This window comes from Hydractinia symbiolongicarpus, chromosome 3, assembly GCF_029227915.1.
Source record: "Hydractinia symbiolongicarpus strain clone_291-10 chromosome 3, HSymV2.1, whole genome shotgun sequence".
Classification (NCBI taxonomy): Eukaryota; Metazoa; Cnidaria; class Hydrozoa; order Anthoathecata; family Hydractiniidae; genus Hydractinia; species Hydractinia symbiolongicarpus.
This window is the reverse complement of record NC_079877.1, coordinates 16,053,369-16,124,575: the sequence shown is the minus strand read 5'-3', so window position 1 is coordinate 16,124,575 and position 71,207 is coordinate 16,053,369. Positions and strand designations below refer to the sequence as shown.

The 71,207-nt window shown below is 32.5% G+C and overlaps 7 protein-coding genes across 8 annotated transcripts in view; 4 read left to right on the top strand and 3 right to left on the bottom strand.

Moving 5' to 3' along the window:
* Positions 1-12,422, bottom strand: part of LOC130635952 (cullin-4A-like) — a 15,562-nt gene extending 3,140 nt beyond the window's left edge. Inside the window, exons 1-17 of the mRNA XM_057445496.1 lie at positions 12,309-12,422; positions 9,892-10,234; positions 6,351-6,570; positions 5,723-5,792; positions 5,555-5,628; positions 5,093-5,191; positions 4,955-5,018; positions 4,294-4,466; positions 3,044-3,230; positions 2,253-2,390; positions 2,012-2,066; positions 1,886-1,923; positions 1,510-1,576; positions 968-1,078; positions 778-863; positions 200-301; positions 1-55 (exon numbers count right to left, since the gene is read on the bottom strand). The exon at positions 1-55 is cut by the window's left edge and continues 59 nt beyond it. Coding sequence (XP_057301479.1) covers positions 1-55; positions 200-301; positions 778-863; positions 968-1,078; positions 1,510-1,576; positions 1,886-1,923; positions 2,012-2,066; positions 2,253-2,390; positions 3,044-3,230; positions 4,294-4,466; positions 4,955-5,018; positions 5,093-5,191; positions 5,555-5,628; positions 5,723-5,792; positions 6,351-6,570; positions 9,892-10,192 — 1,840 coding nt within the window. The 5' untranslated portion in view covers positions 10,193-10,234; positions 12,309-12,422. The remainder of the gene's footprint in view (positions 56-199; positions 302-777; positions 864-967; positions 1,079-1,509; positions 1,577-1,885; positions 1,924-2,011; positions 2,067-2,252; positions 2,391-3,043; positions 3,231-4,293; positions 4,467-4,954; positions 5,019-5,092; positions 5,192-5,554; positions 5,629-5,722; positions 5,793-6,350; positions 6,571-9,891; positions 10,235-12,308) is intronic.
* A 1,071-nt stretch (positions 12,423-13,493) lies between these two features.
* Positions 13,494-20,145, bottom strand: LOC130635954 (UDP-N-acetylglucosamine--dolichyl-phosphate N-acetylglucosaminephosphotransferase-like). Of its 2 annotated transcripts, none has more exons than XM_057445500.1 (7): positions 20,016-20,145; positions 17,155-17,284; positions 16,348-16,561; positions 15,959-16,190; positions 15,406-15,594; positions 14,630-14,873; positions 13,494-14,452 (listed from the first exon to the last, which is right to left on the bottom strand). In XM_057445500.1, exons 2-7 carry the CDS (start codon positions 17,272-17,274, stop codon positions 14,387-14,389), a joined length of 1,065 nt encoding a protein of 354 aa, XP_057301483.1. In that variant the 5' UTR covers positions 17,275-17,284; positions 20,016-20,145; the 3' UTR covers positions 13,494-14,386. The 2 variants fall into 2 exon arrangements, with proteins under 2 accessions (XP_057301483.1, XP_057301482.1); XM_057445499.1 differs by lacking the exon at positions 20,016-20,145 and adding an exon at positions 17,440-17,643.
* Positions 20,146-20,962: 817 nt separating this feature from the next.
* On the bottom strand, positions 20,963-22,002 carry LOC130635956 (glutaredoxin domain-containing cysteine-rich protein CG12206-like). The gene has a single exon (XM_057445503.1). The coding sequence runs from the start codon at positions 21,899-21,901 to the stop codon at positions 21,089-21,091; it is 813 nt and encodes a 270-aa protein (XP_057301486.1). The 5' UTR covers positions 21,902-22,002; the 3' UTR covers positions 20,963-21,088.
* A 7,685-nt stretch (positions 22,003-29,687) lies between these two features.
* Positions 29,688-40,224, top strand: LOC130635953 (uncharacterized). The gene is made up of 13 exons (XM_057445498.1): positions 29,688-30,241; positions 31,864-31,953; positions 32,103-32,198; positions 32,279-32,392; positions 32,501-32,575; positions 33,920-33,971; positions 35,123-36,202; positions 36,447-36,479; positions 36,589-36,688; positions 37,207-37,317; positions 37,745-37,812; positions 37,975-38,056; positions 38,445-40,224. Exons 1-13 carry the CDS (start codon positions 29,834-29,836, stop codon positions 38,470-38,472), a joined length of 2,337 nt encoding a protein of 778 aa, XP_057301481.1. The 5' UTR covers positions 29,688-29,833; the 3' UTR covers positions 38,473-40,224.
* Positions 40,225-41,711: 1,487 nt separating this feature from the next.
* Positions 41,712-46,314, top strand: LOC130635951 (uncharacterized). The gene is made up of 3 exons (XM_057445495.1): positions 41,712-42,377; positions 44,905-45,240; positions 45,867-46,314. The coding sequence occupies exons 1-3, from the start codon at positions 42,323-42,325 to the stop codon at positions 46,067-46,069; spliced, it is 594 nt and encodes a 197-aa protein (XP_057301478.1). The 5' UTR covers positions 41,712-42,322; the 3' UTR covers positions 46,070-46,314.
* LOC130636877 (uncharacterized) lies at positions 46,138-58,588 on the top strand. Its single transcript, XM_057446726.1, has 6 exons — positions 46,138-46,150; positions 46,284-46,634; positions 46,730-47,008; positions 47,157-47,502; positions 57,408-57,535; positions 57,909-58,588. The coding sequence occupies exons 1-6, from the start codon at positions 46,138-46,140 to the stop codon at positions 58,157-58,159; spliced, it is 1,368 nt and encodes a 455-aa protein (XP_057302709.1). The 3' UTR covers positions 58,160-58,588.
* Positions 58,589-64,171: 5,583 nt separating this feature from the next.
* Positions 64,172-67,134, top strand: LOC130635438 (putative tyrosinase-like protein tyr-1). Its single transcript, XM_057444770.1, has 5 exons — positions 64,172-64,796; positions 65,263-65,292; positions 66,132-66,245; positions 66,466-66,609; positions 66,783-67,134. The coding sequence occupies exons 1-5, from the start codon at positions 64,721-64,723 to the stop codon at positions 67,055-67,057; spliced, it is 639 nt and encodes a 212-aa protein (XP_057300753.1). The 5' UTR covers positions 64,172-64,720; the 3' UTR covers positions 67,058-67,134.
* The last annotated feature ends 4,073 nt before the right edge of the window (positions 67,135-71,207 follow it).

Below are 71,207 nucleotides of genomic sequence, written 5' to 3'. Positions count from 1 at the left end.
TTCCACTATGCTTACTGAGATAAAATGTTTTGAAATTTTCCTGCAACTTCACCATCTAAAAACAACATAGTTCATCTCCGATAAGTAAGTACGTACGTAGAATTTGATCATAACATTTCTCAAATTTTTTCACCAACTCACATAAAATTAGAAAATACAAAAACTTTTGGAGTAAATAAGAACATATTGGAGTACTTACTTCGGTGGGGATATGTACATCCATTGGAGTGTACGTAGGCCAGTATCCCATTGTTAAGATGTTAACATTTAAATCAATGTTTATTGGTTGATTGTGAATGTGCTATATTGAACAAAAAAGCGAACACAGTTTTATGACTTTTTAGAGGGCAAAGAATTGCATAACTACATTTTGAACTTGAAGAATAAAGAAGCGAAGAACAAATATTTATTAGTAATTGTCAGCACAAATTTTAAAATGTCACAATTTAAAGCAGTGCAATTCTATCTCATAGGTACTCCATTATAGCACCAAAAGTCTGGGGCCTATCTCAGCTTTAAAGAAACTAGCATCCCTAGCAGAACTAAAAAGTGTGTTTTTAATTTTTAAATATTTTAAGGCAGTAGTACACTTAAACAAGACAAGTCCCGACAGTATGAGAAATTAGAGAAGTCTCTGTCTAAATAAAATACTCATAATTCAAAATAAAAATATTACCAAGGCTGGGAAATATGCTTAACATATCCTAAAAAATTCCCCTATTCGAGCCTGAATATGCCTTAAAACGTTATCAAATACAAGTAGTAGAAGGTGTCTACCTGTTTATAGCTCGTCATGATGTCCTTTGACAGCTCCATATCTTTAAACATTCCTTCCAATTTGCTGGTAAAAGCACTTCCACATTCTACAGATAAATATTGAAGAATTGCATTTTAAAAATTTACAATGAACAAACAAACAAACAAACAAACAAACAAACAGAAGAGCATGATTGGTATAAAATAATACCTTGCTTTAATTTTGACAGCATAGATTTTTCAGCGTCAACAGATGCACTCTTGCCAAGCAACAGACGTTTTGCGAGATCCTTTTTATAAAAGGCTTCAAATACATCTTTGCCTAAATTTAATACAATATTGACTATTTTTGTTAACTGCGGCCACGTAATACCAGATTTATAGCACTTAGTTCCTTCTTGGAAAAAAGCTTTTGCAATAAAACCATGCTCAATTAAATGCTCCAGTCTAAATGAATGCATTTTGATATCGAAACTGGTGAATAGTGAGTTTGTCTCGTTATTTAATTTTTTGAAAATGGATGCTTGTATAAATTTGTGCCTTTTTGGAGACAATAAATAAATTGTACTCTAAAATAAACAAAGAAATTAATTCGTACTTCTTTTCAATAAAAAACACATTTAGAAAGTCCCAGCACCCACTTTCTCCCCAGCTATCAGACAAAAATTTACATTTCTGTCTTTTTTAATGTTTAACCTAACCAAACGTAAAGTGTTTTTGAGAAAAAATCATCTTGCATATACGGCAACCTACCATGGATAAATCGGAATAGAATCATGATCTTGTCTAATCTTCTTTCCAACTCATCTTCAGTTGATTCCTGAAATTATGCATTACTATATTAAATGCGAAAAGCTAGAAAATGCATCCCTCAGACAAACGTTACAGAAAAGCTTATTTTCATAAGTGGGTTTTTAAGAAATACTGGTTACAGACTGACAGACACAATAGGCAGGTATCATATTTAGGTCATTTTAATCTAACTTGCAACGTGACTAAGGTCGAGGGCATCAATTCTAATAAAGAGTTCACAGCAAAGAAGGGCTGATCATTTTGAACTGACAAAAGCAGATACTGTAAGGCCAGTTATGAATTTCACTAACCTCATCCTAAAGAAAAACAGACAAACCTTATTTCCAGTTTTTAATTTTCCATCAATAAATTTAGCTAAATAACAAAGCAGTATGAAGAGAAAATGGTAAAAAGTTGTACCTAGTAAAGAAGTAACAAGAAAGTCGTACCGAAATGGACTAACCTATTAATTCTGCTGGTTTATTTTGCCTTTTGTTTATAAAATGTTCAAACGCGTCCTGTAAAAAAACATGTTGTTAAGTATAGATTTGGTAACAATGTGTAAACTGGGATTTATACGTCTTAAGGGTCTAAAATAAAAGATACGAGATGGAAATTTTATGGTCGTGTAATTTTTAATGACAGATGTACATTACATACATTTTATATGCATTGCAGAAAAGTTATAAATAAAAATAACACACCTTCATAGCAATAACAAATCTTTGATTGTCATTGAATGCTTCCTTGATTAAGTTATCCAGTTTCTCTTTAAAGTCTAAGAGTTCTTGAACCATGACTTTATCCTTTTCTGTATCTTCTACTATTGTTAACCCTCTTACCTGGAATAATGATAACAATACAAATATTGATTTAAAACAGTCAGGGTGGCCACAGATTTTAAATTTTATAATTTGAGAGTTCAGCAGAATTCAGATTTTAGGTAAAATTTCTGGGGAAAACACTAAAAAACATAAAAACAATTCCATATATTAGGCATTTTTGCTAAAATTTTAGGAGGAGATAAAGAGTCAATCAAGCCTTTTCTTTTAAAATATCAGAGAGATTGTTCGTTTCTACTTGCAGTAATTACGGTACACATGCTCTATTTGTTGTCTCAAAAAACAACAAACATAAAAAAATGGATGTTAGCAAACAATTTTAGATTGAACAATTGGAGAACAATTTGAGATTTTAAGAAGAATCAAAAGTTTGGCTCTAACTTTTAGGTTTTTAGGAGTTTTAGGAGATATATGGTTACTCTGACCATGTGCTGTGAAACGAGACAGGTAATTCACAACAGCACCGTTAAACAACTCAACTAAATTGTCTTATTAAGGAAAAAAGTTAAAAAACTTGAAATAAGCGTTCACAATAATGGAAAGGAATGTAAAACTTGATTTATGACAATAGCCAAAAAAAAATTAAAATCAAATGTATGGCATCTTTTAATTCAAAACTCGCTAAGCTAACAGCAGAATTAAAAAACACATACCTTTACATGAGCTCCAAAGTATTCACAAAGGTTTTCTAAACCTGTCTTAACACGTGCAAAGAGCTGATACATTAAAGCAAGGTGTGTAACTGAATTTAAATCCATAAGATAGTCAAAGCCTTTGCTTAATATATTTGACAAATGACTGTTAATAAGTTGGTTTTCAACGCAAGTGATCAGAGGTTTTCTAAAAAAAGATATAAAAAGAGGGTTACTGTACAGGTAACCTACCTTGGACCTTTTTTGCACCAAGTCTGAGAAATGGTAATTTTTCCAAGAGTATTACAATATAAAAATTTATTAAATGAAAAACACTTTAAAGCTTGCTAAATACTGGGTTGCCATAGGTATATTTTGAGATTGAAGATACAGAAACGGAATGCTATCGAGACAGGGTTTTTACACATTTTTAACACGCCTAACTTATGTAAGTTCTTATTTTTATATATACTTAATATGTTTTTTTCTTTTATGTTACCTTATTCTAGGAAATTAACCAGGCTTTAATTAAACGCAAATTTTAAAAATTCATGGTAATTAAAGGCCCCTTAGGAATTGCAACTTAAAAAAATGTTTAAAAAAATGATTTGGTTATTTCAAAACCTGTAATAAAGTTTTAAAATATATTTTTTCTGGAAATTCAAAGCTTAGCATACTTTTTCTCCTGGACCTGATCACCAAATATATGATTAAGGCAGTCAGGGGGCAGCTGATATAGTAAAAATTTTGAAAAAAAACAAGAGAAACTGGTTGTCAATGAACATTGAATTTTGTTTTCTAATTTCCTGATTTGTGTTATTTTAATGGTTTTTGTAATTCAGTTGAGCTAAATTGCCTTAAATTTTTTTTATAAATTGTTATAGGCATTTGCATTAACTTCCATAATCGCAAATTTTGTGCCTAGAATTAGGTACACCGCTTATGAAAACACCTTGACTAAAAACAAAGACACCTTTTTTGTTTCTCATCAGAAGCAGGTCCTAGAGACATAACTTATGACATATCCATATAAGAAGCATTTAACTATCAATAACATTTATTGAACATTTTTCTAATTTCAGACAGTGTCAATAGTTAGGAGAACACATTCAGTCAAGGATTTCAAACATACTTTGCTATGAAATGCAAAACAGTTTTGGCAATGCTAATGATGCTAAGAATAATACAAGAATATAAACAGAATTTTAAAATAACTACACCTAACGTTCTTCAAGAATCTTCAGAAACAATAATAAACAAAAAGTTTGTACCTCGTTCCTGGCTCAAGATATTGAAGTAAACGTTCTGATTCTTCTGTCAACCGTTTCTCTACTCGTAATAAATAATTTGGGACATCGACTTCGATCATAAACTTTTGACCTTCTGCAGCATATAACAAATCTGTTGCTTGTAAAAACTTTGGTTCAAATACATCATGATACATCTAAAACAATATCCATGCATTTACAGTGACAAAAGAAAAATTTCAGAAATATATTTTTGATTATCTGCAAATCAGATAAAATTAGTTCCAGTTACCTCATTGTTAGAAAATCTCTGGTATAAAAAAGGTGCAAAATTTTAACATTTTAGCTGAATTAAATTTGTGATAGATAGTAGCAAATTTTGCAAGAACTAACATTAATACTTTTTTTCTCTCTAATATTTACATAAAAAAGACATTTAAAAAACAAAAGTGTTTTGTGTTTTGTGGTAGAAGCATTTTGGAATTCACCAAATTATTTTTGCAGTTTTATCTGCACTGAATTCAAATGGGAAAACAGTTGTGAATTTTTTTTTAACTTTATAAAATTTCTGACAAAGTATAGATAAAAAATTAAAAAGTCATTTTTTTGTAAGTAATAACAAAATAACATGGATTATCCAAACCATGATATCTCAGTTCAAAACGAAACATTAAAGTATAAAAACCTGAAGGTCTGCCAGCATACGTATTAAGTTCTTTAAAAGAATTCTATCAACGGCTTCACCATTTCTATAAATAAAATCATGTAACTATAATAAAACTTCAACAACAAAAACAAAGGTAGGGGTCAGCAAATTTTATACCTTTCTTTCTCAATTAAAAATAACAGTCCATCAACTGCTTTCGTTTGGACAGTAGAATTTCCCATAATGTGCGTTCTCCATAACTGAAGTCCAACATCCCTAAAAAAGAGTTACTTTTTAAAAAAACTAAATAAAAATAAACAATCTATGGTATAACAGGCCACTAGCTATAACCTTCTGTTTGTAACTAATGTAAAAAAGTATTGAAGTATATGAAAAATGATGACTTATGTTTTTCTCTGACAGTTTTCTTTTCTTAGCAACAAAATAAAGTCTAGAAAATCATCAAAACACTTAATTTTAAAGTTAATTTTACCATGCTGACTGATTAGATATTTCAGTAAATTTGTTATGCATTTTAAAATTAAACATGATTAGTAGATTGTTTTATTAAAATTTCAACTTTAGACAAAAAATGCTGACAATGTGTTCTATTATTGTACTAATATGTTACTCCCATACCATATTGACAAAATTGCAGATGTCTGCAACACATAAACACGATCCAGATATAAGAAGATGCTACGAATCATAGTCTAAATACAAACCATCACAACAAATCAATAATTACAAGAAATATTGGAAACAAGAATTGTTATAAATTGTTGATAAATTTGGAAAAAAACTTACAGTTTGTCTGCAATGAGAATCCCAAAGGGAATTCATTTTCTTTAAAAATATAAAATTATCCATCCCACTATTATCTTTTTGTCAAGAAAATAATATTATGAAAAAAATAAAAATAAAAAATAATATGTTTGGACTCTCATCAGTATTCCTTTTCTAGAAATGTCAATTTTAGACCCTATCTTTAGTAAGGCTAGGTATAATATTCCATTAGTCTGTTAAAAAATTGTTATTAATGATGTTTCCAGTCATCTATTTTATAATGCCTGTACACGTCTGTCCCTCTGTCTGTCACACAAAATGGTAGCTTAGCTGCGACGGGCAAACCCGTGGATTTTTCCATGGGCTAATGACTGTATATATATATATAATTTTTTAGTTCTTCTGTAGTACAATTTGTAAGAAGAAATGGAATAAAATATATAGGGGAAAATTACAGTCAAATAGCGATCAAGATGAAAAAATTATTTTTTTCCTCTGGAAACACAAGTGTTTTTGTCTAGTAATGACAATGACAGTAAAGAGTTTTTGTTTAGTAGTAATGACAGGGCAAATATCCTATCTGCACTCAGGTTTCTTTGTTTTTCTTGTATAAAAAAATTACTCCAAGTTTTAAGCATGAAAAAGATATCCAGTAAATTCTTGAATTGTCTTTTTTACATGTTCTTCGCAAACTTGCTTCAGCTGATTATACAATAACATAGACATGTCATGAGAGCATAAGTTTTCAACAGCTTTATACAATTCTTCTAAACTTGAAGATATTGATCGACTTGTGTGAATTGCATCAACCGCATCTTTGAGTTTCTCCCATGTTGATTCCTTGTAGTTGTCTGGAAGAACGGGTTTTGCTAAAACACATAGATCATATTTTTAAATAAATTCTAAATCAAAGACTTGTTTTATAGGTGTGAATTAAAACACAGAGCAAAAGCTCTGCACATATGGTAATATTAAGAAATTGAAGCACTGCAATTCATGACTTATGTGATTAGTTAGTGGGTATTGTAGTAATGTAGTAATAATTTATTCATCAATAGACAAAAAGTACATGATTTTATTGAAAAATGATTATATAAGTATTGTTGTAAATAAGTCTATTGAAAGGAGATCACCACAAAGCAAAATAGCTTAAATGAAAGTGGTGACCACCTAAGAAACAGGACATCACAAAAAGGACAAAATACAAGACAGGACTGGGACTAATACAAAACACAAAGGTAGGAGTTTATGTAGATAAGTCTAGTCAAATAGGAATTTACCAAGAAAAATCAAAGTACAAGGCATGATGCAAAAATATGGAGGCTGATACAGTTAAAAAATATAATAAAATTTAGTAGCTGTTTAAGAAATGCTGAAATGGGATAGGTTTGATCTCAGAAGTAGATTTACTAAGAAGTCGAAAAGGAAAAGATTTTTGTACCTCATTCCACGATTATAAAGAGTGATATCTAATGGACTTTTTCCCAAATGATGTTGAAAAAACAAAAGGTAATTTTAAAACCCCTTGCTGATCAGCAAGAGTGTGTTGATCATGAGAAAAGTTAATGGAAAAAGTATCTTTGATAGTGTCAGGAAGGCTATTATGAGCTAAGTTGCGCAGAAAAATAATATTTTGCATAGAGATCATGTCGGGAAACTTGAGAAGTCCTAGATTGGAGTAGAGTGAACCGAGTGGTGTGTAGGGAGTTCCAAAAGAAATGAGTCAGATAGCATGATTTTAGAGAACTTCAATACGATGTGTACGATAACTTTTTTGACCCCAAACTTGTGAACAGTATAAAATACGTGAATAAAAGATGGCATAGTAAATCAGCAGGAGTATATTTTTGGGGACAATGTGATGGATTTTGGCTAGAGCTCCATTAGCTTTCTTAAGACTAATAATGGTATTATTAATTTGTGATTTCCAGCTTAGGTTAGAGTCTAGAATGATTCCAAGATATTTGACTTGATCACTGGGATAGATTTTTGTACCATTAACATTTAATTTAAAGTTCAAATGAAGTGACTTAAAAGGACTTTTAAAAATAACATATTCAGTCTTTGTTTTGTTGAGAAAGATCTTATTGGCATTAAGCCAATGACATAGGAGTTTAAGATCTATATTTAAATGCTTGGCGAGTTGTTTAGTCGATTCACTGATGTGCATCAGCAAAAAGGTGAACTAAAAATAATTGATAGCAAAATGAAGATCATTTATGTACACTAAAAATAAAAGTGGACCAAGTACAGACCCCTGTGGTACACCATGATTGATAAATTTCTGAGAAGAGATAGAGTTATTGATGCATACAAATTGTTTTCTATTTGTTAAAAAAGACCTAATTAAAGAAAGTGGGATGCCACGAATACTATAGTGAGATAATTTTTTCAGTAAGATTTCATGATCAACTGTATCAAAAGCTTTTTGCAAATCAATAAATACACCGCAAGCAAAGAGACCATTGTCAAGAGCATCCATAATTTTTTGATAATGGTAATGAGTGCTTGGGAAGTGGAAAATTTCTTTCTAAAACCAAATTGATTATGGTAAATAGTTTTGTTGGAGGATAAAAATTTATATAAGCGATTGTAAATTAGTTTTTCAAAAACCTTATCAATGTTAGAAACTAGTGAAATGGGTCGATAGTTAGCGAGTTCCATATTGGAGCCTTTTTTATAAACCGGGATGAATGTAGTAGTTTTGATGGAAGATGGATATACACCAGTAGAAAAGGATAGATTTATTAACTTAGCTAGGTACTGACAGCGTTTCCCTAGATGGGATAAGTACTTGATAAGGAATGCTAAATGGACCACTTGCTTTTTTGCTATTAATGAGAGAAAGACAGTCAAAAACTTCTAGTTGATCAGTAGGAGTAAGAAAAAGCGAATTGGGAACAGGATTTTTTAAATATGAAGAAAAATGTTTAGAACTAGGTGGAATGGCTTTCCTAAGATCATCTGCAATTGAACTGAAATATTCATTGAAAGAATTAGCTATGATTAGGTTGTTGTAATATTCATGCAAGATGGGCTCAGTGATTTAAAGCTACGTAGGGAGATGATGGACTTTATACCATTCCAAATATTTTTAGTGTTCTTTTGGTTTGCAGTAAAAAATTCCCTGTAAAAATTATTTTTGCTTAATCTACATAAAGTGACAATTTTGTTTCTATATTTGTTAAACGTATCATGTAAGATAGACTTTAGCGAGGGATTTTTTTCTTTTAAAAATTTTTTATGTAGTTTATCACGTTTTCTGATGGAAGTGAGAAAATCATTCGTCATCCATTTTTTATGATTGAAATTTTTTTTATATTTGTTGGAAGGTTTTTTAAAAGGAACACAGTCTTTTAAAGTAGAATTTATAAAATTATAGAAAATATCAAAAAATTTAGATGGATTATTGTCATAAGGCATAGTAAGTTATCCCAATCAACATAAAAAGTTTTCAAAATAAATTTGTTCTTATGGTCAAATTTTTTCCAATCAGGAGCAAGTGGTTTATCATTTGGTGGACCTGAAGCAAAATTGTTTTGTTAAGAATTAAAAACTGAGGGAAGTGGTCTGAAATTGATGAAATGAGGTTACCAGATATAGATGTATGTTCGTCAGAATCATGGAATATATTATATCAATTAAAGTGCTAGTGTTCTCAGTGACTCTAGTGGGTAAAGTAACAGATGGAAAAAGGGAGAATGAGAATATTGAATCTAAAAAAAATGATATATTTGTATCAGAATCATACGATAAAAGATTGACATTAAAATCACCTAAAAGGAAAATTTTTTATTTTCTGAAGAGGCTATGTTAAGAATAGGAATCAGAAAATCGTTATTAAAATCTTGTAAATCCATATGAGGATGTCTACAAAAGCTTGCAATATTATATGCAAACCAGGTTGTCCATTCTTCAATAATGTTGGTGACTGTTGTGAAATTAATGCTTTTTTCGGAACAACACAAAAATGTAAAGAAATTTATGACATTTTGTTTTTGTGGAACATAGAAAAATATTTCAATCATCCCATTAACAACAGATTGTTTATATATGTACTCTGATGTAATTTGTACCAAAGACAATATTATAAAAATTAAACTGTTCCACCCCAAATGTGTCAAACCCCATAAAATAAAACTTTAATGGTCCTTAACCATTTCTATCTTAAAATTAAAAAATATAGTTACCTTTAAAGTTTTTTATTATTAATTTTTTTGATGGAGATTGTTTACCAGAAGTAAAACTCCCAGTTTTTCCTTGCAAATGGTTATTGCCTCCGAATCCAAGAATGTTCTTCTTGTGGTTTTGACTAAAACCGTTCTTTCCATGTGACGAAGGCTCACACTCCATTCTTGTTTTTTTACAGCTTGAATTCTCCCCTTCTACAGTATTGTCATCATAAACTTCATCATTCTCATTCAATTTCCGTTTTTTCTGACTAGTGTTCAGTTGTTCATTATGTTCTGTTAGAACTTTTAATTTCTTCATTAACTAATGCGTCTGATTCATTAATATTATATTTCCTAAACACTAAGATAAAAGATAAAATAAACAAATGATTTTACAGATATCAGTTACTACATTGAGAGAAGAGTCACTGAAATGGCATGAAACGGCATGATTTTTTACCTTATTTACCAATATGAATAACGTTATTCTTACATGATATTCGTCAGTTTTTCTATTTAGAAAATTTTTATGTTGGTGAAAGACACATTGTAGTTGTTTGCCATAAAAAGCATGTTGACTTGTGACACAGACGATCTTATGTAAGGAAGGAAGGGGTATGCATTTAAAAATCAAATTAAAAAGAATCTTTGGGTTTTGAATTTTTCTAGATTAAAAAATAGTATTTGTGGAAAATTCTCCAAAAAAAAGTCTGTTGTCTTAGATTGGCAGTCTTGATTCAATGCCATGTGTTAAATTTGAGTTAATAAATTTCCTTTCTTTCTTCATGTGGCAAATACATCACATTAATGTTTTTCACTTGTGGGACTAACTATAAGTTTATTTTCAGAACTTTAAAAAATGGTTTATATCTTCATAATTATTAAAAACAGCATATCATTTATTAGGAATGGCCTGTAACCATGTAGAGAAGATTCTTTTTAATGTTTTGATAATTTTTATCCTTTTTTAATCTGAGCAATCACAGTATGGTAAAATGAATTGCAGCAATGGAGAGGATATATAGCTGCATTTGGCTTATTATTCTATTTTTATTTTATTGGGCTATATTTCAAGTAGCCACCTATTGTATGAAAGTAGCTAAAAGAAAAAAAAAGAATTTTTTTTAACATTTAATTGTAACAGTTTTTCAATATTCCAACAAAAAATAACAACTAAAATCCTGGGTGCAAGGTTGCCAAATACATGCCAATAACATCCAGAAATGATATTTGTCATAATGTTCTATATTACTAGATGCAAATCAATTTAACGCATTAATGTGATTTCTAGGATAATAATAAATTGGAAAAATATCTAAGACAAAAGAAAATAAATTTCATCATGTGAAAAAGAACTGAACAATAAATTTAAGATTTTATAAAATATTAAATTACATATTCTTTCCGATATTTATTCTGACAGATATATAACTTTAATATTTTGGTCCTTGTTACCGTAAGTTATACCAGGTGACATTCCGACTAGAAAAATACATCTTCAAAGTTTAGCTAATTATGCAGTGCAGACACTTTACCATTGATTCCACGATGCAACTAAATTTAAACGTGCAAATAAAAAAAATGCATTTTCCTCTACACTAAAAACGACAGGTTGTAGTAACTTTCTTCTAGTAAATTTCATTATGGCTAGCTGTTTTTTCTGCGAAGGAGAGGGGTGGGGGTCTGGCCTTGAGGAAGAATTTCGCGAACTATGAGGTATGTTTTTTGTAGGCCTCTTTATCCGTTGCAGACACTTATTTTGCCTGGAATTAGAACCTCTATATTTTTCTAGAATTTCAATATATATAGCTGTATGAAAGTAATTTTTTGTTTATTGAAAATTATTGGTTTCTTCACCAAGAACTTAAAAAATGGCCAAATTTATTCAACAAAACACCACAGTAATTCTTATGCATTAAAAAAAATTGTCAGACAACACATATTTTCACCCAACTTTGTTCATATAGCTGAAGGGCAGACTTTTAGTGTGCTGGAAATCTCAAAACTGTTTTGGAGGTTGAGTGAGTTCATAAATGAAATCTTCATTATCATTATTATATCTCTTTTTGGGAAGGCTTGAGATTTCTTGTTTCTGCTACCTAAGACAATCTCAAAATTTTGAAAATGATTTACTTAGCTAAATGGAAACAATTATTCAAATTGAATCTATGCCATACTGGATATATATAGCTTAATTAAGCTACCATAACCAAGTCAAGCCAGGTGTACAATCAATTCTTTAGGTCATATGACTTGCTTTTGAAGTATATATATTTTCTGGCACATAATAAAAGGCTTTAGCTAGCTAGCTTAACTCCAGCTCAAAACTGCAGTGTAAAAACAGCTCACATAAAAACCTACAGAAGTCTGGTGGTAGTGATTATGCAAAAAATGAGCATATACAAACACAAGATAGACAATTTCATACGTTTTACCTTCCAGATAGCCACACTTTCAAATTAACAACGCCAGATTTGGCAATATCTTCCACTTTACTTCCACTTTCACTAAAGTAACCCTGAAAACTAAGAGCATTTTGAAGCTAAAGCAATCACCACACACTTTTCGACGGGGGTTATCAACTGATCGGGATTTAGATGAACAATAATCCGGCTCCGATTCTGAACTAAGTTGACAAGAGGCCGAGACAAAAACTGTCTCCTTTTGTTGCGTGCAATGTATGTATAAGCCACCAGTTTTGTTAACAATTTACAGATAAATTGATCGTGACAAACACGAGTTTAGATATTCTTTTTATAGCACGACATCGTCATAAAGTTTCTTGTTTTTTTTATCTCTTAAATCCTAATTTGAATTTTGATTAAATTGTTTCTTACTTTCAAGTTCCTTTTGAACAGCGTGAAGTTAAAAGTCGTGCCTTTTGGTCACTTGATAGCACATCCCTCGTCTTTACTTTAAACAGGATAGTGCAGAAAAACCCCAATAAATACCAATTCAAAACGTTTAGCCGTATGTCCTCGCTACTCCAACACTTGCTACAGCACAAGCATTATATTTCAAGTTTACTGGAAAATAAACTAAAGGTACCCTGGTGCACACTATTACAGTATTATGATCTTTTTGTTACCAAGTGCTTTTGAACTACGAAGGATTATTTCATCTTAACATTTTTTTAATACTCGTATGTTTTAATCCAAATTTAAAAGTTGCAACATGGCAATGTTTGAGAATGAGAAAAACACACGCTTTTTAATAAGCAACACAAAAGCTTGGCTTTTCTTTTTAGGGCTCGATTTTTGTTTACTTGTTTTCAAGCCTTCACTTTGCTTACAAATTACTTCGTTTTTTGCTCATGTTACTTACAACATATTGTTATGTGTGTACACAAAATTTTTAAAGCTAACAAAATATAACGTCCCTATACCCGTGTAACAGTCTTTTAAAACATTAGGGAGGTTTAAATTCTTTGTTGAACCCTTTTTTGCTTCATGACATTGTTTCTAATGCCCCCCCCTCCCCTACTTGTATTGAAACGGAAGTCTTGCCGTCCCGATAAAACAAAAAAACATAGGCGCCGAGAACGATGGATGGGGGGGGGGGGGGGGACAAAAATTCAGTAACTATAAGTTCTTTGAATAATATGGATAAAAATTCAAATATACTAAATTTCCATAGTATAAAAAAAACAGAACCGTAAAAATAAGACTGCAAATTACAAGATTCTTCCTAATAAATTAAATCTGATAATTCTAAATTCAAAGATAAAAATAATTCAACTTTCATATAAAAAGTCACGCTTTGATTTAAAAAAGAGGGAGAGAGAACACCAACGTTGGAAAAGCAGTTTCTTTAATTGTTGACCCAGAAACCATGAAAACTTTGGCAAACTACAGAGCGGCTCATGGTAGCGTCGGTATTGGGCTTATTTTTTATTTTACTTTTATGCAGTAAAACCAGTGCTTGAAATTACTATTATGCTAATAAAAATGCTACTGGAAATATTACTTTGTTATCCACACCGGTTTGTCCGTTCCACACAAGTCCTCCACTAAGAACATAAATATAAATATTTGCCAGGTTTTTAAAGCACTTAAAAAAGACTACGTACACTTTGCATTCTACAGTAAGCTTCAACTTCACTCTTTTAAAACAAGAATGCCGAACTTTTGATATTCTCGTAATTACTTCATGATACACAACAACATTTACCTATCGTTGAAGTAACAATATTAGTCATCTACACAAAGATTTTGTCACTTTTTGCCCACTAAATTTTAAATTCAAAAAACTAAAAAAACCTATCCTCTCTTTATGAATAACTAGTAATGTTTTTTTTAAGCGCGACGATCTAGGGACGAAGTTTATTAATGCTTGGAAAATGTTAAATCTGTGATAACCCACGTCAAGTAATAATATCGCATTTGCTGCGCATATGCCGTCATCATTTCGCGCGCACGTTCTTCTTTCTTTCAAAATGGTAACTAGTGGAATTTATTTTACCAGTGAACTTTCGTAACAGTATTTTCTTAACAGTTACAAACGGCAAGATTCCTTAACTGTCGTAGAATATTTTCGCCACTTCGTACCGAATAAACATCGCCAAGCAGCTTCCGAAAACCTGAAAAAAACACACACACAAAATATTCCAAGAAAACGCATTTCAAATAATCGGCCTTACTGGATTCGAGGAATACACCTAAGTTTTTCCTAACTCCAGACTGGCGTCCTCAAGTTTTTTCAATATATTTCTGAGAAAATAATTGAAAAAAAATTAGAAAGCCCTTATCCCACTCACCTGAATAATTAACAAAATTTTAACCAAACGTTCTTCATGGAGAGGTCCAAATAATTTAATTACGAAATTGATCAAAGTCATGTTATTTATTTCAATGTATTCTTCATCTTCGCCAGTATTTCTTTTTATCGTGATCAATCGAAGCAGCGAAAAGAACTCCAAACAGATCCAGCCAAGCAGTGAAAGTTCTGATGCTTTGAACTTAGAAATACTCATCTCAAGTTTGTCGGTGTCTTCGTTGTGTCTAAAAAAAACAATATAAAATATTCATGGCTTAACAGAGTAGCAGATGTAATTTTTCTAGTCACCGTTTGTTAAAGGAACGGGGACATACATACCATTTTCAAACTTTTTTTATCTTTCAAAGTACAAGCAAAAATATTCTACACGTGAAGAAGTTAACGTCTTACAAGTCACGTGATATAACATATAATGTAAAATATATCTCCCTTTAACCAAATTTTCTCATGAGTTTGTTCTTTTTCAGATTTTGCGTTTTCACAAACCTTGTACGTTCACTTGATAGAATCAATTTCGGCGCAATTAAGTGTGAGGATGTTCCTCAAAAACACGAACCTTGATCACGTTAACCATGATTCAAAATATGCTTTTTAGGTTCGCCCTAGATATTTCTAACCTTTAAAACAATGTTCTCTCGAAATCTAAATTCTTTTAACCTAGAAGCGCTCAGTTATATAATTTTCGATAATATATTCGCGTTAAAATCTAATTCCTACAAAAGTATTTAATTAAAAAAGATAATAGGAAAAACTTACTTGGGCAAACGGTGTCTCGGACACGGTATGAATCTGAACAATTGAGGTAAGGAATAGATGAAGTTAAGTATCTGGGGTATGAAGAACAACAACATGGTTTTACTGAAGTGACCAAGTATTGCGACCACTGCGAACGTCATTCCGGAAAAATAACAAAACGTATCACCAACAAATACATCTGAAGGATACCTAAACAGAGTTAACATTCCTATTATGATGCAGCGTTTCTTCGGAACTGGGCAATTCCTAGTGATTACAAGAGATCCACTTCGGCGGAGAAACTTCTGAAGCATTAACTCAATTGCGCATTGTATTAAACAGATTCCAGAATAGAAATTTGATATAATAAGATATCAAATTACTTCTCTTGCTAACATAAACTCAGTATGTTTTACCAGCATAAGAAGACATCCATTTTCTAGACAAAGAGCTTTACAAAATTCTCATAAATAAAAAAGGGTCCTCACACAAACAAGAATCCCTTGGTTATTCCAAAGTTTTCTAACTTCTACCCACCTTATATGAATCAAAAGAAGTAATAAAAAGCACTTACCAATTATGATATAGCAAAGCTGCAGTAACGAAAACATAAGGAAGAATAAAATAAATTGAAAACAGATGGGTTTTCCAGCATTCATTGTGTAGTTCTATCGTGTTGAAGACGAGAATGGAAATGCCAATTACCAAAGACTGACCGGTCTCCAAACCGTTGACACCTGCCAGAATATTGATTGCGTTTGTACAAAACACAGCCAGCATACCCATGTATACATAATATAAGATACCTTGAAAGAAAAGATAAAAACTCAGCCACAATATCACCAAAATATCAATACATTCTTTACAAATTCATAAAAATCTTTTAAAAATGATAAAATTATCTTATCTAAAAATTTACAACACGAATACATATCTTAAAGCTTCACGGAAAAAATATTTTACCTAAATTCAAATTCAACCCTATCCAAAAGCGAAGAGGCTTGGGAACAACAATAGTTGTGGAGCCAATGTTTACGAAGTAGACCATAAGTAGAGGGAGTGACGCAATCGTCGGCAGGATGAGTTTGTATCGCCATCGAAGGTCCAATGTGTCATCGGCGTAACCCAATAAGATCATGCAACATATCGAAAGTAAAGCAGCAATAAATTCGACAAACTTAAATAAAAAAATAATAAAAAAATAGGGAAATATAACAATAATACTCAATATAACTTCTTATAGTGATATTTTTATAGTGATATTGCTAACATTTCCCTTAATTTTCCAGCAGTTTTTAGGTCGATACGAATACCCTAATGACGTTGCCAAATACTTAACAATTGTGAATTTAACACAAGCATTTTCATAGTAGCAGACTGTAAAGCAACTAACGCTTATTCATTAAGAAACAAAATATGAAACTCTCAATTCTTGTGGATACTTCAAAAAATGAGAATAGTTCTAATTAATCATTTGAATCCAAAATTTATGACATCACCTGATAGAAAAAAATTCATCCTGATTTTTTCGAGCATTCTAACAATATTTTAACACAAGTGCCTGGCAATTCATTCTTTCTCATAGAGTGGATTTCCTGATAGTGGGAAGAAACAGTAACATTAACAACACAAAAAAGCTACGGCAGAAGTAAAAATTATGATCTTCTACACCCCCTCTCGACTTTGGTACAAATACACAAACAGTTCCTTTTTTTTGTCTTACAACAACAACAAAAAAAGACCTAGGGAAATCATTAACACATTATATACCTCGTTATGTGGAAAAACAGAGCTCTCAATGTCCTGTTGTTGCATCCATTTTGTCACAAAAGGAATTGGTATGAACAGAAACATACATATCAAGAATACTGTGCCACATACCACACCCATTGACTCGGGTCTAAAAAAATAAGAAGTTGCTATACAAGGACCTGTAAAAAGATTAGGTTTGAGGGTTTAACTTATTGAAGACTACATAAATGACAAAAAATGACCGTGCTTTCCCTTTCTAGTAAAGAAGGGAGAGTTTCATTTGTGTAGGAATCACCTACATACATTTCTAATTTGTCTTTTTTGCTCATATCACGACCTTTCAGCCCCGCCTTCATGAATAACGTTTTTGCACCTCCGATTAAACGTAGCGCCACAAAGAATGACACTACTGAATATGTGGCATTGATCACGATCGGGTAAATAATTGCCATTTTAAATAATTTTGTTTATATATTATCTATGATAAAAAAATATTGCACAAATAAAAAGCCAGGAAAAAAATGATGCACTGAAGATCCTTGTAAAGTGAAAGTCTAACTCTAATTGAACTGTTCAAATTTCTTAATTACACTGCATTAGATAGCCAGTGGAACAGCTTCCTTAAAAAACACCAGATAACATGTTTGAAGGTAAAAACACAACAGACAAGTGGAATACCATATTACCATTGGAGGAGGAAAAATTATGACTTTAAATTCCAAAGATTTCTAGGTTCAGTAAATTTCAAAATAGCCAGTGTTTTTAATAAATAAAAGCTCCAATTGTCAACTAAATAGAAATGTCTCACCATTACAAATATTTGGACAAAAAATTAATTTAAAATTGCATTATTACATCACTTCCCTATCATCCTCTAAAACATTAACAGGTAGTGCCAACATCACAAAACTTTTTCAGAAAATATTTATTTGCCACAAACTTTTTTTTTCTTGACGTAGGAAGACACAATATCAAAAGTTATAATAAATAAAATAACAATAAGCAAACATAATCTAAAAACTGACTAATAAAATAAAATCGAGGAGGCATCGAAAAGACAGAGAAGTCTCCTTGGTTGTTTTCAGGACAGGATCAAATTTAAATTCATTTAAGAATTTAAAGAAATTTTTAAATTGTTTTTAAGTGGTACTGAGATCAAAATAACAAATACTCATTCTGCTCTATTTCTAACAGTAGCTTTATGAGATAAAAATGCTTAGGTAAATTTATGCATAAAATGTAGAATTTGACACACAAAATTTACAAACTATACTTCCAAGTGAATAGTCATCTCAAGAAGTATGTTGTTGTAAATAATAATTTAACACATAATCATATAGAAATATGTCTTATTCTAACGCACATTTTATGAACCTACCTCAATTTATAACTTTTTTTATTAAATGTTAATTTTGTCTGGGCAAATTAAAATATATAAGATGTTAATCTCACACATAAAATTTTCCCTTTTTAATGTTTTCAAATAAAAAATTGATATGAATGTTAGATATATCCTTGCTTGATCTGTTTTCGTCGTACTAATTTCTGTAGCTGTGCATTTCATTGTTAACTAATCATGTTTTATTTTTTATATAATTTTATTGCTAAAGTACTAAACTTCATGGTTTGTTTTGATAAGAAAACAATATTTTAGCATCAGATTGAGATGTTAGGTGCTTGCAACTTCCAACTTGCAAAATATTGAGAAAATTGAGATAATTTAGAAGATTGATAATTGACAGAGCTTTCGCTGAAAATACTATTAAGGGTACAAAACAGGGTTATGACTCTATAAATTTTCATAAAAATCTTTTATAAACCTTAGAAAACATCCAGGCTAAACTCAATTATATGTTTCTTATAAAAAATGCGTATTGCTCAAAAACTAATATTTCGTTAAGAAGCTGTATTTTGTGTTATTGTTTTTGCCTTATGAAATTCATCAATCTATCAAATTTGCATTAAAGGGAATCCGAGGTATAAAATGATGTTGAACTTATATTATAGATTTTGAAAAGTTGGCCAGCAAGTCTTTTTAAATTTTTTAAAAAGCTTTTTTCGTTCTAAAGATATTCACATTTAAAGAATTTCAGATTTAACTATGCTGCATAAATTAAGATATCATATTGAAGTAATAGTAAATTATGACATTTTCTGTCATTAGTAATTTTTGACCTGGTAAGGAATGTGCATTCAAACTTCATCAATGCATATACTATAAAGATAAATTGATTAAAACAAATTTTTTTGCTAAAATGACATTTGCTTGCTCGTCCCAAGCCTTATTTTTTGCTGACGACTCCATAACTTGGGATCTGCATGTCAGTTTTTAATCAAATTTGTGAGTAAACATATAGGGCCTATATAAGTTTAGAGACACACAAAGGCATGCAAATGCATACGTTGTTTGCAATTGGTTCGAAATGAGGACAAAATTCTATATACTTAAAAATGGATGTTATTATCAGTAGCTATACATTAACACATGTAATATAACACATTATTACATTCAACATTCAAAAAGTGCATTTTAAAATGGTTTTAAACGTATTTACAATTTCTTTTTTTAAATATTGATCAAAATCTATAAATATTTTACTTATCATTATATCATAATATATACACAACAAAAATTCTTTGAAATAAATTGTATTAAAATCACTATAATAAGTAATATCTTTCTGAATAAATTGCAATTCTTAGAATATTATTTTTTTTGCTAGTAAACTATTAAGACAGTAAGCAATAATTTCGTTAATTGTGGTACAACAATTTTTTTTGTACTAGCAATTTCTGATAAGTATCATTCAGCCTTTTTAATTCAGGTCAGAACTTAGCAAAGGCCATGTTAACAAAAATTCTAAATTCTCTACATTTACCTGTTGTTCGTGTATAAGAAAAGTGCATTTAAAAGATAAAATAATAACTGCAGCAGCCAAATAACATTCTACTTCAGCAATTTTTCGCTGACGGCTGAGAAATTGAACTTTTACATTAATTCTATATTCACAAAAAGCTTTTGTTATATATATTTATATACCAATATAGTGTTATATATTACTAACTTTATTTGTTTATTTCATTATATATATATATAATAAAAATGTTGTGCATAGGGCATTATCTATAAATAAAACAGTTATAATCAATAATTATAATAATAATAATAATAATAATAACGAGTAATTATTAAATCCTCATCTCGTTTTACAAAACCTACATTTACATAGTCGTGAATAATAAATAATATAAAATATCTGTAAAAAATTGATATTACAGTTTTCAAAGTAAAAGATAAAACTTGGAAATAATTTAAAAGATAACAAATTTCGAAATGATAGTACTTTACATATTTCACTTTTGCTGAAATTCACGCAGAGCGTTGCTCCATGAAATTGAATACACACAAAATTCAGGGTTAAAAGCGTATAATCCAATGTTCTTAGTACCCGTTAAACATAAATGTAAAACCATGGTAGTACATGCTGTTGGGATACTTGTTATCAAACTGGTATGTTATGTAAGGAATCCATAATGTCCTCAAAATAGAACTTGCGAAACATTACATTGGGTTTGACACAATAATGACCTACTCTCTTCAATCAATATTAACAATCTCCTAGGGTCGCTCTATGGCATGTCCAGATGACCTTAATAAAATTCCAAATTTAAGCCACGGCATTAATTTTTTGGATAACACCTTAATTAACTTAGAGGCAAAACAGACTATTATCACTTATTATATAGTTTGGAAAAGATCTGTCTAAAGCGTATTTTTTTTTTGTTAAAAAGAAAGTAAAGGTAGAATCTTTATGAAAGTTGTTTAATTTCTTTTTTTCAGTTATTTTACCATTAGCCGATTTCACATGCAGGTTTTAATTTAAAGAAAATGCAGGAAATGATCTGCATGAAATTCAGCATATAATGTAATAATATTAAAAAAACACTACAGCTAATTAATTAAGTCTAAACAATCCATACACCGAATTAACCCTTGATCACACATAGTACAACTTAAGTAATTTAACTCTCGACTCAAACCCAGTCTTGTTACTCTTGAACGTCCAGTACCCAAACATTTGGGACAGTTAAAGTAACTATGGCCAGCACAATTTGCACAAGGATTCTCATTATATGAAATTTTTTCAATGTTACCAGTTAATTTATGTATATCACCTGTTTCGATCAATTTGTCTATTTCAGCAGCTCCCCCAATTAACTCACCATTAATAACAACTTGAGGTGGGACCAACCCTTGAAACTTTTCATTGTATTCCTTCTTGTACTGTTGAACAACAATATCCTTTTCCTCTGTTTTCAACATCAAATTGCGAAATGCCTTTTTAACAAACAGACAGTCTGACTTTGTTTTCCGAATTATACCTAAACTAGATATATATATAATCACCTTTTCAGTCTTGGACTCCTTTGGAACAAAGTCATCTGGAACATCTAAGTTAAAATCAGACTTTGTTTTTGTGGTAGTCTCATCTGAATTACTAAAACCTCCAGAAAGAAACAAATTAATTCTTTTCTTAACTCGATTCCTAACACCTCTGACTGTACCCACTAGGCTGGTTATTTGATCGTTTGTAACACCAGTCTCTTGTTTCAGTTTGATTATTTGGTCAGAAATAACAGCATCTTCCTCCTTATTGTCTGCATTTGTCACAATAATTTTAATACAATTTACTATAGCTTGCTCTTTAGTGCTTTCTAAAACTAATCCATTCTTTCCATTGATCTTATATTTTGCTGTTTTCATTTTAAACAGCTGATGAAGTCATGTCTATTTACAACTATTATAGTTGTTAAATGTTTGCGTATAATGTGATGTATTTCATTCTAAAGAAAGCAAGAAATTATATAAGATAAATCAGTTTCTACAATTTCTAAAACAAAGTTGCAACATATATATTTATATAACACATTCTTGAAAAAATTATTTTTAACAAAGTGAAAATGCACAAAAGTTTGTTCTAAAATGTTTATCTAGACAAGTTAAAAAATTAGTATATAGCATAATGCATTTTCGGCGAGTTGGCACCCTTGTATACCACACTAATTTTCCATGTCCCAGATCTGGGAGGAGTTGTTGTTGTCACATCTAGGCATATTTTTACCTAAAATGGAGCTAAACTGCAAGTTTTGCTCATGTTAATTGTGGTGACAGAATTACAGTTCTTTAGTATACATTAGTTCTTTAATATACATTAGGTTTACCTTAGTCATTAAACATGTCATGTAGAGCCTGACACAGTGGGGGTGGTTTCTACCTATAGACCTAATCTTAAAGATTGCCAGGGTTATTAGTCTCACTTGCCTGTAAAGGAACTGGACCCTACCCAGGTCTTGATTATTAATGGTTGCATATAAGAACCCAACATCCCACACTGCACAAGTTCTTCAGATGTACCTTACAGCTTACAGTTACCCACCCTCCCACCCTTTTATAGATTGATTTTTTTCACCTATTTCTTTTTTTTTATTTTATGTCATCAACACGCCTACTAATGGTGGATGAGATACCAATTCAATCATCGTGGTGCAATGGACTCGAGTCGAAATGGAAATATCATGAACCTCTCCAATGCAACTAAAGACAACCACATCACAACTGTTATGTGAGCACGCAGCACAACATAACCAGACAAATTGCTTCTGCCTCAAGGTTTCCCTGACATTTCTTTTGGCTCATGTTATGTCAGGGTTTTAGTCCAGAGGTAGAAACAACAAGTCTGTAGGGAGCCTCTAATTTAATTGGTGGGTGTGTTGGGCCTCCTTCGTCAGCCGTTTAGGCAAGTAATGTTATGATAAAAGTCATTGTAGAATAAGAACACAAGTAATTAGCATGTGCCTGACGCTCAGGACATGTCGATGCGCCTGACGCTCAGGGCATCTCTAGTGTAGTCATCATGTGAATAAGAAACATGCGCCTGACGCTCAGGGCATGATGAAGCCCCTGACGCTCAGGGCATCTCTCATACACCTGACGCTCAGGGTATGAATAAAAACACCAGTAATTAGCATGTGCCTGACGCTCAGGACATGTCGATGCACCTGACGCTCAGGGCATCTCTAGTGTAGTCATCATGTGAATAAGAAACATGCGCCTGACGCTCAGGGCATGATGAAGTCCCTGATGCTCAGGGCATCTCTCATACACCTGACGCTCAGGGTATGAATAAAAACACCAGTAATTAGCATGTACCTGACGCTCAGGACATGTCGATGCACCTGACGCTCAGGGCATCTCTAGTGTAGTCATTATGTGAATAAGAAACATGCGCCTGACGCTCAGGGCATGATGAAGCCCCTGACGCTCAGGGCATCTCTCATACACCTGACGCTCAGGGTATGGAAGAGAACACCATAATTAGCATGTGCCTGACGCTCAGGACATGTCGATGCATCTGACGCTCAGTGCATCTCATCTGTCTCATGCACCTGACGCTCAGAGCATGAAAACGCCTATAACGCATAACCTGACGCTCAGGTTATGCATTATATATTTGTGCATATGACGGAGCACGAAGGAGGCACCTTCATTCCTACCCATTCCCCAAAAATTTTATAAATAGTCTACGCATACTGAATGTGTTGTATCTACTCATTCCAACAGAAATACATTGTTTCTATCAATTTGTGTTATTATTCTGGAACCAAAGCAATTAATATCCAGCTTTTTTTCAGATATGTTAACTTCATAACCAACCTTCTCCCCTGAGCTCTTCTACACCTATAATAATCTAACAGGATGGCTTTTATGAAGCTGTCCTGTAAGAAGATCATGGGTGTTTAAGAGCCCTAAGGATAAGGTAAAACATGGAGAATGTTTGTTTCAGATATTTTGTGACAAGAAGGGAGATAATTGATAAGCCATTTTCAGCGCCCAATTGCGCGATAATTATAATCAATGGTTTCCTCATCATTGCATAGGGTTGGATTAAGAAACAAGAGAAGTTTTAAGTATCTTAGACAAAAAATTTTTAATTCTATGCTCACCAATTTCACGTTGGGTCAAAATTATTTTGGTTTAGCATGATCCAAAAACAGCAGCCTGGGTGGGAGTTTGATTCCTCTGTGATAAGTGGCGTTTCGGTCAAACAAGCAAAAATGGTTGCTAATGGACTATAATCACAGATGAACGGATATTGCATTTTCTAGTTCTGCATACAGGTTTTTAATATACAGACCAACCTTTAGGAGGTTATAATCAGATTGCCACAGATTTGACCTTTTTTCATGGGAACATAAAATGGATGCGAACCCTTATGAGCAAATAATGTACGCCACAGATCATTTAGAGTAACACCTTTCTGGGACTGACCTAGAACTCAGATTTTTCCAGACTAATAATATCTAGCTAATAGCTATATTGATAATCAGTTTGGTAACTTGATTTAGACCTAAAGAGGTTAAACCTGGCTTTCGAAAGATTAGTTTGGAGCAATTTTCTAAGATGAATGGGAGTCCAAACTGACACATCACGTATTGTAGCTGTAGCGTATCTATGTAAGAATACGAAGATTGCATATGTGTATGTCTATCTGTAACAGGCAAAGTGGATGCGATCATTTTCCTTTGATGTCGTTGAAAAAGTTATGTCTCAAATGGTAAATTTTCTGACGTTACGACACAACGTTAATTAAATTAATGTCACATCAATATCATAAAACTTTGAGGCCAAAAAAAATAGAAATAGGGTGGTGACGTCAGTCATTTTTTGCTGCATGGGTAACTAGGGACAACCTGGGACTAAATTGGGTAGAAATTAACATAGCTGGAACTTATATACACTATGTTCAGCCTTTCTAATTCAACTTTTTTTTGCGTTGAATATATATTATATATTCAACGTAAACATTCATCATACTAATTTGCCCAAGCATTTACTAGTCAGGGAAATCCTTTTATTTAAGCTGTACAACTTAATTTGGATGTCAGCTTAATTTAGGATGTATGATACAGTCTAATTAGGCATTTTACAGCTGAGTTAAGACATACAAAACTTTGATCGTCGAAAAAAACACATTTAACTGAATTTTAGCATCTATGTATCTAACTGAATAAATCCAATATTTATGTGCATATAAACAACCCCAATACCTAAGTTTTTTCGTAGCACTCCGGAGATCTGCTAAATTTAAAGTTTTAAAAATTGCTGCTTAAACAAGCTTTGTCACGTGACGTGACATCCTAACTAGGATGCAGCACAGCTTAAATAGACTATCGCTAAAGATTGTTTGAAAATTATAAAATCGGGATCGTAGGAAGCGAAAACATCGCCGTAGATCGCTTAAAAATTATCAAAACGGGATCAAATATACCCATAGTTGGTTTTGAAACTACGTAGTTTTATTACCCAGGCTTTTTCAGGAATATTTGAGTTGGTGTGCGATGATTCGCAGGTGTAAATCAAGTAACGCATGCGATGTAAAACGCATGTGCAAAGGATGTTAAATGTGCGATACAGGCTCCAAAGTCAATCTTTGTTGCGCATTCATTTTGCAGTAAAAAAGTGGGTGATATTTTGAACACGACGATCGAGGGCTGCCATTGCATGCTACAAAATGGGTATTATAGGTTGATTTTCAAAACTTAATATTTATTTTTCAGGTGGCGATTAATCACACGCCTAAAACGATTAAGGCGTGTGCCAAGGCGTGCTCGTGCGATCGCACACCTCTTTTGAAAAAGCCTGATTACCCTATTCAATGAAAGTGAGAAAGGAATGTCTAAAAATAGTTTCAAGCGATTAATTTATCACATTTTTTATTGTTTTTTAAATGTTTTGGGAGAACAATTTGCTTTAGAATTCGTTTCAGAATTTGTTTCGTTTCAAAGTAGTTTCGGAATCATTTTCCATTCGTATCCCATTCGCTTCCAATTCATATTAATTTTAAGCTTAGAGTTTAAAATAAATTTCAATTCGTTTCACCTTCATTTCATGAAACGATCTGTAAACGATTTAAAAAAATGATGATAAAATGTCGAAACGATCATAATCGTTTCAATTCGTATAAAATGTGAAACGATTGTGGAGACGGTCCCTAATTAAGCTGCACAGCTTATTTAGGAGGTCTCCAAATTAAGCTATATACCGTTAATTGCATATGAAAGAGCTTGAAAGATTAGGAACTTAAATATTTTTTAAAAAATTCTTTATTGGTTCTTTAGAATTTGGACTAAGAAGGTTCACTAATTATGCATGATGTCATGAGTATGCTCTGCGAGGGTCTTATATTTAACATTTTTGACAAGCCATATAAAGTTAAAAATGCTTTGTTGCCGTTCATTTTGACGCGTTTTGAACATTTTACATAAATTTCAAAATTTAGTTACCATAATTATGCTCAATGCTAACTCATGGCGTCATAATTTTGCATAATTAGCGCAACTTTTAAAATAAATAGAAATGGGAGAAGAACCTTCTTTGATAAGAAAAATAAATTACCAAAACAGCAAAGAAAAAAAAAAACAATGTGAGTTTTAAACACACAACTTTGAAAAAATTACCAAAGCAACGCCGGGAGTACATATGTAGCAAGATATAATGACACACAGCATTTTCAACTGCCGGCTACTTAGTATGTATAACATTAATGATTGGCACATAAACACATATATACATCTTAAACTGCCGGCTATTTAGTATATAGGATAACAATGACTGTAACATAATAAGTAACGTATATTTTCAACTGCCGGCCATTCAGCATAATGAAGAATTGATGGCCTGCATTAATACAAATTTTTAACTGCCAGCTATTAAGTATTTCGAATATCATCAGCCGGCTGCCAGCCATGCAGACAAAGCGAATTAAAAAAGGATAAGGAATAGCTAGGCTCATATAATAAAAAAGTATAATTCTGTAATTTTTTTAAAAAAAGTTATATTCGAAGAAATTTTGTGGACATGAACTTGTTTCTTAAACCACCTTAGAATTCAACCTGGCATTTTCTGTGTGCCAGGGTGAATTATTAGATTAGAAAGGCTGGCCTTGTTCCTCAAAATGCTAAAACAGCATCCCCTGTGTGGTGTAGAAGTACGATGGCCCCTATGGCTCACTTCTCTTCTAAATCAAAAACACTTCTCTTCTATATAACGAAACACTTCTCTTCTGTATTTTGACACTTCCCCTCAGTATTTTGACACTTCTCTTCTGCACTTAACACTTCCCTGCATGTGGCTCTTTACAACTCGAATTCTAAAATCTGGTCCGCAATTTTACATCACTGGTCCGTAGTTTTAACCATTGTCTAAACTAGCCATTTTTTAAGACGTGTATGTTACTTTCTAATAAGTTCAATAATAATGAAAAAGGAAACTTGTGGCGCGAAACCTTCAGTTTTTTTGCGGGAAAATAATATACTAGTTAGGCAAGATGTCCTAATTACGCTATCATAGACTAAATAAGATATTTGGACAATCTCGCCCCGGACCTTGTTCTAGTCACAGAGATATAATTTCTAGTCGATTGGAAACGAGTTTAGTTGGTGGGCATGTTTTTATGTATAACTTTTATATCCGCTATGCAAATTCTATGAAATTTCACCTAAGCAAAGATGACTAAGTCAGCAAGTAGTACAGGCAAAATAGTGGCGCGACCAACAAAGATTGCGAAGATATCGTCGATTAAAATATTCCATCTCCTAAATAGACTACTCTCTCCAAGTTAAGCTATTAAAAATCTCCTAATTTAGCTACTAGCTTATTTAGGAGAAATAGTCTAATTTGCAGTTGTCCCTAACTGACTGTGATGGAAATTCTGAGAGAATTAGACCCTGAAGGTGTTTCTTCAATAAAAAAGAAAAGATTAAGAAGAAGAAATTATTGCGTTCCTGGGCCAGATTTTTTGTGGCATCTTTGACGGGCATGACAAACTTAAGCCGTTTGGTTTTAGCATCCATGGTTGTATAGACGGTTTCTCCCGTCGGCTTATTTGGTTAGAAGTTAGTAGAACGAACAAAAAGCCTAAAGTTATTACAAACTTTTTTATAAAATCTAATAAGCAGTTAAATCATCTTCCAGCAAGAATAAGGTCTGATGATGGTACTGAAAACTGTAATTTGGAAGCTGTTCAGATTGCATTAAGATCTCAGCATAATGACGAATATGTTGGCACTGGCAGTTTTATTGTTGGTACATCAACAGCAAATCAAAGAATCGAATCTTTTTGGTCACAACTTTCAAAAGACAGACCAAGTTGGTGGAGGTTATTTTTTAGAGAACTTGCAGACTTAGGATTTTTAGATGCCGGTGATGCACTCATTGCTGAATGTGTACGCTACTGCTTTATGGATTTGATCAGAAAGGACCTTAATGAATTTGCGATTCATTGGAATCAACATCTGTTAGCAACAAGCAAAGGTGCTACTGCTCCCCGTGGAAGGCCTGATACATTGTACTTTGTTCCAGAATTATATGGTTGCGAGTCTTTTAAAAAAACTTTAGATCTTAATGAGCTAGAAGAGTTTATCGAACTATCTGTACCAGATCACGATAATGAGCCTGAATTTATTGAATTTGCGGAAACAGTTCTTCCAATGGAGGGTTTCTCCAAACTTAAGCCAGAGACAGCTCATGAAGCTATTGATTATTATATCGCATTGATTTGTGCAGTAGAAAGATATATGTAATACAACACCTGTAACAATGTAAAATGCTTGGATTTTAGAAATATATATATCTTGTTTTTTGAAAACCACGAGTTCTTTTCCCAACAAACATCACAATGTTTATTGCTGCAAAAAAAATATCTTGTTTTTTGAAAACCACGAGTTCTGTTCCTAACAGACATCACAATCAATGTTTATTCCTGGGCACTAGATAAAAAAAGCTATCTCGTATTACGCTTCTGGAACCGTATAAGAATATAGCTTAAAATTTCGCAAAGTTTTTCCCGCGAAAAATCTAATTTTGTAGAAACGTTCATATGCCCCCGTAAGAATTTATGCAAACTTTACTGGGTCCAAAATTTCCTATGCGCAGGGCCTGGGGTGTGCCATTTATTCATAAACAATATTTGAATAAATTCATATATTAAGGACCAGATTCAGTCTGGGAAATTTTCGAGCTTATGGAAGAGAAGTGTTTTGCACTTGGAAGAGAAGTGTTTCGAACGGAAGAGAACTTTAGGTATCAAAGTAGAGAAGTTTTTTATACAGAAGAGAAATGTTTTTATACAGAAGAGAAGTGTTGTTATACAGAAGAGAAGTGTTTTGACTAAGAAGAGAAGTATTTTTATTGAGAAGAGAAGTGAGCCATAGGGGCCATCGTATAGAAGGGCAAAAGAATTTTGTTACTCAACTTTCCAATTTTTTACTATATAAAAAATAGTAACAATAATAATACAACAAAGGGAGGAAAAGAAAAGGAACCGACGAAAGGTAAGATAAGTACATTCTTGGTTTGATTTTGTGCGGTGCAGTTTGTTTTTGTCGAGCCGCCATTATGGTATAAAAGTACGTAATCTTATTGACAGACCACTTTTGCGAGTCAAATGCACTAGAGTTATGGAAGTGAAAACATAAATAAACTGTTTGTTACTATTAACAAATATTTTTATTTACCCTTTATGACAAAATTCCGGAAATATACGCCTTAAAATTAATACGGAACAACTACAACAGTTTTATATCCCATAATATTCAGTCAGCAATATGTGTCAAATTTAACCCGACCACAAGTTTTATGCTACGGCCGTTTATTTTGGTTTTTATTGCACGCAAAATGGCTGATTTTATTGCAGACGTCGGAGGAAAAGTTTACTTTGTTATTGTCCATGCTTCCCTTTTCTTTCTTGGTGCGTACATCATAAGGAAAAAAGTAAAGGAAATCGAAGAGAAAAAGAAAGATTCAGAATTCAAATACGATACAATAAATTTTGATGCCTTAGCTACTAAAGGCATTAAATACGAAAGAAACACGTGCGATCAAAAAGTCAGCCATCTATACGATAACTACATAAATACGGTTGTAGAATGGTGTTATCTTCAGCCAGAAAGTTCCGTAAAATTACTATTTGAATGCTGGGTCAATAACACTGAGAGAGAGTTAAAGAAGGAGTTTACAAAAAATTGGTTAAGCCATGATGAAAGTGTAAGTCAAATAAGAAATATATTTTTATTATTAAAAGAATTAACAATTTTCTCAAACGCTTTTTTCATTTTGATCAAATAAACAAAAAAAATATTGGGCAGAACATATGCATGGTATACCATGTAGTGTTTTGACTTTCAAAATCGCTTCACATTGTTTTTATTTTAATGTGGATGTTTTTAATAAGCCTAGCTAGCTAGCTATAATGTCAAATTTATGTACTTATTTTGTTTCAATGTCTCGAATTCTCAATTTTCTTAGCTTAGTGGCTTAAACCCTACAAAAAGACAATGGATTAATTGTCTCATTATTCAAGGTCATCATGCAAAATTTAAAAATAAATTCCCCTTCTTTTAAACACCTTTCTCGAATGTGCTATATATGCCATAAATTTGTAATAGTCACCATTTTAAATAGACCAATACTATGTTAAAATAAACGTGTGACATGTTTGGATGTAGTGGAATATAAAACAAGCTTAATCAGCAGTATCTTATTTGTATAAATTAACACTTGAAGAGCTTTAATAAAATTTCAACATTTATGTCAGTCAGGGTAAACACTTAATTAGGCGACCGTAGGCTAATTAGGACGTACCACCTATTTAGGCGACTCATTGCAGCCTAGTTAGGCAAAGAAAAAATCGCAAAAAATCTTTGTTCAGAAAGGTAAGTCTACGCGACCATGATTCCAAAATAGTCACTGGTGCCTCGAAATGTTTGCGCAACTAAGAATTATGTTAAAATGAAATATATAACCTAATTAGGTTAAGTGTCTCCTATTTAGGTGACGTTTTCGTTCACCATATTTATTTTTTGCCTGTGGCGTGAATGGCTGAAATCCATTATTTAAAACAACAAATAGTGCCACACGAGTTTTGGGCCTTAAGTTACCAATGCGCGATGCAAATAAGACGATATATAATTGGTCAAAATTATCTGCAAAGTGGACAGATTTGATTCACATAAAAATTGTAGTGCAAAACGCAATGATTTCGACGTATTTACAACAGAAAAAAGTTTCCGTTCGCCTAGTTAGACTACGGGTAGCCCAATTAAACTACATCACGTAGCCTAACTAAACGACTCGCCTAATTAGGTGATGCCGTCAAATTAGATGTTTACCCTGACTGTATGTGTTATCATATAAATACCAGGCTCAATTTAGAAAAACAAAACATACAAGTTGTACAGAAATACACCAGGCAGTTTTTTGTAAGAACAATTTTATAGGAATATAATATAGGCCAGGTTTATGAGAGCAGCTGTAGGCTTCAATTCTAAGAGTCTAAATTTTGCCAGAGCAATCCAGGATGTATTCTTTACTTCTGCCTGCAACCTTTTTTTGCTCACCTACAATACCAGCTTGATCTTGATAAGAAACGAAGAAAGTTTCCATAAATAAAAATAAAACAAGGCTAAATTCTAAAGTAGTGTTTTTACCATTAAGAATGTAATAAGAACAAGTGAGACTGAGGAAGGCTTATATTACAGTATATATATATTACAGTAAAAAGTCCATTTATGTTGTGATTTCCATTTAGCGAGAGAGGCTTTCAGCTTCAAAGAATTTTCATATTTCGTTGATGTTCATTTCTTAATCATTTTTTAATTCCATTTTAGGTGTCAGACGTTACCATTTATTTTGTGAATACAGAATTTCCAGTTAATATTAACAACATAGAATATTGTTCGAAGAACGAACATGAATTAGTATGTATATTTTGAATTTAAAAAATGTTTGTGAGGCCTTAATATGCATAATTAGTTTTCCTAATCTGGCGAGAATGAGTTTTATGGACTGATTCACCGTAAAATATATGATTAAACAATAAATTAACACTTTATATTTTCTGATTTAGGTTTTAAAACTGCTATTACATGTAAATGTGTTGAATGTTAAAATTTCATCAAATAACAATGAAGCATTTTATGAAGTCCCCAAAATTATATTGGAGGTATGTATTGCACATATCTTGTTCATGAATTGATATATATATACACAAGAAAAAATTAGTAACACATGTCTCAATTGTAGGCAGACACATTTTTTCGAACTGTTGGAAGTCAGATGGCAATAACGTTTAAATTAAATGGAAAAGATCATCTTGATGCATTGTTAGTTCAGTCAAAAAAATCCGAATTTGACAAGGTATAAATACAATTTAAACCACCCGAAACATCACAAAAATTTGTTGTTTTTTATATATACAATTTTGTCATTTGTATTGCGTTTTATGAAATTTTTATTTTGTTTTAGGCTAAAGTAGAAGTTTTGACTAGGTCCTTAAAAGCTGTTTTATCCAAAACTACAACATTAAAAATTTCGGAGGAGGTTGGTTAAAAAGTTTGCTGTTTTTTTTGTTATTTTTTGGCTTTTATTCTATTAAAAGTTTAGGCTTCTCATGGTTTATTGATTAATTTCCTTGTTGTTGTAGAGATTTTTTAATAACATTTACCATAGACATTTGAGTCATCCTTTTTACAAATAAATTTACATCCATTGAAAACCACTTATATATCATGTTTTACCGACATTCTTATTATAATAATTTTTTTTAAGAAAGCATTGATGTGTATATCAGAATTTATTAAAATCTTTCATGTTGTTAATTATTATCTATGTTCTTTTATTTATAAATTAAGAATGGGTTTATTAGCTTTTACCTGCCTTCATGATCCATATTAGATTAAGCTTGTTAAATTCTTTTAAATCTATGTTCAATTGACTTGGCTGCATATTGTAGATTTATAATCAATATAGAAACTAATAAACAAAGTTAAATTATGTGCTTACTTAAAAAAACACTCTTTTTTAAAAAACTGCATTTAGACGTAAGCCAAAACAACATTCACTCTTATACTTAAATAACTAGATTAGATGAATTTAAAAGTTTGATTCAAAAACAAACAAAAAAAAATAATTGTACACAGTGACAATCAATTTCTCTTTAAGTAAACAAAAAATATCCCTGTTGTGCGAAACAAATCTTCCTTCTTTTTAATCACGAAAATTGTAACAACAGTTAAAGAAGAAACAAGCCTATCAATAAGATAAAAACACCTGACAATCGGTCCTCCAAGGTTACAGTAATTTAAACTGGGCAAGCAATCTGAATAGAATTAGAAGTTTATAAATGCATATTTTATCACAAAGTCTTTTTTATCTATTTTATTTTATCTTTTTTATATATTTTGGTTCTTTTTTACTGTCAATAATAAGAAAGCTAACATTGATTTCCATGTGAGATGAATTGATATCATATGATGTCAGACAAACTTTTTTGTGGAATTGGGACAGCAATTAATGGCTCAGCTAGTTTCTCATCTCTCAGCAGTTGCTCTCCACTTATTGATAGGCCTGAACAATGTGATTATAAATTATTTTTATGTAAGCTATTTTAAAACTATAGTCTTAAGCAACTCACCCATCAGATAAATCCTCAGGAATTTGCCTGCAACTACTTGCAGCTACCATCTTTGTCTCACACACAAAAAGTTGGTTATTATAATATATTAATCAATAATGTGTTTTCCTATGAAAACCTGCTTTATGTCTTTGTAATTATCCTTGTAATTTTCAACCTCCCAGCTTTTTATTTTTTAATTTTTTTGATAAATTTGTTTATTGATTTCTTTATTTATAGGCGTTAGTTTTAATTTTATCATTAAATTTTAGAAAACAGAAATAGATCTCCCAAAGTCACCAAGATCACCAACAGTTAATAACTGTAAGATAAATTTTTAGTTACTTTTTTGTTTGTTTTTGTACCCCCAGAAAGTTAGTTGCGTCCGTTCCTCTACTCTTTGGAAATCTTAATAAGGGGGCAATGCACGATTCAATTTGACAAATTTAAATGTTGTGTGTCAAATTTGTAGGTGAAACACAATCCAATTTTTCAAATTAAATTTAAATTAAAACAAAAATAAACAAATTGGGTGGTATTGATAACGGTCATCATCATCATCATTCTTGGCTTAACGTCCGTTTTCCATGCTAGCATGGATTGGACAGGGGTATATTGATGACCCTCTTCCAATCTGATCTAGACTGTGTTAGATCTAAACTCAACTTCCTCTGTACCAAGTCTGTCCTTATAACCTCCTGCCAAGTCTTTCTCGGTCTGCCTCTGGGCTTTGCCCAAGGAACTATCAAGTCTCTACACTCCTTCATTCTTTCCAAGTGCCCCAGGCAATTCAATCTTCTTATCTGGATAACATCTTTAATTCTAAGGATACTTAGCCTGCTTCTTAGCTCATCTGAACTCTTTCTGTCTCTCAGACGGGAGTTACACACAGTGATTTAGATTTATTTGCAACATAGTTGCTTTTAGTAGCCTGTAGCTCGGACGATTCTCAAAAAAAAAAAAAAAAAAAAAAAAATGGACAAAACCTTGACTCTTAAAAGAAAACACTTGACAGTTTGTGATAATTTGTTGAGAGAATTTCACTTAGAGGAATAATGAGATTACTTCAATAACTTTCAGGTTTTATTATTTCTTGTAAAGAATGATATAAAACAAGAAAACACAAACATGGGTTAATCATTTTTTTGATACAATATCAAAGAAACTAATTATCTTATCTTATCTTTCAACAAATCTAAAAAGGTTAAAATTCCATATATAAATAGCTTCGACAAGTTGGATCAAAAAGGATGATACGCAATCAAATTTGTCAAAATTCAACAAATTGGATTCAATAATAAATCGGATTGTGTAGTCATGTTCAAAATATGGCTAAAACATACTTTTTAAAATTTTTAGGCTGCAAAAACATTTTTCCATATTTTTGGGAAACATTTACGTAACTGGAAGGCCTACTGCTCTAACGTTTTAATATCTGTTTATATTATATTCGTGATTTACTTTGCTTTTTTTAGTTACATTGGACAAGGTAAGAAAACCTATCAGCCCCTGCAAAGAAACCAACCTTGATGAAGCTGCAAAATCATTTGAGAATCTGTTTAATACTATTTCACCCATTAAATCAGACATTCATGCAAATTCTGATGTAGACAATCTAAATGTTGGAGGAGATGTACCTTTAATATATGAAGAAAAGGATGTAAAACGATTGTCTCCAAAAGATGGATCTGGTAGTAAACCAATGCAATCAAAGATTGAGAACGTTCCCAATGAAGTTAACGATTTTACGAAAAACACCAAAGAGGATACGGATTTAAAGGGAGCGAGTTTAAAAGATATATCTAACAGTAAAATAATTCAGTCAAAGATTAATGAAATTCCCCAAAAAGATAAAAATTTAAAGGTGAAAGAAAACGTATCTGAGAGTACCCCAATGCAACCAAAAAATGACAAAGTTCTCAGAGAAATTAATGATTTTACGGAAATTAACAAAGAGGATAAGGGTTTGAAGGGAGCATTTCTAGAAGATGTATCCTTCAGTACACCAACTGAAATAAAAATTAGGGGATTTAGGGAAGTAACAACTAATTCGTTGTCTAATAACAGTGCTGATGAAGTACAGAAGCCTTCTGCAGAACCCACAGATCCAACTGAATGTGGTCTACCATCCATTAATACGACACAACCTTTACCAAATTCTCAATCTCTGCGTTCTGATAGCATAGCCAGTGCTGGCGATGACCATGAAAGTCTTCCCTCTGAAGACGTTAGCCTGGAATTGTTCAGTTTAAAGCCAATAGGAGATTACGAAGCAATTCAAGGAAGTCTTGAAAAAACCTTCTGTGAAGAAAACAACAATGTAGAGTCAGATATTGAAGTGTCTGTTAAACCTGTTATCATTGTGGATAATGTTGATAAAGATGGCACTACAGACTACTGTCTTAATAATGTTGAAAATGCTGTGCAACAGGATGATAAAGATACTGTTCAACTACGAAGCTTGAAGAATAAAAGTGCAACAAAAAATCCTGAATCGAGACATTCATTTCATCATGGTCCACGGCCAAAAATACTTGTCAACACTACATCTGTAGGTAAGAAAAAAAATGATCTGTTGTTTGTTTGTATTTTATTGTGTAAAAAAGTTACACATTCAGTTTTTTTCTGCACCCTTTCAATATTTATTGGTTTGAAATCAATAAGTGACCCAATATTGTCTATATTTCATTTAAGATTTCATTTAAGACAAGTTGGAACGCACAATTGAGATAGTGTGCTTTGACTGTATTACGGTCCTATACATTTTATTAGCTTATCTGACTTAGTTACCGTTTTTAGGTAATTTAACAACGGAATCTGTACCTCCCCTTAGTAAGTAAAATTTCGTTAGATTCAGCTGATGTAAAAAAGATATAATAACTAGAGCAAGATGATAACTGATTCCTACTGCAACTAATCGTTCTTGCTTTTTGTTTTGAAGGAGGCTCCATTAGTCAGACGTCATTGAATTCTGGAGTTGGTTCTGTCCAGTATAAATATTCTGCTTTAATTATTGAAAATGAAGAAGATGGTTTAAAAAAGTAGGTGCATGTATAAGATATACAGTTAATTAAAATAGCATTCCCTTTGCGTTTGTTCGTGTATTAGACAAATAATGGAACATTAGAAATATAGTGTAAGGTATTTTTTCTGAATGAGAAAAAAGAGTTCCATAAATGATTGATTCAACGCCCTAAAAATAATTATTGTACCTTGGGCGTTTTTTCAGACAGGGGCGATTATTTGAAAGGGGCGTTTATTTTAAAAGGTGTTTGTTAGAAGTTGTTCTGATTATTGTTTTTCAATTTTAAAATAAATCATATGAATTCATTATCTTTTAAATTTTCTTAGAATTCATTAAATTGACGTACAAAAAGTAGTGTTTATTTTGGGTCATTTTGGGCCATTATTTCAAAAAGGGGCAATTATTCATAAGTGAGGATTTAATCAGTTACTTGCGGTGAATGCTTTTCAACTTTTTTCACATGCATCGCGCATTTTCCCGATTTTTCCTGTTTTCCCGATTCTCCAATGGCGGTAATGTTAAACTTATTTATAGGTATTATCATATACCACCATCGTTGGCAAAGAAGGGAACCTACACACAGAAAGGTCAAAAGTTACATGTTTATAACGATCATATATTTGCTGCTACTCATTTCACTGGACAGTATGTTGATTATTTATTTACAACAAGTTTGTTTCATGATCTGACCTGCACAGGTTTGAACAAGTTCGCAGTTATACGAAGAGAAATGTGTCTAGGTTAAATAACTATCTGAGAGCATAGTTTACGTGTCTGCTGGGCCTTATGAACCTTGATCGGACCATGTGACCTTAAAAACTAGTAATGCCCATCGTTGGAAAAGGTCTCGTGATGTAAGCCTTTACTGTCATTGCCATAGTTTGAATGTTTAGCTATATTTTTTTCTAGATTCTTTAGATTTTTTACATTCTTCATGATATAGAGTTCGTATGTGTATGTTGGACCATTATTGTCTGCAGAAGTTGCTCGAAGATTAGACTTTTTGATGCCGAAAATTTAACCCTATGGTGTCTACAGTGCAAAATTATTATCAAAAAATCTTTTCTCTTAGTCCCCCAATATGTTGCGTCTGTAATCTACCTCTACGAAGACTGGGTAAACAAGGTTATTCTTGCAGAGGTAAGAGTTATATTTTTTTTTTAATTTTGAGCATTATTTGTTTATAATTATCCTTTTCGTGGATTGCCTATTTCGTAAAAATTAAATTTTAGTTATAATCACTATTTTTGAAGCTGTTTTTGTTTATGGATAAAGTTATTTAAATATATCTTGTTTACGTAGATTGTAAAGCAGTCACTCACAAAAGATGTCATTTCCTGATCCCAACAAAGTGCCCATCAAGTACTCTTTCCACTTATACCATGTATGTATATTTCTGTATGAAAGTATAGGGAAATCATGTAATTGTAAGCAAAATTGATTTACAGGAAAAATTAAAATTCTATAAAACAGTCCGGTCAGGGAATACTTGTAAATATCTTGGAATTAATAATCGCTTCGCAAATTCAGTGGAAATTAATCCCGAAATTCAACAAATTGAACTTTTTTGCTACTATGAACTTTGTGTCGCTTAATGTTTCAGGAAATTTATGTGTTGCAAAATCGATTGAAGCTATGGATTGTAATTCAAGTTAGCTACATTCTAACATAAATGGGGTAGAGGGTGTGAAAGACTGAAATCACTCACAATTCTTTTTAAATTTCTGCTTAAAGGTCAGCTGAATTAAATAGTCTTATTTTTCTACCTTTAGACAATATGTTGGAGGAACCGAAGTTTGACACGGAAACATATGTGTTAGTTTTTTATAGTACGTGTTGGGTTTATTATAAAGCTGGCTTTACACTACAAGAATTTTTGCAACTGAAAGGATCTAAAGCGTTTTAAAAGGTCAGCGGAGATTGTCTGTTGGCGTAACGCAGGATATTCTGCCAATTAATTAGAATCTTTGATTCTTCCCTCGCACGAAATGTTTTGCTGAAGCAAATAGAGTGTTTGTAGATTATATTGTAATATAGTAAATGTATTTATTAACAGTATTTTTATATCACACGATATTTTTGTATCTTATTTTTTTTGGAATTGCGTTTACACAGTTATTTTTGGGTTATTTTATGGAGTGAAAACGTTGATCGAAAGTCCAATTATGTATGTGGACTTTCACAAGTATTTGATTTTTTTGTTACAGAAAGAATTTCTTATCTTAAGGAGGAGGATAGGAAAGGGATTGTTCAGTGATAAATAGGAAGAAGTCGCAAGCAATTGCCTGTTATGCTTGAAAAATAAATGTTTATTTGTTTCTCAAAAATCATAAAAATTGTGCCAACTATTTTTAGTTTTTATTTTGCTTTATTAAAATTTCCACTCGAATTTCTTCATTGTGTTTTAATGTTCATAGGGTATTAATATATATATATTGTATTATATTGAAGTGTATATTATTGAAGGGTATATTTTTACACCTCTTGCCTTGAAACAACGCTCAATTCGAAGGCTGTGTGTTTGAACTTAAAAATGTAATTTGTTTTTTCTCACGGGCAGTATCAATCAAAAGTTTTTGTCATATTAATAGTTTGACATTAATTCAAAAGTAGAAAACGCTTAATTAAATTATTATTTTACTTATCAATATCAAAAAGAAATTCCTATTTTCTTAGATAATACATTAATGAATGCGAGGTTAAATATATTTTGTCTATGTTTTTGATCTACATTGCCATGAGGTTTGGTCACAACTTGCTACAGAAATTAGTATGGCTTTTGTTTTTTTAGGAGTGGTAGTGCATTTATTAAGTTTGAAGTGCGTGAGATGAAGTATTTTTAAAATATGTTTTTTTTTGTGCATGTAATCAAAGCTGCTTTTGCTGTTTTTGGTAATTTGTTGTTGTTGTTATTGTTGTTGTTGTTGTTGTTATTGTTTTTGTTGTTATTGTTGTTGTTGTTGTTATTGTTTTTTTTTTCGCGTAGCTTTTACAAACTCTTGCTGTTTCTGTGTTGTATTCGCAAGGCTAACAATGGTTCATAATATAGGTACCTTAATGGAAGGTTTAATGCTATATTTACACTAAAAGCACAATCTTTCTCCTCTTTCTTTTATTTTGAGAACGCTTAAAACACGAACATCGTCCAATACATAATGTATGACGTAAAAACTGATGGGTTTTTTTCTTTTCTTTGACGTCTTGTATTTTTTGGATTTATGTGGTGTTTTTTAGTTTATATTATGTCTGTATCTTAAATGTTTTCGCTCGCCGGAACGATCTGTAAGTTAGTTACCTAAATAATTGTTTAAATAAAGTTGAAGAATGGTTGTGTAAAGAATTTTTATTTTTCTATTTTCTCTCCTCTTTTTAAAATTTGCAACTCAATCCACTTTTTTTTCAACACAATGTGTACTCACTCTTAATCTTTTTTATTGAGATTTCTAAATGGCTATTTACACTTTCATTCAGAGAAAGTATGTTAAGGTATTAAATCTAACACGTGAAAGTCTCATAATATGTTTTACATAAACAAGACAAATGAGTCTATTGCGTCTTGCTTACTTCAGACCATTATAAACATGAAAACTGTTAGAACAAGAAGAAAAGATTTCTTCCCTTAAAGGTTAGATTGGCTTCTTTAAATTTCTTGTGACCTTTTTTTTTACAATTTTTTAAGTATTTTAATTCTTAAATACTTCACATTCGTTTTGGTATTTTAATGACAGCCATCTTTCATGAATTTTTGTTTTTAGCTGATTAACGCAGCATATATTTTCGCGATATTTAAGAAAATGTAAATTGGTGTACACCTGATATGGAGTAATTTAATACTCGCCTATCTTAAAATTGTTCTTTTTTCTGCAGTGGCGGTCTATAAATATGACCTCCGACCCTGTGGCACTGTTGGAGTTTTTTTTTTATTTTGTACTACACGATTTTTATAAGAACGCTCATCTACAAGAAAGCCATCAAATGTTCTTAACATTTCCAATTCGAAGACTTAAAAACTTCTTAAATTGTTCTTAATTTTCTACCTTCTAAAACCAGTATCTTACTTGTAGCTAGTTGTCATCTTTCGTTTCTTTAGATTTGTTATATTTTCTTTATATTTTCATAGAAAAGAATTTGTAGTTCAAGCTTCACAAAGCCTTTAATTTTCATAACATGTTCCCAACTTTTACGATTTTGAAGCCTTATGTTCTTGTAAACTTGGTTCATACAAAAAACAAGCTTCTATGGTGATAGATAACTAATAGAGTGTATCATCTCAAGTAAGTCCTGCTCGTGTTCCTCCTTTGACAACTCTGTGGCGATGGCTAACTTAATAGCTATAAAACATAGAGATATATTAACTTGAGGGCTAAACGTTTGAATATGCAAACAAATTATTTTCTTAACTAAAGTTTACCATTGCCTTTTGTTATGATAGCATTTTCGCTCTACGATGGAGTGCATACAGAAATAACATTTTAAAGTACATACAAATTTTCAATTAGGGCATTTGTGGACACTGTTCAAATATAGCTATACACGTTGTTTTTTATGCCAGTGTGTAAATTTGAGACAGGGTGTACCTATTTTTCTACAATTTATCAACCTCAAATGTTCTTCCAGAAAAATTCCAGAAACTTTTATTGGAGTGAAAGAAAGTTATCTTATTGTAAATAAAAACATAATGTAATAGTAAAAACAGAACTTTTAGAAATAATTGTTTCTTAGTGACTCACGTTGCTTTGTTGTTAATGAAAGAATTTAACCTAATCACGCATCATCTCGGACAGCGTCCTGATAAACTAGATTCTTGTTTCGATCGGAACTTTATGAAAATATTAAAATTCTAACCATGGTGGTCATTATTCTTGTGTCTTTATTGTTCGATATTCTTATAACAGATATTAGTGTCAATTATATTGGCGTTTTGTAAAAAAATTTTTTCGAAGCAGTGTGTCTCGAATGCCGGGAATTTCTTTGTTGTTAATCTACATTAAAAAAAATGTTCAATCCAAAAGTTTTTTGTTTTCTTTTTCTTACTCTATGATTCTCACAACAAAAGGGTTACCTCGAATAGCTAAGTGAAAAAAACATAAGTGTTTTTCCAGGTAAACTTTATTGTTTAAATATGATATGAAAAAAATTGAGGCTAACACAGAGCCTTTCCTCTTTATCCTCTATATGCTTTTGTTTATTTGCTGGCTCTCACTCGGCTTATGCCTCCACGATCGTAAGTTTTACAACGGTTAGTGAAAACCAGCCTTAATAAAAGCTAAGTATACGCACAAAGACCAGACATTACTTTCACCTATTTTTTGTATAATGTAATTTTCTTATATTATCTACAATACTCAAATTTCCGTCTGTGAGCTAAAAAGGTAGATGCGAGTAGCGACAGTAGCATTCCTGTGGATTTACCATGGGCTAACGACGAGTTTGTTATACTTTCTTAATCGTGTCAAGTTTATTGTGTGTCACAAAAATGTTATCCTTTTTTTATTGCAGGTCACAGAAATAACAACAGCTTACATTGTATATCTTTCTCGACATCTGAAGAGGTATTAACAGTTACGTCTTTAAGAAGTACTTAGATAAGTTGAAATCATGTTTTTGTAGATCCACCATTGTGACTTTGGATGAGGTGAACGGCTTTAAGATGAGCTCTGCAAGTATTATCATGGTTCTAATAACCCTGCTTGTTTTAACTCAAGGTGAAATTGTTTATGTATTATTTTTGTTTTCATCTTTTAAAGAAATTATTTTTGAAGTGAATTGTTTTTATTGACAAACAGATCGTTCAGCATATCCGTTAATCATGTTCTTATGTTTCATTGTTTACCTAAATTCTCGTTTATTATTATATGCAAACAAACCACTCTCCAAACATATCATTTTCACAAATAGGTATTTGTGAAAATGATTTGTTTGGAGAGTGTTCAGAAAGTAAGTACCACCAACGCACGTGGTTCTTCTTTTATCGCCACTCTTCCATTCTCGACCCCACTGCTCCTTAAAAAAAAACCTCGAAATTTTCGAGGATTGAATTTCAAAAAGCTTTGAGGGCGAGAATGATGCGCTCCAATAAATGCTGTGCTTAAAAAATAAAAAAGACCTTTTTTAAAGCTCTATGCTTAATTCTGTGCCCTTATTTACGGCGTTAGTTTGTGAATGTTTTGGCGAAACAACAGCGCTTTTCGTAAGAATTACTTTGTAAAATACGTAATTATGTTGGAACAGGGAGAAAGTGGTATTGAAAAGAAATGGTGCGTACATGGGAGAAGGTTGGGTTGCATGAGTACGTGCATGTACATTCTTTTTAGTTTGAATTATTTAGTCTTGTTGTGTGTAGAATATTTTTCGCAAATATGGAGAGCGTTGCGCAGGCGAAGGCTTGCGGCGTTCTTACACAATTTGCAAAGTCACGAGACAATATTTAACTGATCCTTTGTTATCACTGTGAAAAAGCGAAATAAGTATGGAACTTTTTTATATTTAAGAACTTCCGATCAGATTGAGGGGAAAAATAAACTTTTTGACAATTGCGATTTTTTTACATATACTAGCATCGAATTTAAGTTGCAGCCATTTCAATCACCTTCATCGCGATATAATTTTCAATAGTTTTACGTACTCTGAGAGTGCAAGGTAAATAAGCAGTTGTTTCCCAGATTAAAAGTCCCAGATTAAAACAAACGTCATCATAGTGTTTAACAGTCTTATGAACAATAATATCTGTATGTATGAACTTAAGTTAAAGGGGCTACGAAATGTGCTCGTGGTATTAGATTTTAGTGGCAGACACAAAAATCAACGAAGCGGCGGAACTGAAAATTTCTAACTAATGCTAAAGAGTTACTCCCATGTAAAATATCAACACACTGGTTTTAGTTTTCTTTGCAAATAACTTCATGAAAAACTTTGCACGTGTTAGATACTTTAAGTGGAGAAACATTCAAACACAGAAACTTTCGCGAATAGAAACTTGGGCAAATATTTGCATTTAGCGATTATAAACGTTTGCGAATAGGTCATAATATATTTTGCAAACATAAAATTTCGTGAATTAATCTTCTTGAGATATTTCGGGAGCATAAACTTTCACGAATCACCAAAAGTTAACCTTTAAAATGTTAAGAATTGAACCTTAAATCTTTTTTTTTCCTATCAACGCATAATATTAGAACTGAAAAGACCGTTATTGGCTAAAAGGTTCTTTAAGTGACCGTTTAACCTTTCGCAAATAAATAAATTTTTTTTCAGCGTGCCTGAACTTTCGCGAATTTATGCTCTTAAAAAAATTTGAATTTAGCCGAAATTCGGGAAGTTTCCGTCAACGAAGATTTCTGAACACTTGGTAGCTTGTCTAAGTCTTTGATATTTGCAGTTATGTGCAACGAAAGCCGACGTGCAGGGGCGCTAACGGGAGAAAAATCAAAACATTAGACAATCGTATCTCCTTTTTCTTGCGCTGAAAAAGACTTGAAATTCATCTTGTGATAAAAAAGCGCTTTTGATAAAAACTAATATTGTGAGGGCTGAGCGTAGTGATGACAACAGGAGTGTAAAAAAGATTATAGTGAATGATTTTAGTGGAAACTACAGTCAAAATTAGCCCAAAGTTTGGCTGTTGACGTCTTCTCTCGTTGTTTTTGTTTACACAATGAATTTGTTAGTAATGTCGCGTAAAGGTTTAAGACTACGTCGAATGAGATCAAATTGCTTTCCTATACGTATTCCTATACTGTTGGTAGGAGTATCAAAGTGAAACTCATCTAGCACCTGGTCTAAACATTGTGATTTGAAGATAATTAAGCTGTACACTCAACCTTAAGAAAGAAAAGACTGAATCTATATTGTTTGGTACATGTAGAAGTTTAAGCGTGGTGTCCACCTACGTTAAAATTACATTGCAATAACTTACCTGATGACTACAAGTGGCTACAAAATTATGCGAAAATTGCATGGTCTATCGCGTTATTTTTTTCACGATAGAGAATAAAAACTTTTTTATTCTAATGAATAATTTTTTTTAAATGTTGCATCGAATGTTGCATCAAATATAGCATTCGTTTCACCAGTGCTTAATCCGTATTTGTACGGAGTGTAAAAACCTCTGTCAAGTAAAACATTAATTTATGATGTAGCTATGTTGAAGGCTTCACCAGTAATTATTTTATGCCTACTATAAAAGAAAAGACAACAACATTAACAACCTTAACTTTACCATTTCCTTTCCAGGACGAGATAACAAGTTCCAGTTGGCTCCACACAATGTCACGTTTTACTTTGGTACATCACGATACATGCAACAGTTATGCATACCTCCAGATATAATCCCAAGACCAGAAGTAAGGTGGAAGAAGGGGAACCAGACATTAACCAATGGAAAGCGCGTATTGATGCTTGCTAGTGAAGAATTGAAATCGTTTGATACTAAAGTTCATGTTAAAAACGGAAGCAGAGTTTTCCTGTTGTCAATAAATCCAGTTGGTGAAACAGATCAGGGAATATATCATTGCGTTTTTAACAGCACAAATGGAGAAGAATCTGCAAGCTTTTCTGTGAAAATTACAGGTAGTGTGGGCAGAAAGTTTATAGGGAAGTCGACACTGAGCTGAGGTGGTCGTGTGGCGTAGGTGGAGGCGAGGGTGGGTGAAGTGGGTGAATCAGCTATCTCTGTCATACTCGAAATGATTTAATTCCTCCTGCATCGCTAACATCTGGCCACTACATTTTGGTTATTGCGTCAACGGATCTACATATATTTTTCAAAACAATGTGACCTTCAAACTGTAGCATTTCATACGTTTTTCAATGTATTTATTAAACAAATAATATCACCCTTGAGTTTATATTGATTCACAATTACATTTAGACACTTATTATGTCAGTTCTTTACGTCAATGCACATGAAACTGCTGTGTATACGACTTGTCAAATAATTGCATTATTAATAGAAATTCTAATTACCAGTTCTTCTTGAACATGATAGTTTGGTAGGCGACGTTTCGGGAAATCCTACTTCCACCCGAGGATCTCCCGAAACGTCGCTTACTAAACTATCATGTTCAAGAAATGATAAACTTTGCCGAGTAATATGAATACTGAACAGACAAACCGAAATAATATCTTCAATAACCAGTTCTTTTGTAAATAAAATCTAATATATCTATTTTAACTATAGAGATTCTTTTTTATAGATTCTTGCAAACCTGGTACATTCAAATGCAGAGCAGATAAGAAATGTATACTGGCGTCGGCGTTATGTGACGGTGTAGTACATTGTAGCGACAGTTCGGACGAGCGTGATCAATGCTGTATGTATATTTACTTAAGTCTTCATGAATTGGCTTCGATAGCTAAAAAAAAAACATGTCATTTAATTTTGTTGTGCCAAATTTGAGTTATTAGGATGGTGACACCCGTCTCTCTGGAATGATGGTAAACTCCCTTTCTCTAGAATGTCAGAAAATGTCAGATCAAGGTGAATTGTTAAAATACGGGTCTGTTGTCTTTTGTACGGTAGCAAAGGCTGGCCTAATATCTTTAAGTACCCCCAAAAAACACTTTTGCGCCACTTACACGTCCATTTTCATCGACGTTATCCTTCTTTTGAGATCACTCTAAAAATTATCATCATTTTCTGTTGAAAAACACCATCAGAAATTTAACACACTGTTTTTCTTTAGCCCCTCCATTAACACCATTTGGACTGCGCAAGCATTCAAAAAATTGGAAACAAATCACCATTGTGTGGGAGACTGTGGCGGGAAAAATCACTGGCTACGAACTATTAGTCATATATCCAAACAACCTCAATAAAACATTCTTTGTAGCGCCAAGTCATCCTCTTGTATCAATTCATGGTTTAGCTGCGAGTACAACATATGGTTTCGCAGTTCGCTCAAAATCGCATGCTGGTTATAGCGAGTATTCAAAGATCGTATATGTCTCCACAAGAACGCATGGTATCTCCAATTTTAGAAACTTTGTTTTTCTTATTTTATTTAGTATTCGTGAAAGTGCAAAAACAATATGTTTTATTCTCTTTTTTCTTTTTTAGGTCTTCCAAAAATACCACATGGATTGCGTTACACTCAAAAAGATGTTGATTTCATTACTATAACTTGGAACAATGTAAAAGATGCTTCAAGTTATGACCTTGAAATGTTTACTCCTGACAGGAACGCAACTGAGTATTTCATAGCATTTCGAAGGTTACCTCAAATCACTGTTAAAGGACTAACAAACAACACGTTGTATCGCTTCAAAGTTCGAGCAAGGTCGACTTTTGGTACAGGCAACTTTAGCGAAGCGATAGTGGCACGAACACTTCCCATTGGTACGTATTTGTCAAAAATGCTTCATTGACGTTCTGTTCTATATATTGGTCACTTGCCAACGAATGTTACGTGAAATTATACCACAGTGCTCTTAAATTTTCTTCCTCTATTCCTTGCGCCAAAATAAAAATTTTTCGTGTACCTTAGGTAAACCTGGTGCACCGACGAAGATTGCGGCTGTTGTTAGTGGGTTTGATGTCTCCATTACATGGCATCACCCAACTTATCGAAAAAATTCTCAGATCTTTCAATTATACTACATGGTATTATTATGTGTTCTGGAACCTGTTAATGCGATAGTATTGGTCAATAAAACAGTAACTGTCACAGTTCAACCAATCACGTTTCAACAGGAGGGCAATTCGTCAATCAAAGTTTCTGCGCAACAGCATATCACTGCTGGAGGTGTCGAGAAAAAGAATGTGACAGTACAAACACGCAGGGAACTGTTGATGTACAAAGAACGCAAATGTGTGAAAAGTAAGAAGTTGAGGTAAGAAAATTAATTCTTTTGGCTTTTATGTCTTACTACTGCTATTGAGATTGAAGAAGATTCTTGAAAGCTTATAATTTAAGAATTTTTAAGCAATTTTTTTTAACGGAGTAAGTTTTGTTAAAAAATGGCGTTAAAATATCTGTGAAAGGTTTTTCTACATGGAGATTGTCACAACTTTTTGCTTAAAAACGCAAGAGGGAGACTGGTACAGCTCTGCTCTCTTGTATATATTGATTTTCCTGTGGTAATTTGTTGTTTGTAGTTTAAAGTAACGAGCGACATTATTTTACTGATCAACTCTTTCCACTTGTTTTCGGATTCTGTAAAGATGATTCTACCTTGAAAATATAAATGGATGATGATTTTTACTTAAATTAGCGCTTCTGCTATTCTTTCTTCTTAATTTTGTTATCTTTGCATTTGTGCGAACTAGCTACCTATAAATAAATCGGAAATCACCTTAATGGTGTACATGAAATCGATTGGGCTATGGAAATTACCGTCTTTACCCGGCTCTGTTCTCGATGTCTAGGATTGTCGGAAATAGAATAGAGCCACCCGATGTGGTTGTGGTACATTTGGGGAGTTGAGGGCTTGGAAGTTGGGGTGAAAAGAGGTTAGGGTTTATTAATGAATAGTTTTTCTTTGTTAAAAACTTAATTTCGAAAGAAATATCTTTTAAATTTCACTTGCTCTTATCATAAAATAATATTTTGAAATGCACCGTATGCTGGTTGCGAACAAATCGGTATACGTTTCAAGTTTCATATGGCACATTGGCCAGTTTTTTTACAAGGATTATTCTGAAGAAGAATAGATAAATTTTTTGATTGTGATGGATCTACTCGACAAAGCGTGGTTATGTTTTTGTTTACAAGCAGTTCTTGAAATCAAGTTATTTAAATACAGATGAGATAATGCACGCTTTCTTTTATAAGCAGCACGAAATTTTGTACGACGCTTAACTTTTCTTGATTTTACAGGCTCAATTGCTGCTTACAGTTGCTTGTAGACTGTCTATTTAATAACATAAATGTACGTTTGAACTTGCTCTGTTAGGCTAATGCACCAAAACCTCCTCGCACCACGATTCGATGTTATTTAATCACATATCGTATGACATTTACATAAGTTTTAGGACAAGTTATATATCATTAAATTATTACTTTTAAAATTCCTGATTTCTTCACTGCACTTTTATTTTTCACCCTCTTTCATGAAGTTGTTGTTTCAATTTGTTTATAAAAAAATTGCGCCATGCTGTCTATAAAAAAGTGAATATTAAGTTCCCTTTTCAAAATAAATTAAATAAAATATGTGGATTTAACTAGGAGAATGATAGATTTCTAGCAAGAAAAATCCAGGGATCCTATTGTGGTCAATCCGTCCCTATATTTCTTCACCTTAAAGATATGGCGTACATAAACGTTTGTTTATTTTTTTAATAAAGTACGTGTGAGCATGTTTGCAAACGAAACATTTGTTAGTGGTGTCCACCGCAATATTGTTTGAAAAACTGCTTTATGTTATTCCAATCAAGATGTACTTTCCTTTGTGTGCCATACGAAGAATGACATATTGTGTTGTATATGACAGTTACATGACGGATTGGCATACGCGTGACTGTCTTCACATTTTTTGTGTCGTAACGCGTTTGTAGCTATGTAAAGTGTCAATGGTGTAGGGAAACTTATAAGGTACGTAAAATCGTCAAATATTTTAGGGTTTTTAAACAATTATTTTTATGTTGTTGTTGTTGTGGCATCATGGTAAGATACTGTTCAGAAAACTATTCTGTGCTTTCTGCGAATTATTCTAATTTATAAGCAGACTCTTTGAGCTTAACGTTTGATATTGTGTTAAACGAAAACAAAATAATCGCCATTTTGGCGACATGAATTGGCGATGAAAGAAAACTTTTATCCATTTAAAGAGGTCGTTTTATGTTCGCTGTCCTACCCTCAGGATTATTCTTGTCTTTGTAATGTGCTTTATTATAATGTTTGCACCGGTACTGACTATTTATTCCAAAACGCAAGTTTAAATGATGACCGAAGTTATTTTCAAATTATGAACTCCAGCTAAGCTAGTACCACAATGGCATGACTACCGAATCAGTGAACTTATAAAACACCTTATTCAGGGCAGAGTCAAGTCACAGGAAGAGAGTGGCAAAGACGCCCTACCACCATAAAATCCTTGTGTTGGTTGGGAAGTCATCAAACTTGTTAAGAATGATGTCTGTCGTATATGACAAATAAAAATCAAGCCTTAAATGATGATTGTGTTCAATTATTTCTATTTTGCAAGTATTTTGAGTTCTAGCTATCGAAATGGTAAAATGAAAGCGTTACAAACCTAAATACATCTTTTCTATTCCTCTGTCAATGATTGTTGTTGTTGATTTCATTCAAATTTTGTCGCTACAAAATACGAAATCGATTCCAGTGCATGTGGAGGAGATACACAATACAATAAAAATGAAATACACATAGACAAAATACCTGAGAGACGTTATATGCGCTCGTCTGACCAACTTGAAGATATTCTCCGGTAAGGTATATATAAGCACGATTAAAAAGCAAATGTGCTTTGCTTGAGCTCAGCTCGCTTCGCTAGCTGGCTTAGTCCCCCCAAAAATATCTCAAGGTCAGTAGTTTTACTTGGTAAAATATTGTGACCAGTATTTAACTGAGTATTCACTATTCCATTCTTTTTATCTAATAAAACGACTATAGTTTTGTTAAATACTAACTTTCGCAATACTAACTTTCGAATTACTAACGAAATTACAAAAAACCCAGCTTATTGCGCTAGGTTGAAAATAAGGTTTTTACGGGTAAAACGTTAACGGCTGAAAGGTTAGGATTTTCGCTCAAGCGTAATCTCCATCTCGCGGGCACGTGACGAATCGATTCTAGGAAAAGAAATTTACCATAAAAACGACATAAGTTTTTAGTAATGTAGTAAAGTCGAATAGGGTGGAATCCCGTTTCAGGACCCATCCAGACTTCTATATAACTTTTATGTAACGGACATTAAAGTAAGTGAGTCGTAAAGCTCTATGATTATGCATGTGTTCAAAGCTTACTAGTGATAATAGAAACCACTCTGTCCATCACTACAACGAACGCAGATGGTTGAACCTTTTGAAATGTTTTTGGTATCACACGTACTTTTGGCGGATATATAAAAACAAGGTGGTAGTTTCCATAGCAAATTTTACACGTTTCTGCAGTCGGCTTTTCCCGCCCTTAAAAATTATTTCTTTGTTATGTGGCATAACATTCGTTATAAATAAGTTAACAAGAAAACCAAGAAACCATGTCGATTTTAATTATAATTTAGTATCTGTTTATGTGTTAAATCTCATTTTCAACTTTGTTTTCCTATGTCCTGAAGATTTCGCGCGCATTTTTTTCTTCTTGTTCCCAGGGCTTTTCTAGATAAACCCACTACTTAATTATACTACTTTCCAGGTTTATCTAAAAAGAGATTTGGGGAGGAGCATTTTATTTCTCCGGAATTATTTGTGCTGTCTTGGATTGATGATCCAGTTGTTTTTTGTCAAAAGTTTGATAATTTGGCTAAAAAACAGTTGATTTAAGTTTGAATATCCTTTACGATAGGGACTTTGCCAGGAAGTAAAAGAACTTCAGTTTTGTATCAGAATACATTCTCGACCCTAGACCTCTTTGAGATAAACCTCGAAATGCGAGGCTTTATCTTAAAGTGCTCTGGGGTTGAGAAAGATTAGAATGCATAACTACATGACAAGCGTCAGCTTATAATTTTTTTGTATAGTTGTACTTCGGTAAAACTCTTTGTACCGTCTTAGTATAGAGCCGTTTTTATAATATCATTAGAAAACGCAAAACTCTTTGGTTTTTTACTTTCAACTATTTTTTTTCTTAAATTTTTTAACACTTTTTTGAAAACAATATTGAACACCGCAGCGCATCTTTTAAAAATCTTTTTAAGAAAAACAAGGCTCTAAATATAGCAAACCCCGTGTTAACCAGATTGTCTTCAATAAACGCTTCGACTAAGTGTGCAGCTTTTTCAGTCGGAGCTTCAAAAGAATACAACAGAAAGGTGGTATAGGATAACTTAAGGCTGCAAGAATGCGTACTCCCCCTATAAGACGGTAACTGGCCGCCTTAGAGTCTTCAGAAGCCTACACACTCAGTTATCGGCTTGGTAGAAGTCTGGTACTGTGAAAAATAACTTAGGACGTCTTTTCCGAGGCAAGGCACATCGAGATTTATCTGGGGGGTGGGAGCACGTGAGTTACGTTTACGTTCTCTGTAAAACGTGACAGGCTATATTAGAGTTTTTAACAGGTTTTATTTACGACGCACAAAATAACACGTAAAAGAGGTGCGAATTTGGTTATTTTGACTTAAAATAAACTACACATCAAGCTGTCAAACGATATTTGAGGCGGTTCTTTAAAATATTTGATTTTACATTCAATAATTAAAAACACTGCGCAGTGAAGTTTGATTTTTCGTTTCTGTGTTTTTCTAACTGTGCTATCTGCTGTTGTTCCAAGAGAGTCGTGTAGGTTTTAGATTCTGTTATACAAACAAAAGAAGGGATTTGTTTGAAGTTTTGCTTTCATCTTAATCCTATGGTGTTGTTGTTTGGTCAAACATTCGATTTTGTCTGTCAATAATTTTTTTTCTTTTTCGTTCGTGAAACTGAAAGCTTAACGGGAATGGTGAAGAAGATATCAGAAAATTGGTAAAAAGGTTAGTTCGGAGATGTGCATGTTTTTTTGCACCCTCGACTTCAGAGAAAACCTTTGAAAACATTTCATTTTTTGCTTCGCAATTTATAACACATTCTTGCAAACAGTTCTTTCATTACTTTTTTATCAATATTCTTCGATAACTCTCTGCCGAAGATAGAAGATTGGGGCAAGATTTCTCCGCCATAACTTCAAGCAGATTTCGGAGCTTGTCTGTTCTATACGATCAACCTCTAAGAATCTTTAAAGTGAAACTTTTACAGATTAAACATTTACGCCCTGTTTTAAAAAATATGACAAGTAATTTTAAATAACTTAAAGTGGAAATTGTTGTTTCTGTATTTTTCTGTTTGCGTTTGTGTATACCTTTTATGCATTAATATATTTACAAGAAAGAAAGGATGAATTGTTTTTTGATTCAGCAGGCGGCTTGGAAAAGATTTGGATAAGGTATCACTTACAAAGTGAGATTTCAATTTAGATTTTATCAACACTCTTTTGTAAAGATCATAGACATGTTAAGCCGTTACAAAGATAACAGAATCAGTTTTATGAGATAGGCTTGGGAACGTGATTTTTTTTCATTGATTGTGTTGTTGCGTTTGTTTTTCATGGCGTCAAGCGTAAAGAGTTATGTGAAGCTTTTAAAGCGTTTCTGGCTTATAGTAGCCAATTTAGATATATGATGTTATTGTCTTACTTAATGATCACTGACGGCTATCAACCTTCTTTCATTAAATAAAATTTTGACGAGTTTAATTTTTTAGGGATATATATAAAACTTTTCTTGGCCATTTTTTAATCTGAAATTATTTAGAGTTTTATTTCTCATTCTTTTGTTTTCAAAATAGCAACAACATATCTTCCACACAAGAATCAAGATATCTGAAATTTAGAATTGTAGGCGTTTGTAAAAAGTATCTTGGCTGTTAAAAAGTGTTCTATAAATCCAACCTTGTTCCCAGGGCATTTTGCCTTTTGATCAATTAATAATCTTATATTTCTGATTGTATACAACTGCAATACCAATCTCTTTTTTTGATAGCGGATTAGGAGCAAGGATACCCCGGAGTCGTGCATTTTTTTCCTGTAACTAAATATTATTGTGTGGGAATGAGAAGACATGATCTAAATCTAGCTTTTTTTATGCCAGCACCAATTTTTTTGGATAACATTATGTCACTGTAAAACATCAATACGTTTATGAGATGTATTTTTATTTAAATTAAGTTTTCTTTTATCTTTCCTATCATATATTACATATATACTTACTGGCCTCCGCCCAGGCTTTTATGTAATTTGCTTATCGATTTCAAAGGAATGTTTTTCTATCGTGATTGATTTTAAAAAAAGATTCTAGATTAGCCAGTAGGTAAGGTCATTTGGTAGGACGGTGGTAGGGGTGGGCCGGCGGTAGGAGTAGCTTAACAAACGCCTCAGACACAATCAACGTCTCAAACATATTTTCTTCTTCTGTTAAATTTTAAATTTTATTATATTAGAGTGAGGTTAATTTTTTGTTATGTGAAAAATTTTCCTGCATTGAGGTTAATAAGTCATGGTTTTCCTCTTTCATCGTTATGCTTTCCTCATCAAATATCTCTTCTGCTTTAATTATTGTTAATGACTGTTGTTATGGCTGTATTAGAATTTTATTTGTGATTACGTTAATCATAGATCTGAGCATTTTACGACATGGTCACGAAAAGCCATCTTTACTATTCCCCGAGCTTCATGTTACAAGATTTGTTTATTATTTATGTTCAATATATTTTTAGCAATTTAAAGTCTACCAACGCATTGGTATTTTTTACTTCATATAACTTATACATACATATTTTCTCACAATAACTCCACGTATTTTAAAAACCTGAACGTTTGGAACTTGTATTACGGTGGAAGTAAAGAACTTATTATTGTTATTACTGTTTTTCCCTTCTGTTCCGATTTCCGATTGATACGGCTATCAACTAGGGTACTGCGAAGGAGGTCGTAGGACATTTAAAGCTTCTATTTGAGCTACATAAGCCGTGCAAGCACAGCAGTCACTCAACTAGTCAACCACCTATGATCCTAACTTGAGTTTTATGCTGACGTGAACGGTACACAACAAAACTTCAGTTGGTTTGGAATTAGATCTCTGGCAAGGTTTTTTATATAAACAAAACGTGTTTTTAATATGTTTACGTCAGTTTATAAGGAGAGCTTGGTTTGGACAACAAAGGCCTTTTATTATTTCGTTAAAAAGTAAAAAGATGCTGGTATCTTTTAACATACCAGATAATTCTGTCAGAAATACTCCCGCTTTTGAAAATGTCATAATGCTGGCTTATTAACGGTTGTCATGATAAGCAAAAATCACAATTACAGAATCGCGTTGCCATGCCAGCTAATGGCATTCGCTGGGCTTTTGATGTTAAGAAATAAAAAGATAAATCCGAAAATGTGTTCATTGTTGTGAATCATATTGTACGTGTGGATTAAAAAGGTCAATTATGTTCATCTCGACGACATTTTGACAGACAAGAAGGAATCTTCGAAGCAGCAAGTTTGTTTCAGTTCTGTTATATAGGTAGGTGTAATGTATTCTTAAACAAAGCTGTCAAGTGTATCCTTAAAACTTCTTGCTTATATTTTGGGATTCTAAATCTCATGACGGCTGAACCGTGGATTTAGTGATGCTCGTTGTACGTTTGTTGTGAGGTAAAATGATAGCTGCGAATGACGATAGGAAAATTCCTGTGGATTTTTCCACGGTCTACGACTAGAATATTCAAATTATTGTAATTGTAAAAAAGGAAAATGATTATATTAGGTGTAAGTACATAAAGAACGAAATGCTATATTCACATCCTGTCAAAGTTCTTGTTATTTTATTTTAACCTAAGTGTTAGTGTCAATACTCTTAGAACACGATGACTGTATAAAACACACACTCGTTTTATTGCATACACACTTTTCACACGAAATGTGTGAACGCTTTTGGTATTAAGCGTCACTGTTTCTTCTCTTTTCTCGAAATATACTATATTCAGAACTTACCAATTCATTCTACAACTGGAAATTTTGATTTCTTATATAAATAACTGTCTTATTTTTGCACCAAAAATTCCTGTTGACATATTCAAATTGACAGTTTGTTCAGTATACAAAAGAAGAAAATATTTTTTGAGAACGTGGCTGTTTGTGCTTACATTATAAAGTAAACATGAGTTCTGATTGTTTGCAAAATAACTGATTTGCCTCATAGCGTATTTACTTTTTCATCTAGTTTTCTTTAACATTGGCCAACAGCCATGACTACCATTTTGTTTTTGTTATACAGTTTTTATAATTTTGTCTTTACAACTTCTTTGATCATCATTCTAGAAGGTAGTGTAATTATCATTCTACATTTTGCATTTCTATATATTTGTTTCTTATATTTATATTTTAAAAAGCTTGGCAGCCATTTTGTTTCTCAGAAAAACGTCTATGTTTGAGTAGGCTAGACGTACTTTTTTACTTTCGTACGCTTTTAGAATTTTTTTATCAGAGCATACAGCTTTCTTATGGCACCTTTTCAAATAAACTTTTTTGTAAATCTATCTTTTTTCCTCTTCATGTTGAAAAAAGGTTTTTAAAGTGCTGCGAAACGACTCAAGAAAGATCTCCGTCATTGATGTTACTCTCCATCATTTCACATTTTGTTTGGAATAACATTGTCTAATAACCAGACCACTCAAAAGGTCGAAATGTTTGAAAAGTACTGTTCTGTCGTTTTTACTTATGGACAATATAATATACAACATGATTTAAGATATTGTTTTTTTCCTTATTGCTCATGAACTCTTTCGCTGCGATTTTCGTGTAAGGCACTAAAGTCAAAATTAAACAGCTTGTTTTGTAGCCCTTTTATTTTAGCCGATTCATGGTTCTGTTGTGTTTATAGAGAAACTAAGGTTGTTCTTCTTAAAACAGAACGACTTGATATTCCCTGTAATTATAAACCACACGACGTCAAGCATAATGTGACTACAGGTTTTAAGAGCAAAGTATGCATGATGGAATTTTATCTATTTTTGTAGACTGCGCAGCACTGTTTACGCCATTTTGTTTTTTGGCTATATATAGACTTACAGTGTCCAAGAAGCTAACGGCGCTCTACAGTAACATTTGTTAAAAATAAGCAAGAAAGTTCGATATTTTAAAGTTACAAGAAAAACTTTTAACGTGAAAGGTTACCGCTCTTACTGTGATTCTTTGTTTTTCTAATTTAAAATTCTCTACATGCTTAGAATCGAAATAATCAGCTTAGAATGATTACAAGCGATAATGCTGATTTACGCGGGATGACTTCGCACGAAAACTTTCATGACTTTAAATAATTCAATGTTATAAACGTGCATTGTGGGAATGTTTGCATTGTGGGAATGTTTGCGTTGCAGGAATGTTTATAATTCCCCCTTAAAAGTCGCAAACTACGGAAATTGGTGCACGTTAGACTCGAACGCAAGTTTTTGTACTTGATGCTTGGGGTAGGAGCATTAACTTTAAACGTCAGCTTTTAATATTCGAGTTAGCCCTAACTTATGCAACCTCGTTACCAGGGCTATTCTACGCCTATGACATACTGGCCTGACCACTTTCGTAGCAGTGTTAACATCAGATAAACAGGTTCCTGAAAAACGGAGAAAACTGTGAATAAAATATAGGGTACGTTTTTACTTTTGAAGTCTAAAAGAGTTGTTATGTTTGAATATAAGATAAAGAAGTTAACATGTAAATATTTCCCTGTTTATTATGCATGTTTTGTGTTATTTTAACCAAAAATGCTCTTAACATGCTTTTTCTTATGTGTAAAGCGAAGAAGCACGAAAATAAAAGGTAAAAAATAAAATAAAACTTCTATCTACCAGGCTCTGCGCATTAGGCACGCTATGGTTGATTTTGTCGGTTCGCGCGTGTGTATAGAAATAGGGGCTAATTTAGAGAACCAGGGTGAAAGATAGAGATCACATGAAAGCAAGAAATTTTTACCTTGTTTAAATCCATGGCCTAACATACTGTGATTTGATACAGAAAATTGTTCATAAAGTTCTTTTTAGGAACACGTAGTTCAAGCATTAAAAGATTATATAATTCTTATTCAAGTATTTCTTCTTTTTAGATATACGCGGTACAAATTTACCAAGTTAAACCCCGCTACAACGTATCGATACACTGTTACAACGTTTGGTCGAAACGATATCGAAGGTGGATCGGTTACCGGGAATTTTACGATTGCAATGTTTACAAGTAGGAATTGTTCGTTAAAGATTATTTGCAAACTTATCAACTATTACCATAAGCCAGTAAATATTTTTCATCAGCGAAATAACAATTTCCATTTTGCAGAACTTAGTCAGACTTCAGATTTCTTTATCTACGGAATTGATTTTTGAGATTCAACCTTAGTCGAACCAGGGTACCCTCCTTTTCCCACAACCCCACTGCCGTCAAAAGTGACGGTTGACACAAAATTTGGTACAAGTGTTTGTTATCACCTTATTATGATCAAAAACTTTGGATCGTGCTATTCAGTTCAATATGATTTCATCCTATATATCCCATAAGGCACTCATGACAGCGTTATTTCACTTGGTTTAATAATTTTTCTTCTATTAAATAGCTTTGCCGCCTACCCACAATCCGCTGCCAAAAGAAGAGTTCAGTGGTATATTGGTATTCGCGATTGTTAGTGGTTTTCTTATCATTCTTTTGGTGATCGTCTTTGCGTTTGCATATTTTTGTAAATGGAAGTTTCTCATGGATGCTGTGGAAGAACATTATTTATCAAAACAAAACAACGCAAAAAATACTCCTTTAAAAGGATCTTCTACTAATCCAGAAGTGATAATTGATTCCTATGATAAACTATGACGAAAAGCGAGATATTATTATTTTTTGAAGTTTTTATAAATATATTTTCAATGTACAGATTTTATTTGGCTGTTTTTGGCTGCCCTTGTTTTTCCTACCGTAATAGTTTGTTTGTTTTGTTTTTATTTTTTATTTTGTTTGTTTGTTTAATTACTTTTTTGGTTTTCGCTTTTTGCTTTTTGTTTGTCCATTGTGGTCTTTTTTTGTATATTATAGTCGTCTTCCTTTTTGAATTTTGAATATTTTCTTTTATCCTTTTTTTAATTTTTTTATCTAACTCCTCTAATTATTTTTATCCATATAATGGAAAATTATTTTTTTTCACAGTAATGTATGAAATTGTATTCTTAAAGAAGTTACCTGTAAATACACAATTTTTCTGTCAAAAATGACAGTTTTGATAAACTTTATATATTTATGTCATATATGCGTGAGACGTGATTTCATAAAATTAAAACCATACTAATTTGTGCTTCGCTATTATACTGACTGGCAGTGAGTGGAATTCCATTTACTGCAAGCCGCAGACGAACCCACTACTCTACATTCGGCAGTATGTTAACGGCTTATCAGACAGCTTATCACGCACAGCGGTTGCATGTCGCTGAAGGTTTATCATGGTACATCCGTGTGCTGATTTATTTACACCGAATATACTCGCCTGTCATGATTTCGGTAGACAATTCTTAGTGAAGAATTGACACATAGTTCTACTGTGTAAAACCTGTAATCACACAGGATTTCATAGTTTAAGTAATTGCTACTTGATCACGCATGGAAAACCAGTATTCAATCAGAATGTTAGATTGTAATGCAATTATGCTATAAGACGCTGCGTGGATAAGTTGGTAAATGCAGTTTTCCCTTTAAGTATTTTCTTTTCTTTTAAGTTTAAAATTTTTTTTAAGTAGATTATCATATTATCGACAACTTCTTCACATGATACAACTCTAACAACATGAATTTCGCAATACACAACTGAAAACAATTCTAATGTTTCCGACAAAAATGTAATAAACGTGGCAAACAATTAGACCATATGTAAAACAAGTCTCCATCTTTTATGTTTGTGGCATTGAAGATATATCGAAAAATCTTCTTAAACGCGAAAGTTTGATCTGCAAAATCAAAACATTTTACCAAATAATTTTTTAAAGTATAAAATATATGCAAAGAAATGAATCAAAATGTGCACCAAAAATTTTAAAAGTTTCTATCCTCTTATTTTTGTGAAAAGTTTTGGCAGACACAAACTATTAGTCAATGAGCCTAAAATTGATCACTTTTTTCCAAATTTATTTTACCGAGAAAGCAATAAAAATAAATGAAATGGTTGCAAAATATAGGAGAACACTATATATAAAACTTCTGGTTAATTCAAAATGGTAAATAGCTTGATGGGTTTGGAACATGTTATGTAAATGACTGAAGACATCTACAATTTCCAATCAATTTTTCGACATTTTACATCAATTAACCGACATTTCACATCAATTGGTCGACATTTTACATCAATTGGTTGACATTTCACACCAATACACGATTCTCGTAACTTATTGCGCAATGTTTAGATTTACATGAAAAGGAAGCAGGACGTGGAGCTTTAAGCAAATTTCAAATAGTCAGAGTGAAGGACCTTCTGATTTTAATTCCCTTTAGACAAGTTTTAAAGTTTACGTTTTTACGGACAAGCAAGACAAATACAGACCTTAGGTGAAGAATTCAAAGTATGGTTAAAAGATTTTGTACTGTCATATGCAAGCTATATTTTAATTTCAATCAAAAGATACCTCTACTTAAAAAGTTTGGAATGGATTGATCCACGACTTCGTGCCTGCCTTATTTTACCTGCCGATATCCGCATGAGGTCTGGGGATTATAAACAACACACGTCACGTGAAGATCGTCTAAGTTAGTCGAAGCTAATGAATGGCGAGCATAAGGCAAAATACCAATAATCCACTTACGCCTCCCTTTACCTTTACTTGGAAATGTAAATAAAGATATTCCTGTTTTTATTCTTTTTCCTTCTTGCTGTGTATAAAAAGCATTTTTCACACAGGCAATAATTAAAGCACTTAAGTTTCCTTCCGGACAGTTTTTACTACTTAAAGCAACAAAACTTGTACCGTGAGATATTTGCAAAACTGATTCTAATTACGACATTGTGTATACACGAAGGGAATTTTGCATTGTGAAGTACCAGCTGTTGTTTTAGCTTGTATGGAACTGAAATTAACATTAAAAAAACGTTGTTTGTTTTTGTAAAACACTTCGCTTGTGATCTTCATGTACCCCCTCCGCTTTATTCCGACATTATCACGGTATAAGTTACGAGAACGGTCTATTGCTCGAGATCACATCAATTGATCGACATATCACATCACGCGAAAGACATTTCACATCCATTGATCGACATTTCCCATCAATTGGTCGACATATCACATCAATTGATCGACATTTCACATCAATTGGTCGACATTTCGCATCAATTGACCGACATTTCACATCAATTGACCGACATTTCACATCAATTGGTAGACATTTCACAACAATTGATCGACATTTCACATCAAACGATCGACATTTCACATCAATTGGTCGACATTTTGCATCAATTGGTCGACGTTTCGCATCAATTGATCGACATTGTACAACAATTGATCGACATTTCACAACAATTGATCGATATTTCACATCAATTGGTCGACATTTCGCAACAATTGATCGACATTTCACAACAATTGATCGACATTTCACAACAATTGATTGACATTTCACAACAATTGATTGACATTTCACAACAATTGGTCGACATTTCGCATCAATTGACCGACATTTCACATCAATTGGTAGACATTTCACAACAATTGATCGACATTTCACATCAAACGATCGACATTTCACATCAATTGGTCGACATTTCGCAACAATTGATCGACATTTCACATCAAGCGATCGACATTTCACATCAATTGATCGACATTTCACAACAATTGATCGACATTTCACATCAATTGATCGACATTTCACATCAAGCGATCGACATTTCACATCAAACGATCGACATTTCACATCAATGATCGACATTTCACAATAATTGATCGACATTTCACAATAATTAATCGACATTTCACAACAATTGATCGACATATCACATCAAGCGATCGACAGTTTACATTAATTAATCGAAATTATAAATTCAATGGTCGACATTTTACACTTAGAGGGCGATGGTTACATATTTCAGGATATGTTCTGCACACATGTTTTTTTTCTTTAATCCTTTACCGAAATATTCAGACAATGGAACTTTTTCGTCCATTTTGCAAATTTGTCCCAATATATTTTTAAGGGAATTGTTATTTTGTGTGGACATATTTTAATATAGATTTCCTCACATGTAAATTTGTTTAAAAATCATTTAGATGTAGCGAATTTACGTACGAACATATTTTTCACATTTTCATACAATCTGTAGCGTATGTATAGCGTCTCCATATTTCCTTTCGAACTAGTGTTTGGATCGATTTTTAATGTGCATAGCTACATTTTTAATATTTTGGGTGTAGGGCTATCACACTAATGCACGTCGACTTTGTACTTTGCTAAACTCTGTAAAGTTTTATAATGCGGTGTACCCAGGCCTATTTTCCTTTTTCCCAAAACAGTTATTTCCCAGTTGTATGTGGCCAGCATCTCGAAACACTCATAATGTGTGTTGAGCACGTAGAAGATTGTGTGTGGCCGTCAAGCGCTAACTTGTTTTGCCCAGTTAAAATTTTTACAGGAGAAGATTTCGCAGATCAAGAAAAAAAAAATAGAAACCTATGAGAATCTTTTTTGTTTTATTTAGGTTATTGGGGTCAAACAAAGTCGAAGCAATGGTTTTCTGCTGTTTTTATATTATTGCGTCTTAATATACCAAAGAGAAAAACTAAGAAGCCGTAAAGACCACGTTGAGTAGCAGTAATAGTTAAAGATACCCATTAATTAAACCGCGAAATCGTGAAATCATTAACTTTTTACAACCGAAATCATCAGTTGCTGCAAAAAATTCACCGGATTCTTGCCTTTTCTTGCCCTTGACTTTGTCTTTGTAAACGTAATGGTTTCCGTACCAATTCTGTTTTTCTATGTTTTTGTTTTTGCTCACTTTTTCCAACTCATTTGCATAATGTTACGGAAAATATTAGGTGAATAATAAATAATTTAATTTCATCAAGGCGCATGCAGAATTTAATGTCCGTAGGGGTGTCCAACCCTAGCTTAAATACGGTAAGCATATTGCATGCTAACTGCATGTTGCATTACATACATCAAGACGTTAAATTCAGTGTGAAAAACTGGAGCTTTCTTCGGCGTGTTCCCGCATTTATGGCCAGCAAGCAAACGTTTAATGTTTGTACTGTGGATATTCAGATCAAATGCAGTAACAGTTGAAAATTGATGTTATGACAGGGTGGGATTGCAAAGTGCCTCAAGTCGAGGGGTTACAAATAGGTTTAGGATTACAAAGTGCAACAAAATGGGTTACAAAGTGCGATGGGATTACAAAGTGCCACGGAATTACAAAGTAATACACTACACAAGTTGCAGAAGTATTTTTAAGATGCCACTGAAAGAATTACTGAAATTTGGACTATTTCGGAGAACTAATTGTTGAACTGGTAGTTTATATATACAGTTGACTTTCTCCAATTGGGAAAAATTACAGTTTGAATTACATAGAAATTCGTGTTATAGAAAGTTGCATTTTTTGAAAACATTTTGGTTAAACTAAGGGATTAAAACGAAAGAAACAACGAGTTTTCTCAATCCTTCAGCCATCCAAATGAAATGAACCATACGCTTGCCTTCTGTGCACTTCTCCTGTTTATAAAGATGAGTCTTGTTACACATAATAGTCAACAAAACAATCAGAGTTTGATGACTGCATCATCATTCAAGGTATAATTTTTACAACTATGGATTTGAAGTTTTTGTTCGTACTACATGTTTTCGAATTACAGAAAGAATAATGTAAAGAATATCCACGTTCCATTTAAATTTGTTCGAATTATGAAGATATTTGAATTACAGAGATTCGAATTAGTGAGCGTCAACTGTAGGATTTCATGATTTTTCTAAGTTCATTGTTAGCTATTTGATTTGTCAATATAATAATTTTGTTAGAGAATGGTCTAACATTTATAGCGAAATTGAAGATTGTGTTCAAAAGTAATATGGGGTATGGGAGGGGAGGGAATACATGATCCATAGTTTGACAACTTTATTCGTGAATAATAATTTCAGATTAAAACTTGTCGAAATTATTTGGAATGTTTCAATACAATTTAAAAAAAATGAATCAAAAGAAAGTGATACACGACAAAATTTGTCGAATTTAAGAAAAGGAATCGTGTATCGCCCTCTTTTTTATCATTTTTTCGGCATATTTTTAGTAAATTTTATTTCTCTACAGTTAAGCTTGACCACCTTAGAACGAGGTTTTTCAAACTGTGTCAAACCAAGTGTTGTGTTGAACCTAGCTTATTTTGCAGCATTCCAAATTGCTATTGTTATTATTTTAGCCGGGCCTGTCTTATGAAGCTTGTGAAAAACCCAGAAGTGACTGGCTAATTAAATGATGGCCTCTACAAAGTCTATAAGTCATGTGCCAGTAATCAGACATGGCCAGTGGTCAATCAAAGTCAACTTTCACCTGTCAATAGATACACTATAACAATCAATAGATACACTGTCTTAAGTACGACAAGGTCGCGAGAACAAAAATACTAAAAATATTTTCTAAATAAACAATAAAGTGAACACAATCTTTCCCTCAATAATTTTTTCTAGAAAATAATTCTGCTGGACAAAAGTACGAATAGCATCCTAAACCTTCGACAAGAGGTTACCTTCGTTATCTCGGTATAAGAAAATCAAATTCATAAACAAAATAAACAAGAAAATTGAAAATCATTTAAATTTAGCGACGTTTTTTTTAAAGCAGTCCCACAGCTCGGAGGTTAAGTGTTACGGGGAATATGATTAATTGGAAAATATGCATATTCTCAGGATGTTATGTATAAGGATGTAGAGTTAATTTTCAAATTTATCACTGTATTCCTGTAACAATAAACCTGAGGTTCATGTTCTACATTCTTAAACTGAGTGAAAGATAAGTGTTATTGATTAGTGAGTTCCATGTGTACACAATCAACTTTGTTCTCATTCTTACCACACTGACTAAAGCAATACAGCTCACATTAACTATGGGAACAAGGTTGTCTGTTTTAATGACACTTTAACAAAGTAGGATCATCCTAACAAATCTTGTTGACATCACATCATGTTGCGAGGAAAAGTTTTGAACGTGACCTCGATTCTTTCAAGCTTAGGAAATGTTTACATAAAGAATAAAGACAAATATATCTAATCCCTATTAACTCTTTATGTTTCATGGGTGTCATTTATATAGCTAGTAAGCAAAATATGTTGAGAAAGTAATCGCTGGGGAGATATATTGCGTGTCTGTTTGATTCAATAAAAGAAAAAAAAGCTGTTGGAACGGTCACGATGAATATCATTTTTACAATCTCATTGTTGCTGTTGTCGATTTCATGCACACGTGTTTTCTCTGCAGCGTTGACAGGTGAATAATTTGTTTTGACTTCCTGCATTTTTTTCAAAACAAAGTAAATCGACTTTATGTCATGAATACCTTGAGGAGAAAAATCAACTTGTAATATAATAACTTGCAAAAGGTCGAAATATTAGTAAAGGAAATATTACTAAAAGAAAAACAAAAATGCTGAACGACCGTGTATATGTGTTTTAATTATTAACATACGTTCACATGAAAATGTCATTTAAAGAACTTTTAATATATAAACGAAACAATTTTGAACACGACTTTTCAAATATGCCAGTTGGTATGTTAGAGGAAATATGATCAATTGGAAATTATGCATATTCTGTAATGTATAAGGGTTAGAATTAGGGTTTTGTTATTGTGCATTTTAACCTCTTAATATGCATAATTCCCAAACTTATCACATTCCTCGTAAAATATATACTTTAATTTTGGCTGATTTTACATTCTTTGTTTTGTGTTTTAGATTCGACATCTAACAGTAAAAATAAAACTGGTAAGTTGAATCCTTCAAAGTTGATATTTTGCGCTCTAATTTTAAAGTTTACTGAGTTGTGGATGAGCAAAACAAGGAAAAAGAAAACGACATTTTTTCCCCGATAGAGGGAAAGAGCAGGACAGAAGAGGGGATTAGGGGGGAAAATAATTTCAAATTCGGTAATTAGGGAATGTGTTGGTAAGAAATAAAAATACAAAACATGTTTTCTAACTACACCTTTTTTTTATAAAAACTTTTTCATAATTCTTCAAGGCTTTTTTTACATTTTCTTAGCCACAAATGCTGTCCTTATTTTTTCAAAATAAAGGGAAATATCGCGGATGATGTCATATTTGGGATTAAAAGAATGTACGTACTAATAAAAAGAGAGAAGAACAAAAAAATCATAGAATCACATTATTATGTTCTTGAAAGAACTATGGCTAAAAATGTTCATGTTCTTGATTGTTCCTAAAGTCTCGCTCTCAAAATTCTGATAAATAAGATTTCTATATAAAAAGTTTTAAATTTATAATACAAAAAACTAAGTTGACGGTGGGCTCAATTTGCTACCATTCACTTTTAGCATTGTTCAAATTCTTAAGTTCCGGTAGGATAATTGAGAAAAAATCAATACTGATTTGTCAACTACATTGAATCATATTTTGTAAGCTCTTATTCGGCATTAAAATCACCTTTTTGCGGAAAAATTCATAAATTCATGTTATTAGTTATTTTTTAAAAGATACAAAACTTTGAAGATATTTTATTGTTAAAAGTTTAATATATAGGGTTAAACCTAGCGTAGTATAAGTGTGCTCTCATTTAACAATGTAAACAATGGTTTTTCTTTATAGCATGCGAAGATCACAAAGAATGCAACTATTATTGGTCACGTGGTTGGTACACATGCGCAGTGGGAGCAGTGCTGTACGATTATTGTCCGAAATCATGTGGATATTGCGACAAAGGTAAAATGGATTTGCGGATTTTATAGACCGTCGGTTAGAAAAATAATGTTACAAGAAGTGTTAGAAAATATTACAAAAAGTTGGCGAGGATGGAACGCATCGAATCAACCGTATAAGGCTATTGCAATTTGATAAATAGTTACATGCCACTTTTTGATACAGCAAATGTATTAAAACAAACAAAAAATATTAGCATTTATAAATATCATTTATATTTTAGATCCCTATCCAACTCCCCGTCCTGGAGAGTTATGTAAAGACTATGAACCGCTATGCAAAAATTGGGCCAAATATAGGGAATGCATCTACGCCCAGAAATTTACTGAAAAATATTGCCCTAAAAGCTGCGGACTTTGTCCTGAAGGTATGATATAATAGAAACTACTTTCTCTTGGGTGTATTAACAATGATTTAGAATATTGATTTTTTAAAAAATATTTTGTATAGTTATGTTTTCTATGGCCATTGCTTTGTCACAAAGAAAGATAAAGACAATATTACCATGTCTTTTAGCTTGCAAACAGGGGTTATTTTTAGATCGGAAAAAACAAATATATAACCAATTTTGCGTGGACAGTACAAATCTTTGCCAATCAAAAGCCAAAAGTTATGGCTGTCTCTTCCAGCGCAAGTTTATGTCAAAATATTGCAAGAAAATATGCAAGATGTGTTCGTCTTACAGTAGATGTAACGATGAAGACAGCTTGTGTAATTGGTGGAAGCAAAGAGGATATTGCTCTTTGAAGAATTATAAGGACTACATGAAAAAGAATTGCAGGTACAGTTGCGATCTTTGCTACCAACAGCAATGAAAGAAAAGATATTTGTTTATTGATTGTACATATGAAGTAGAAAAAAAAGTAAGCAAGAAAATAACAGATGTTTTGATTTTCTATGATATTAGTATATAATCTTCAAATAACTACTCTGTTATTTCTTTACTTTTGTTTCATTAACAGTTCTAAGGACCAGGGGATCGGGGTAAGAATCCTCTTCCCCAATAAAACCCTAACACCCCGAAGCAAGAATATCGTCTTTAGATTTGTTGTTTTTTTTACAGCATAAAAAAAGCGTAAAAACAACAAACGGGACCTGCAAAAAAGAAGAAATCAATAGTTACTAAAAATAGAATTTATACGCATTGTGTTCACACGGAAAAGTTTTTTTGGGGATTGGTTTGAATCCGTATATATTTCCTAATCTAAACAGGCAGTAACACATACAAAGGTGATAATTGAAATATGTATAGGTTATAAATGAAACGAACTAATTCTTTCAAACTATTACGTTTTCGTTTGAATTCATGTGCTTAAGCGTATTTCATTTAGGGTTTTTTGAACATCTTATGACTGGGGAGAAACCACTTCCCCTGTCCATAACTTTTGATAAGCTTTTCCAAATTAAATCAAACTTGACACACCTATAGTACATGACAAAAAGAACAAAATGGCTGCTGATGTCTTCTGTGACGTCACCGGAAGCTTGAAATTTGTCCAAAATATCACTATCTGTTAAAAATTCAAGTACAGTAGACGTCCGTTAATTCGAATGCCACTTAATTCGAACTTTCCGTTATTTCGAACAAATTGCCAAGTCCCTTGAGTTTGGTTTAATAAAGTTTTACATTTTGAGTTGCTTAATTCGAACTCCGCTATTTCGAACATTTCGCTAATTCGAACAATTTTTTCGTCCCGAGGCTGCATTATGCTCGTCAATTCGAAGTTTTGTGTATCGATAAATAAAATCTAAATATCTATCTAAATAAAAAAAAAAGTTTTCATTTTTATTCATTTTTATTGCAGCAATGGTGGCAAAATTTCTTTCAATTTATCAATTAAATTGGAATTTCCAATAAAATTAAGTTTACAAGGAATTTGGAGGCCTTGCTCATCGCAAAGCAAACAACGGTAAAAGATTTTTATAAAAAATTGTACTAAAGTTTTAATAAAGTTATGTTAGCATAAAACCTTTAAACGTTTATCAAAATTCTTGTTTTTTCTCAACTTCCGATAATCCGAACATTCGTTAATTCGAACAAATAATTTAGTTCCTTGCGTGTTCGAATTAACGGATGTCTTTGTACTTTAGTTCTAATTCGAATTTTAACATTCTGTTTAACGTTTCTGACAGTTGAATAAAAATTAATTAACATATTTCCAGTTTTTACATGCAAACTAAAAAACGCTGAAAAATGCCGAAAATCCGATTTTTTAAAATTTTGTGTGACACCCAAAAATCGGGAAATCGGATTAACTACATGCTAAGAACTACAGAATGATTCCCCTTGGTGAAGTAAAGTTGTGCTGTGAGTTTAAAGTTCTAATGAGAATCCTAACAATAGTTAATATATATGAGGATTTCAATTTAAGGAGTGGTTTTGAATACTCTAAGGTCCTGAGAGGTATGGATTTTAAAAATTTGGCATGTAAGTATCATAAACATGCAGTAAAAACGATATAATGAAAAACCGATTTTAATTTCTTTTTTGCATATGGAACGAGAGATTTTTATCTTGTTTCCTTGTACACTTGGGTATACCTCCGTGCTCATAAACGGAGTAGAAGACTTGTTACGCATGATAAATATAGGTTCTAATTTTCTTGAAAACCGTGATATAATGTTATATGAATGTTCATTTATCAACTTTTGTCAAAAAAAAAAAAATTCTTTTGGTCAAACTTGTGTTCGCTTGTTACAAAAAAATGATTTTGCCCAACTGATTTGTTTATACTTTGATGAACTTTGACTAATTTTACTAAGTAAGCAACTCCAAGTAAATATATACATTTGTAGAAACAGATAAAAAATATGTTTTGACATATATTTCCAACCATTTTCGTTGTCAAAATAGATTAAATAACATTAGTTACCACAAAAACAGATCAACTAAATCTCACTGTGCTGGATCACAGACACAGTTTATGTACACATAAATCCAAACACGTTTGACGTAAATTGCTGATCAACGAATTTTTGTTTGGTTTTATTGTGTTTACATATAACCTAGTTACGTTTTCTTCGAGGACTCTTTATTTACATTGCGCATGGATCTTTTATACTTTTGTACAAGTTCTTTGAATTTCCTTCTCGTTTCCTCGACATAAACTGAATTGCAATCCTTACACAGGATTTCGTATATAATATTACATGGATTCTCTAAATACATTTTGTTTTCCGGATGCAACTGTATACTACGTAGCAAGTTTTTAGATTGAAACGGTGGCTTTATTTTATGATATTTTAATACCCGAAAGAGTATATTACCTGTCTCTGGTATATATGTCATACACACTGTAGCTACTGGTTCATCTTCTGCATCCTTCATGTCACCGTTCTTATTAGTTCTCTTCCTGATTTTCCATTTAGCCTTTTTTCTCATTTGTCACGAGATCTCTTTTTTGAGTCAAATTCTCAACCTACTACATTAACTGCTCTGTCCAGTAGGGCGCGATTTTCAAAGATCGTGACAACAACCAGTTTAGGTTTAGAGATATATAAATATTAGGTAAGTGGTTAGACCCAAAATCCTCATTGGCACCGACTTTGGCAGACATGGATGGTTCCATGATTCCAAATAGTGCAACGAATGCATTTGCGAATGTAATTAGCCTACACACCTGCGTAAGTAAGCTTGTTATGCTGTTTGGTCATTTCGAGAAATCGCTATTATTGCTTCTGCTACATTCTATTTTTATTAGTAGCGAAGTCATCTACCCAGGATAGTTTCTCCACATGCAGTCTGTATTTCATCCTCGCTGCGACCGTGAACTTTGTCTGCCCAAATTTAATGTTGCTTCAAAATATCAACTTATCTCGTTTGCAACCAGGGACTGTAAAATAATATTTAGCCTCGTTCCTTAGATTATTTAATCAACATCAGTTCTTATATTTTTTTGGCAATAAACAGCCGAAAATTCCGGAAAAGATAATAAATTCTCTACTGAGAATCAAGTAAACAAACATGGCAGTTATAATTCCATTTGATTCTCTTTCATTAGCAGGCCTTACAACACACACAAAATTAAAAGTGAAAGCTAAAATTCAGACATAGTTATTATTAATAGTTGCGTTTTGTTAATGTACGCAAAAAAAGTTCTCAAAATGATTACGCGCCACCTGCAAACACCACTAAGGGACAATAAAATTTTTAAGCTTTATTATCTAGGACTACACTGTTCGAAATTAATCTTTTAATCATATAATCTCTTTAATAATAGCCGTATTCTGTCTGTGTGTCCGCGAGAGCCGCGTCCCGTAACGGAAACACGAAATTTTTAAAATGCGCACCAATACCAAATGCGATATATTTTTGTCCACTTTGTTGCGACGGGTAAATTTAAAGGACGGGACGAACACGACGGCGAGTCCGTGGATTTTTCCACGGGTTAACGACTAGTCTATATTATAATACCCGTGTGCGCCCTGTCACGCAAAATGGTAGCTTAGCTGCGCATCGCTGCTTTCCTTCTAACTACGCCTAAAATATGCTATATAAACCATAGTATTTTTTTCAAAACCTATTCATCGTCCTACCAACCTTTTTATACATCTTTTTAAAGTCGCATCCCTTTTTACCACGATCTTCGCCACTGCAAAAAATGACATTTTCGACCTAGCTACCCCGACCATTACTCCGAACCATTTATCCGGGCCGTTAATAATTAAGCCTATCAACCCTTTTGCGCCGGTCCTTGAATTTCTTAGCCAATCAGAAACCTATTTCGTTCCACGTGTTTACGCACCCTGGCGTTTTATTTTAGGCCGGGGCGCCCACGAGATCACCAGAATATCGCAACCACGAGGCCACGAGGAGGGTTTGGTTTTTTGGTTTCACAGACTTAATCTTTCCTCAATCTTTTCCCATTTTCTTTGAAACACTTAGCTACACCTTAACGTTTCACCCCTTTATGTTTTTAAAATCCTTGCAAAATAATGCAAGGGTCAATACATTCTAATGATAGC

Excerpts from the sequence above, each read along its gene's own strand:
- LOC130635954 (XM_057445499.1), bottom strand. The coding sequence starts at position 17,588 with ATGGCAATTATTTACCCGATCGTGATCAATGCCACATATTCAGTAGTG. Across the intron at positions 14,874-15,405 it reads CCGAGACACCGTTTGCCCAA|ACACAACGAAGACACCGACA; the intron begins GTAAGTTTTTCC and ends TGTTTTTTTTAG. Across the intron at positions 14,453-14,629 it reads AAATTTTGTTAATTATTCAG|GTTTTCGGAAGCTGCTTGGC; the intron begins GTGAGTGGGATA and ends TGTTTTTTTCAG.
- LOC130635956 (XM_057445503.1), bottom strand. The coding sequence starts at position 21,901 with ATGAAAACAGCAAAATATAAGATCAATGGAAAGAATGGATTAGTTTTA.
- LOC130635953 (XM_057445498.1), top strand. The coding sequence starts at position 29,834 with ATGCTACGGCCGTTTATTTTGGTTTTTATTGCACGCAAAATGGCTGAT. Across the intron at positions 31,954-32,102 it reads CGAAGAACGAACATGAATTA|GTTTTAAAACTGCTATTACA; the intron begins GTATGTATATTT and ends TTTCTGATTTAG. Across the intron at positions 37,318-37,744 it reads GCTACTCATTTCACTGGACA|TCCCCCAATATGTTGCGTCT; the intron begins GTATGTTGATTA and ends CTTTTCTCTTAG.
- LOC130635951 (XM_057445495.1), top strand. The coding sequence starts at position 42,323 with ATGAGCTCTGCAAGTATTATCATGGTTCTAATAACCCTGCTTGTTTTA. Across the intron at positions 42,378-44,904 it reads CCTGCTTGTTTTAACTCAAG|GACGAGATAACAAGTTCCAG; the intron begins GTGAAATTGTTT and ends TTTCCTTTCCAG. Across the intron at positions 45,241-45,866 it reads CTTTTCTGTGAAAATTACAG|ATTCTTGCAAACCTGGTACA; the intron begins GTAGTGTGGGCA and ends TCTTTTTTATAG.
- LOC130636877 (XM_057446726.1), top strand. Across the intron at positions 46,635-46,729 it reads TGTCTCCACAAGAACGCATG|GTCTTCCAAAAATACCACAT; the intron begins GTATCTCCAATT and ends TTTCTTTTTTAG. Across the intron at positions 57,536-57,908 it reads TACGATTGCAATGTTTACAA|CTTTGCCGCCTACCCACAAT; the intron begins GTAGGAATTGTT and ends TCTATTAAATAG.
- LOC130635438 (XM_057444770.1), top strand. The coding sequence starts at position 64,721 with ATGAATATCATTTTTACAATCTCATTGTTGCTGTTGTCGATTTCATGC. Across the intron at positions 66,246-66,465 it reads ATGTGGATATTGCGACAAAG|ATCCCTATCCAACTCCCCGT; the intron begins GTAAAATGGATT and ends TTTATATTTTAG. Across the intron at positions 66,610-66,782 it reads CTGCGGACTTTGTCCTGAAG|ATCGGAAAAAACAAATATAT; the intron begins GTATGATATAAT and ends GGTTATTTTTAG.